The sequence below is a fragment of the Zea mays genome, chromosome 4, assembly GCF_902167145.1.
Source record: "Zea mays cultivar B73 chromosome 4, Zm-B73-REFERENCE-NAM-5.0, whole genome shotgun sequence".
NCBI classification, from domain to species: Eukaryota; Viridiplantae; Streptophyta; class Magnoliopsida; order Poales; family Poaceae; genus Zea; species Zea mays.
The window spans coordinates 200,949,180-201,021,268 of NC_050099.1; the positions used below are offsets into that span (position 1 = coordinate 200,949,180).

General features: G+C 43.3%; 1 protein-coding gene, 1 long non-coding RNA gene and 1 pseudogene across 6 annotated transcripts; 2 read left to right on the plus strand and 1 right to left on the minus strand.

Moving 5' to 3' along the window:
- Positions 1-10,936: 10,936 nt before the first annotated feature.
- On the plus strand, positions 10,937-25,202 carry LOC103654425 (ABC transporter G family member 45). The gene is made up of 22 exons (XM_020552794.3): positions 10,937-11,422; positions 11,609-11,729; positions 18,277-18,365; positions 18,610-18,694; positions 18,819-18,984; positions 19,169-19,245; positions 19,323-19,373; positions 19,441-19,531; positions 19,845-20,146; positions 20,398-20,993; positions 21,088-21,248; positions 21,362-21,465; positions 21,565-21,724; positions 21,807-21,970; positions 22,061-22,393; positions 22,490-22,780; positions 23,103-23,186; positions 23,263-23,396; positions 23,632-23,859; positions 23,948-24,119; positions 24,225-24,479; positions 24,597-25,202. Exons 1-22 carry the CDS (start codon positions 11,247-11,249, stop codon positions 24,864-24,866), a joined length of 4,110 nt encoding a protein of 1,369 aa, XP_020408383.1. The 5' UTR covers positions 10,937-11,246; the 3' UTR covers positions 24,867-25,202.
- On the minus strand, positions 16,670-25,016 carry LOC103654428 (uncharacterized). 5 transcript variants are annotated; one of them, XR_004857922.1, is made up of 5 exons: positions 24,570-24,707; positions 24,241-24,500; positions 19,795-24,144; positions 16,963-17,048; positions 16,670-16,833 (listed from the first exon to the last, which is right to left on the minus strand). It is a non-coding gene; the product is annotated as an uncharacterized lncRNA (long non-coding RNA). The 5 variants fall into 5 exon arrangements; XR_004857921.1 differs by having other exon boundaries at positions 16,670-17,048; positions 19,795-22,731; positions 24,570-25,016; XR_004857920.1 differs by having other exon boundaries at positions 16,670-17,048.
- A 6,578-nt stretch (positions 25,203-31,780) lies between the features above and the next one.
- LOC103654429 (C2 and GRAM domain-containing protein At1g03370-like) lies at positions 31,781-34,518 on the plus strand (annotated as a pseudogene).
- The last annotated feature ends 37,571 nt before the right edge of the window (positions 34,519-72,089 follow it).

The following is a 72,089-nucleotide window of genomic DNA, read 5'->3' on the forward strand; positions in this document are numbered from 1 at the left end:
GGAGGAAGACAAGGCCAGCACCAGCTTTATAACACCCTTCGGCACTTACTGCTTCGTCAGAATGCCGGAGGGTCTCAAGAATGCCGGGTCCACCTTCTCCAGACTCACCAAAACAGTACTCGAAGGACAGGTCGGCAGAAATATATTTACATACGTGGATGACATCGTCGTCGCCAGCAAAAATAAGGAGGACCATCTCGCCGACCTGGCCGAGACATTCGCGAACATGCGAGATGCACGACTCCGCCTAAACCCGGAAAAGTGTGTCTTCGGTGTTCGCCAGGGCAAGATACTGGGCTACCTGGTGTCACACCGCGGCATCGAGGCCAACCCAACCAAGATCCAGGCCATCGTCAGCATGTCGCCCCCGCAGTCCGCCAGGGACGTCCAGCGCCTGACAGGCAGATTGGCCGCTCTCAACAGATTTATCTCCAGGTCCGCCGAGCGAAGTCTCCCCTTCCTCAAAACACTCCGCGGTGCGAAAGACTTCGCCTGGGGACCGGAGCAAGCAGCGGCCTTCGCCTCACTAAAACAGTACCTGTCGGAGCTGGCCATCCTCACAAGCCCCGACTCCTCGCTCCCCCTATTGCTCTATGTCGCGGCTTCGCCGCACGCGGTCAGCGCGGCACTGGTGCAGGAGCAGACAGTCGAGGGCGCAGTAAGACAGTGCCCTGTTTACTATGTCTCCGAAGTCCTGACACCGTCCAAATGCAACATGACAGAGCTGGAGAAGATCGCCTACGCAGTTGTTATGTCCTCGCGCAAGCTGCGCCATTACTTTGAAGCATTCAAGGTCCGAGTCACCTCATACAGGGGGCTCGGCGAACTATTCAGAAACCCGGAGGCATCAGTGAGGATTGCCAAGTGGGCAGCCGAACTCTCCGGCTACCACATCAGCTTCGAGCCCAGGACAGCTATCAAGTCGCAAGTCCTGGCAGACTTCGTCGTCGACTGGACTGGGCCAGTAACACGGCCGGACCCGTCCACAGAGAAGGTCTGGACTATCCATTGCGATGGCGCATGGTGTCATGCGGGGGCAGGCGTCGCTGCAATCGTCACCTCACCAGCCGGAGTCAAACACAGATATGCAGCACGCCTCACCTTCGCTCTGGAATCCGACAAATGTACAAACAACATAGCAGAGTATGAAGCGGTTATCCTCGGCCTCCGCAAGCTAAGGGCCCTCAGAGTCACCACATGTATCATCAAAATAGACTCCAAGATAGTTGCCGGCCAAGTCGAGAAAGACTATGCAGCAAAAGACCCCGCGCTCATGCAATACCTCGTGGCTATCCGAAGTCTCGAGAGACAGTTCAAGGGATTCACCCTGCAGCATGTGGATAGGGCCAAGAACGAGGAGGCCGATGCACTAGCCAAGGCCGCCGCCAGGGGCGAGCCCCTGCCCTCCGACGTGTTCTTTCACACCATCGGCACGCCAGCCGTCCGGAGCCCCGAAGGGCTCCAAATAACTAATGATAGCGAGGGCCACCGTATAGTCAACCTAATCATGACCGAAGACTGGCGGGCACCAATAACCCTGTTCCTACAGGGGTACTATCATCCAACCGACGTCAGTGAGGCAAAGCGCCTCAGACATCGAAGCCGGGACTTCGCACTGATCGAGGGCCAATTATACAAGAAAGGGGTCAGTCAGCCAATGCTTAAATGTGTCACCGAAACCGAAGGCATGCAAATCCTACGCGAGGTCCACAGTGGCACGTGCGGCTCGCACGCGGGGCCAAGGGCCCTGGCTGCAAAGGTGATCCGACAAGGGTTTTACTGGCCTGCAATGATCTGCGCCGCAAATCGAGTCACAAGGTCCTGCGAAGCCTGCCAGAAGTTCTCTCCTCGGTCAGGCAACCCCTCGCAATATACAAAGCTGATTGCCCATACATGGCCTCTCCAGCGCTGGGGCCTGGACATTGTCGGGCCCCTGCCCACCGCTCAGGGGAACCTTAAGTTCGCCTTCGTAGCCGTCGAATACTTCACCAAATGGATTGAAGCGAGGGCTGTTTCCACAATCACATCAAAGACTGCCCAAAAATTCTTCTGGCAGAACATTGTTTGCCGCTTCGGAGTACCGTCCGAGCTGACAGTTGACAACGGCAAGCAGTTCGACAGCCAAGATTTCAAGGATTTTTGTTTCTCCATCGGCACCAAGCTTGCCTTCGCTTCAGTCTATCATCCGCAGTCCAACGGGGTCGTGGAGCGTGCCAATGGGAAAATCTTCATAGCTGTCAAAAAAATGCTCCTCGACGAAAAAAGGCAGATGGACCGATTTATTGCCGGAGGCAGTCTGGGCGCTAAACACAACCGAGTGCAGGGCGACCGGGTTCACTCCTTTCCGCCTTCTATACGGATCGGAGGCAATGACCCCGCAAGAAATAAAGCATGAGTCCCCGCGTACAGTTCCGTCAGCCATCCCCGACGTGGACGAGCCAACTTCAAAAGATCTCATCGACGGAGACCGGGTCTTCGCCCTACAGGCCCTAAACAAATACCAAGCCCAGACCAAAGCCTGGCGCGACCACGCAGTCATCCCGAGAGAGTTCAGCGAGGGGGACCTCGTACTCGTCCGAACAGCTCGGACGGAGTCCAAGGGCAAGCTGGAGCCCAAGTGGGAGGGCCCCTTCATAGTCAAGTCAAAAGCTCCCCCAGCGCTTACAGGCTCACAACGCCAAATGGCGAGGACCTGGAGCACTCCTGGAACATCGACAACCTTCGCAAATTTTTTATTTGACCCATTTAGGGCTGATCTCGCCCTTGTAATTCGCCACAAACAATCTTGTACCGGCCCGCACTCTTTTCCTCCCGGGGGGTGAGGTTTTTAACGAGGCGGAGCCATGTAATATATGTGACAAAAATCCCCCGCAAAAACATGTGTCGAAAAAAGACCGCGACAACGGTCTTCGGCATTCGACCAATTCGAAGTCACCGCGAGGCTAAGCGCTAGCCACCCTCGCGTGCGACAAATCCGCGCAGAAGTCGCCTAAGGGTGCAGCCGGACTTAGCACAACAAGTGCGAAAAAATCCGAAGTCTATCGCGAAGACTATCCACGCAGAAGTCGCCTAAGGGTGCAGCCGGATTTAGCACAACAAGTGCGAAAAAATCCGAAGTCTATCGCGAAGACTATCCGCGCAGAAGTCGCCTAAGGGTGCAGCCGGATTTAGCACAACAAGTGCGAAAAAATCCGAAGTCTATCGCGAAGACTATCCGCGCAGAAGTCGCCTAAGGGTGCAGCCGGACTTAGCACAACAAGTGCGAAAAAATCCGAAGTCTATCGCGAAGACTATCCGCGCAGAAGTCGCCTAAGGGTGCAGCCGGACTTAGCACAACAAGTGCGAAAAAATCCGAAGTCTATCGCGAAGACTATCCGCGCAGAAGTCGCCTAAGGGTGCAGCCGGACTTAGCACAACAAGTGCGGAAAAAAAATCCGAAGTCTATCGCGAAGACTATCCGCGCAGAAGTCACCCAAGGGTGCAGCCGGACTAGCACAACAAATGCGAAAAACCCGAAGTCTATCGTAAAGACTCCGCGCAGAAGCCGCCTAAGGGCGCAGTCGAACTAGTACAACAAAAGCAGAAACGACAGCATCAAAACCATCAGCGCTAAGACCAACTATAATCACACCAGCACAACATAGCCAACCATACCACACAAAGTACACAACGCCCTCGCAGGCACAGGCACACGAGGGCACACAACTTCATCTTACAAGCCTTTACACATATACAAGCGAGGGCGCCACACTCTACATTGGCTCAACCTTAGGAATAATTCCCATCTCCCTATAATTAAATAACATTATCCTAAGCTCCTCACCCGCAAAAAGACTTCGCAGCTCCCCTTCCCCTGCACCCGCGGCGGCCGGCAAAGACAGCAGCTCCTGCCGACCAGCCCTACTCACGCGAAGCCGAGCCCCTTCCTCCGCACTAACCCTACGCTTTGCAACCGCCCTTCGTCGTCGGCGCCCGGTGCTAGGACCTGGCACGTCTGGCGCGTCCACAGCGTGTGGCGCAGCCTCCGCCGCAGCCACGTCCAAGGCCGCAAAATAATCCAAGTCCTCCTCCGACGACTCCTCAGTCCACTCAACCGAGCTCTCAGAGTCAGTAAAATCAAAAAACTCAGATATAGACCCACCATATTCATTTCCATCTTCCGCGGTCGAAGCCGCCAAAAACTCAGTAGTAGCGGTTGCGTGCGCAGGCCCAAAATCTTGAACCTGCGCAGCAACCAAAATTCAGTACAACATCCAAAAATTCCCCAACCCTAAACACCCACTACGCCACCTGCGAAGGCCCTGCCGCTGCGGAAGCCTCCGCCGAGGCCTCCGCCGCTGCCTCCGCCACCACCGCCGCGGGATCTTCAGCGCTCGGCACAGCCGCCGCGGGGGCATCAGGCGCGCCTTCGGCCACCTTTGGGGGCAGGTCTTCGCCGGCCGCAGCAGATGCGGGGGCGCCTGGTGCGTTTTCCGCAGTCTCCGGGGTCGGTCCCAGGGCGACTCCAGTCGCGGCCTCCGCAGGGGTCGTCTCCGGGTCAGGCAACGCGCTGTTCAGTGCTCCAAAGTCGTCCACCCGCTCGCCGCGCTCCGCCTAAGACAAAACACACAAAAATTCAGCAAACACACGCACAGACCACATCCAGCAAACGCCGAACAAACGACAACGTTACCTGAGCCCTCGCAGCCTCGGCCCGCTCCCTGACCACCTCACGACCGTACGAACCCCACATCCGGTCATAGAGGGCCCCGGCGGATTCCTTCACCACGGGGTCTTCGACCTCAAAGATATCTCGCCCAAAATCCTCATCTGCCTGGTCGAGGGCCTCAAAGTGCCGGCACCCTTCGCGAGAGAGCGCGTTCATCGCCGCCTCGCAGGTGACCAGGGAGGTGAACGACATTAACCCCTCCAAGACAGTGGGGAGCTCCTGCAGCTCCTCCTGCACCCATTCCAGACAGCGAAGCCCGGCCTCTCGCTCCGGCACCTCGAAGTCACCGGTCCGTGCACCCAGCTCGCGATATGCAGCCATGAGCTGCGTGCGCGTCCGTTCGGCCTCCACTCGCATCGCGGCCTCGGCCCCCTCCGCGCGGCTCTCCAGGGCAGTAAGCCGCCCCTGCAGCTCTCCGGCGAGCTCCTTGGCAATATTGCCTTCCGCCCGCGCCAGCCTGGCCTCCGTCTGCGCAGCCTGCTCTTTGGCGATGGCTTCGTTGGCCTCCCTCCTCTCCCCCGCCAGCTGGCGCCGGAGGTCAGCCTTCTCCTTTTCCAGGGCGGCCACCCTGTCCGCCAATTTGCGGCACTTGCTGTCGGAGGCCGACTTTTCACGGACAACATCAGCATGTTGTGTCCGAAGTCTCTCGACTTCGGCAGACAGGGCTGCCGTAAGGGCCCCCGACGCAGTACGGCTGGTGAAGTCAGCCACCTGCAGTGCACATGTAAGGCCGTGGCCTTAATAATAAAAAAAAGAAAGAAAGGGGGGAGTGGAGAGGGCATAGCTCAGCGGACCTGACTCAGCGCCTCCGTCGCCTGACTTAGAGCCTCCGTCACTCCCTTCAGCCGGCGGGTCGCCGCGCCCGCCTCGTCCCTGACCATCGCGAGGGCCGACACCTCGCCTCCGGCGCCAAGGGTATCGCCCCTTGCCTTCGGCGCTAGCGCAGCCGTCGCGATCGCCACGGCAGGCGCAACTATGGCAAGCTGGCCCTCGTCCGACCCTGCAACGCATCAGCGAATTAAATATATATATATATATACATATATATATATAAAGACTTACCCCCAAGATAATCGTCCACATTAATCTCGGTGCCGAAGTCGGCAACGCGTTTGCCCGGCGGCGGCAACGTTCGGGCCGCCTTCGAAGCCTCCGCCACTCCGCTGGCCGGCGGCACCACCTTCGTCAGCTTGGAGCCCCCGGTGCCCGCTGTTGCCTCCGGCGCCTTGCTAGGTGCAGAGGCGCCCGCCTTCGCCGCCAGCGGCGGCTTGCCTCCGCCGGAGGCCGCAGCCTTCGCAGTTCCCCGCTGCCTTTTCGGCCGAGCTTCGTGAACCCTGACAGTCGCCTGGCGTTTTTGCGCCGCCCCTTGGCGATCCTTGTCCATCACTGCCCACACAACATCACCGATATTTCGCCCGTAAGGAAAAACTCTCCACCGATGAACCATACGAGATGTAAAACAGTCCTCCTCAGCCGCGCAGGGGATAGGAACATTTCTAGGCCAACAACCCCCGGTAACCCTCAGCATCCAAGCCGAAGACTCCCGGAGCTCGGGCGAAGACATCCTTTCCCCCGGGGCCGCACACGTCCTCATTAACTCTCTAGCAAAACTATCAGACACCCCAAGTCTTCCCATCGCAGTACCTAATTTTCTCTTTTTTGAGGAGGGGGCGGCCGCCAGCGCAGGGTCGCCTCCAGTCTCCACCGCCGGCTTCTTCCCACGGCGGTCCGCTTCGTCTTGACCAGGGTAGCCGTCGTACGGCAATTGATTTAATTCGAAGACCCTGTTCAAACGTTCATTTGACCCGCGGATATCAAAGCTGTGCTGGCCTTCCGTCCTCGGCACGTAACGCCCCACGAGCCGCACCGCCAAGTCCTCCGCATCACGCACAAAGGCGGCCGGGTCACGGTTTCGCAAATTCAGTGCGAAGGCAGGACTTCGCACCACCCTTCCTCCGTGAAAAGGCATCTGGCGAGGGCACACTTCGCCCAGCGCCTAGCCGTGCGCCAAGGGCCAGACCCCGTACGCCACGAACTCTTCAACTAAATCACGCCCACTGCTCTGACCGGCGGCGCACCGAAGGGCCCCTTCGTCTGCATCCTCTTCTGCCACTTCAAAAGGCGGATACGCAGAGTAATAGTGAGAGCACATCTCAGACACGGGGAGTCCTTCATGGCCTTCGACAGTAGCCTCGGCAACGTAAAACCAAAATTCATTCCAATTGCCCCACTTGTTGCGGGCGCACGGAACCAACTCCACTACTGGCATTGTGGACTTGCCGGTCTTCGGCGTGAATGTGCATGACCCGAACTGGGCAACTCCGTCCTCAACCATCCTCTTCTGCCAATGCAAACAATAATTCTTCGCAAAAACTTCAACTGACGGCTGTCCGCCGTACGAAGTCGTCGCCCAGACATACTTCGCCAGCGCCACCATGGCGTTCGGTGTCAGCTGATGTATTTGAACGTTGAACCTACGCAGGACTTCGCCAACAAACCGGTGCGCAGGCAAGCGGAGACCGGCGACGAAGAACGCCTCGAAAACAACCAACTCACCCTCCGGCTCGGGGACTTCCTCCGTCCCCAGAGCACGAGCGACTCCACCGCCAAAGTAGCCCAACCGCTGCATATCTTCAACGCGGGCTGACGTCATCCGTGACACACCAAAATCAACAGAGTCGCCGGCGCGCAACTCCTCCACCATCACGCTACTCAACGTCTCCTCAGACGAGGCGGCGGCCGGCGGCGTGGCGTCGGCGGAAGAAGAAGAGGATGGCATTGCTACGTACCGTCGGCGGCGGCGGGCGGTCTGCTTCACTCGAGCCAGAACTCCGGCGAGGAAAAGGAGCAGCGGAGGAAGAGGAGCAGCAAGACGGCGGGCGGCTAGGGTTTTTTTCAGAGCGCGGAAGGCAAAGTTTAAACAGCGCCGACCCCCGCCCCCTTTTATAGGCAGGGCGCGGCTCTTCGGGAAACCCGCAATCCAACAGGGCGCGGCTCTTCGGGAAACCCGCAATTCGACAGGGCGCGACGCTTCGGGAAACCCGCAATCCAACAGTACGCCGTCCATCAACGGTCACATCAAAAACCCCTGCGGAACCACTTCGAGCGAGGGCAGCGTCTCCGCCATCTAGCGACGTCTTCGGCACCAGGTGACTTTGTCGAACTGGTCCCTCGAAGGGCAAATGTTGGGGCGAAGGCAAAGACGCCACCCTTCGCTCTAGGCCTCCGCCGCAGTCGCTGGTCTGACAGAGACAAAGCGGGCAGGGACACCCTTCGCTCCATTCGGCACTTTGACGAAGGCCTGCGGCGACGTCTTCCCGCGGCGCGGCCTCGTTCAGCCCTAAGGCCCACGTGTGATCTGGCCCATTGTAACGGGCCCTGCGTGGCCGCCTCTGTGTTACGGGCCTAACTTGTAAAGGCATACTTGTAATTACAGCTTGTAACCCTGCTTTATGGGAATATTCTGGGGATAAACTAGGTGTCTGAGGGCACATGCGTCCTTAACACAAGGCGTTGGGCACTCAGATACCTATAAATACCCCCGCACAGTGCCCGTGAGAGGCGAGATTGACAGAGCTATTGCCCCCGAGCACGTAACCCTGTTTGTCACCACCGTTTACCCTTGTTGGCCTCCTTGCTGCTAAGGGCAAGTTCCAACACCTGCCTATGTCGATTAAGGACCGTACCGTTGTGGTCCCTCGAGTCATGTTGAATTTATGCCTATACACTTAGCTGGCCGGATAATTCGTTCTGACCGTGAAGCTAGAACAGCATTCCAGCCGGATTTGACCTCGCGGTGCACTTACTGGTGTGGTTGAGGAGTGACGGGGACACGGCGAGATGACCCATGGTGGATGGTATGCCCTAACCCTCTAGTAGTCGGGCGGTCCCTGGGTATGGTGGCCCCTGTGGAATCCGAGATGTGCAGCAAGGCTACTACTGGAATGAGTGTAGTGGTGATTGTATCTCACGAAGTACTATGGGTACGATTTGTGTTAGGAGTACCCACCAGTTGGTTAGTAACCGATTCGAACCACCATCACCCCTGGATGGTGAGCACTTAACTTGGGTTATCTCATCGTAGTAAGAACTACACTTTCTATAAGCTTGATGATAAGGATAAGAAGTGGTGTTACCCTCAACTATGATCAAGGGATGGGATAATCTTGATGTGATAATTATGAATAGTATTCCTTAGCTTGATTCTTCACTAAAGCTATAACTAGGTTCATAGTAAATCTAGAAATGAGTACTTAGAGAATCAGTTGCAACTCTAGGTCTGCAGCGGAATTGGTACCAATACTAATCTGCTAAAATGGAATAATGAATTTGGTAACCTCTTAAGTCGCTAATAACTTCATTAACTCACGTTACTTTTATAAAGCAAAGAGCCAACTCCAGATATAGCTTTGCATAATCCTTGGAGTCTTTTACTTTCTTATTTCCTGGTTTTGGACGGGTCAGTCTAGCTGAGTACATTCCAGTACTCAGGGTGCTATTCCCAATTATTGTTGCAGATGGACAGATGTACTACGGGTACTGCGACCACTACTTATACCCCTCTAAGGAAGATTACTAGGCCAAGGGCAAGGCTTCTCCATTCTCGTCTCATGCTTTTGGTGGGTTGACATACCCAAGTGTTGGCACAATATTTCAAAAACCCCGCATGTGTGGCGGGTGCTAGTTAAATAAATGCTTCCGGTAAACTTATCACCTCGATGATTGCTACTTGGAGTTATTTGGGCCTGCGTGCCACCTATGTTATAATAACTCTATGTATTCCAATTTATGTTATACTCTGTGAAATATTGTAACACTTGATGCAGTGAATGTCAGTTCATTACGATCTTGGTTGCGAAGGAAAAAGTTTGAGATCCTTCACGATTTCATTGGACCCTGGGTTTATATGGGCTCAAGTGTGAGGTAATCACTGCGGGGTGGTTGGTTTACATAATTGATGTCTTATGAATCTAGTCGAGTCACCGCAGCTACACCCAATGTGTCAAGCGAATCACACTCAAGATGGCAAATCAGAACCATTCAAAAGCAAGATCATGAGGACCTTTGAGTTGATTGATGCTTAAATCAACTCAAACCTCGGGGGCTACACCCATTGGTGCACCTGGATACAAATATGGAACAAAGATGCACTCAAAAGCATAAAACAGTCAAATAGCATGATTCATTCTTGGAGTCTCGAGCCAATTACCCTAAAAATTGGCTTGAGCCTCGGGGGCTTGTGGGAGATAGATATCCCCTGGGTCCTTATGAGTAGAAATGCAGTTCTGACTCGCCCGAGGCCAACCTTAGATGGGAGACACTATTCTGACTCGCCCGAGGGAAACCTCGGACCGGAGATGCTGTTCTAATTTGCCCGAGGCCAACCTCGGTGGGAGACACAGTCATGGCTCGACCGAGGCCAACCTTGGACGAGAGAACGCAGTCACGACTCGCCCAAGGCCAACCTCAGGCGGGAGCATAGAAACGCTCCATGGGCCGCTTGATGGCCCCCTCGATGGTTTGCCTAGCAAGGTATGCCCTTAAGCCGCAACCAAGCTAGATCAGCTCGACCCAGGGAGACGAAGACAGGGACGACTGAGTTATGCGCAGAAGGAGTGTTGATGCCCCGCCCAGGGAGGTTGCGCATACCTGAAGAGCTAGATGCTCAGAGATAACTCGGATGAAGGGTGATCGTACTCCGGATAAGAAGAAATGCATGTCACGTTAAAAGATAGATGCAGATAGAGTTAGATAGTCATCACGACTTGTAAATGGATAACCCTCTAGTCATCTATATAAGGTCGAGGGGTACCTATTCGAAGGCATCTCATCTCGTCACATCCCATCACCACCTCATAGCTCATTAGCCTTCTCAAAGCAACTACGCCACCAGTAGATCGACAGGAGAATTCACCATCCACCGTCCATAGCTCATCTGTAACCCGTGTACACCAGTAATACTTAAATACTCAGCCTCCACATGACGTAGGGTGTTACGCATTCCAGCGGCCCGAACATGTATAAACTTTTGTGTGATCTGACGTGCACCCGCACGTATCATCGAGTCGCAATCAACAACATTGCCCTGCCCAAAATCATCACGTCAAGAATCCAGTGGTGCACAGTCAGGTCATAAACACCGACGACGGCGACGGATCAATCGCCGGCGGAGAAGACAAAGAGTAGTCATGGAGGATTTGGGCAGCCTGACGGCGTCGGTTGAAAAGAATTGGCACCAGTGACTTCAAAAATTTTCGGCTCGCACACCCGCTAATATATGACACATTTTTACTGGCGGTTCACAAAGAAAATTACCAGTAAAAATGATTTCTACTGACTGACGGTTGCTATAGAGAAGCTTCAATAAAAATAGCTTGTAGAAAGTTGAACCCACCGAGCTCTTTTCTACCGGTGACATATATACATATATGCCGTGCCGACCGTCCTCCATTAGGACAGCTAGCACCAGGTCGATCGTAGTGCTAGCAACTAGTTTGTTTGTACGCGCGCTCATCAACCGGTCCGCGCGGCGCCGCTGATGATGGAGGAGACGATGGGGCAGCCGACGACGCCGGCTACCGTGGAGCTCACCGGCAGCGAAGACGAGGACTGGCACGCGGCCGCGACGGCCGGAAGGACGCAGCAGCCGCCGCCGCCGCTCACCCACGACGACAACCGCAGCTTCCTTCGGATGCTGCGTGACATGAAAGAGAAGTGATTAGTTGTGTAATTGTGTTGAACATATCGAGTAGTATCATGCATATGCATGCATGCATGCATCAATCTGTTGTTATATACTGCACTCAACGGTAGCGAGCAGCAAAGTCCTGACGCATGTCGGTGTATATGTCATGCATGCATGGTATGTGTGGTATGATGGACTGGCATGGTGGAGAGCAGGCTGGGCGTGGACGCGCCCAAGGTGGAGGTGCGCTTCGAGAGGCTTACCGTGGAGGCGGACGTCCGCGTCGGCCGCCGCGCCGTCCCGACGCTGCTCAACGCCGCCATCAACGCCGCCCAGGTAACGAGCCCGCCGGCTGGATTACATTCCGTCGTGTTCCTTCAATTGCTACGCCGCCGCGATGTGTGTTGCTGCTTCGTGTTCCTTGGCTCTCTTTCCTTTCCTTATGGCTTTGTCGCTCCACCTCCCTCTAGTCTCTCTGGATGCATGTATTGCTACATACAAGCCTGCAAGCTGCAAGGCACATTTTTCTTTTTCCTTTCCTTTTCTTTTCATTTTTCAAAAAGACTTTTCTGGTATATTATAATTTCGTCAGTTGGAGAGAGACAAGAGAAAAGGGTTGTGGATTTGGTGAGACATTTCAGTCAAATGGATTGTCCTATCCTTATATATACCTTGCTCCCATCCGTTTTCTATTGAGGTGTGTATAATAAGTTACGTGAACAATACCACCCCTTAATTTCTTTGCTCCTGATTATCGATTGTTGAGTACTCCCGTCTTCCCATTTTTTCGTTCACATTTGAATAAACACATACATAAAAACTACGTTCATATGTTAATTAATGAATATACTTTCAGTCTAAAACGAATTATATTTTAGGATGAAGAGTACTCGAGATTATAGATTGCTTTGAGTTATAATAATAAGTATGTTATATAGTATTTCAATACACGATATATGTCTAGACACGTAACAAAAGTTGGATGTATAGAAAAACCAAAACAGTTTATAAATTAAAACGGAAATAGTACCAATTAAACTTGCTTAAAATTGACTAGATCTATAAAGAAATAACGTCAATATCTATAGTTCAAAAATATATTCCACTAATTGCTCTAATATACTTATTATGTACCTATATTATCATTTCCTTTTTATATATTTTTATCAAATTTAGGAAAGTTAGATCCCTTGAGCAAGACGTGCATTTTTTTAAGGACTGAAAAGAAATTTGGCTACTAAAAAAAGAGGTGCGTATTCGTTTAGGACATAAGTACTCCATCTCTAAATAAACCGATTCTAAAGTTATTGATTTTTTTAAGTTTAACCAAATTTTAAGTTTGAGCAAATTTATAGTAAGAACATCAAATTTTATGGCCTCGAATTAATGTGATTAGACGCACTATGAAACATATGTCCACGATCGGTAAAACTCATGTCATAAATGCTGCTGTATTTTTCTATAAATTTAACCAAACTTGAAAAAAATAACTTAGAATAACTCTAAAATGATTTATTTGGGGACCGGCAGCAGACGATTAATTCCATCCACTACTGTTGATAGAAAAAATAAAAAAATTGTATTTTTAAATTGAACCATATTAAAGTTGTATCATTCATAGTCATGGCATATTTGTAGACCTTAGGCTGTCTTCAACGGTTGTGGCAGCCCGTCCCGCTTTAGGCCTATAGGGGATACAGTCTCACGCCTCCCTACCTCCAGATGTGGGTGCAGCAACCAGCCCTCTTCTCTTGATGTGTGTGCACAACAATGTTTGTTAGTAGATGAGAAATTGGTAATTGATGAGGAATAGATATAAAAAATGATATTTTATAGAGATAGTAGGATATAGTGAAAGAATTTAGGAAAAATCATCGTAGAGGGTAAAGATATAGAGGGAGAGAAATTGCTCACGTAGAGACATAATGTGATATAAAGGGAGAAATATAGAGAAAACCGTTGAAGCGTCTTAGGCCGACTGTAGCGGTTACCGTAGGCGCCCCCTCTCTCACGTGTAGCGGCTACAGGAGCCCAGTTTAGGTCACAATGGCGTCCCTGGTCGCGCACACTAAATGTCACACTCAGATTTAGGGGGCCAAACCCGGGCGTGATTCACATGTGTGCTAGGATCAAGTCTCACACATATGATGACTCATAGTACAAAAATGAATGTCACATATTTAATATATAATGGAGTTCTGTATAAAATAGTTAAATAATTGCATCATATGCAGACAACGATCCCGCAACCAAAGTTGACTGGGAGACGACGACCTAGACTACTCACGAACTCATCACAACGACATCCTTCATGCGCCTCATCCTGTGGTACCTGCCCTTGACCTGGGGGAATGTGAGTACAGCTAGAGTGAGCTCACATACGTTCATCGCTCAACAAGTTGTGGAGAATAATGTGCATGAACTCGCCAAAGGTGAGAGCACATATGAATTGTAAGGCTTACCAAAGGAGATGGTTAAAGTTGAGCATTGCTTTTAAAGTTGGTCAAAATTTTATTAGCAGTTACTAAGTATAAGTAGATATCAACCCAATTAAATAAGAGATCATAATTGATAATAACACCCGCGAACAATGCATTTGACAGATTAAATTTAGTTCCATAAATTAATCATGCGAGAGTCCTGAGTCGCTCTTGACCGTGAGCACGACTGATATACCAGTTTTACACTCTGCAGAGGTTGCGCCCTTTACCCACAAGTCGTGTATCCCGCCTAGCCAGGGTTTACAAGGCCCTTATACACTTCCGAGGTGAATGGCTAGGGATCCACTACGAGGCCTTTACAAAGTTCCACTAGCTTTAGAAAACCCGCTATGGTTTCTGAGAAGGGCATATAGGATTCCCTCGTCCGAAAAGCCATCGCAACGCAGCTCCTCTACCGTCCTTTGCCCCTTTCGGGTAAGGTTGTCCTCCACTAGCTTTCCTAATTAGTCAGCCAAGGGCATCCCATTCCACCCTTGTGGTGGCACGGACATCTCAAGTTAAGCTCCATGTTCCAATTAGCACAATAATATTATCATGAACAATAATTAAAACAACAACATAACTGTGATCATAATATAACATTAATTTCCCAAACCAGGTAGAGCAATAGCAATACTACCCAATAGTTCATTTGTCTGCAAGGGGTAGGGTAAATAAGACTAGAGAAACCTATTAGGTCCCATCAAATTAACTTGAGCATGTCACAGTGATTAACAAGAAACATTATTAGGTAAAGAATAGTGATCAAGGGCACAACTTGCCTTAGACTCGAGATTCTCAGGTACTTCTCCAAGTTAATATTCAAGTTTCTCGTAACCTCACCGCTATTCGTAGCAATACATACAAATAGACAAGAAGTACATAAAAATAACAGTACACCAAACATGAGAACAAACATCGTAATAATGATCTACGCATCGTAACGAGATCGCAGGCTCGAGAACCACTAAAATCAGAGTTACGGTTTAAGAGTTATGATTTTCCGAAGGTTTAGGTGTTTACTATAAAACAAATGAGGTACAAGATTTTAACCATAGGTTTCATAGTAATACAATGTTACTAGATGATAAACAATATTAATATGAAACTAATGCCACTGGAATGGATCAAAAAGTAGTTAAATTAAAGAAGTTATGAATTTCCTAAAGTTGGTGAATAAATTTTGTGGTAAAAATCAATTTCTTTAGTTATTTACTGCTTTCTCAAATTCCTGGGTGACAGGCAGTATTCCTAGAAAACCCAGGGGCTCAACTGCATATAAAAAGGGCTAATTTTAAATGATTATATACTTTATGTGGACCATGGGTTGGTTTTGATAAAGATTAGTGGCTCTTCTAGAAAGTGCACATAGCGAAGGGGCACCGGTGCGCCCTGATTTGTCCGATCAGAAAGCTGAGATCAGGATTAGGCCAACCCCTTAAACGAATCAGTACGCAATCTGACCCACCTGATTAACGATCAACGACAGAGATCAGCGGTCACCCGAGATTAGCCCAGATCCGACCGATGGCGGATCTGCGGTCCAGATTTAAAATAGCGAAATCCACCCTAGACCCGCCCGATCCAAATCGGACGGCTACCACACCTTTGGCCGAACCGATATTCAGCTTCTAATCGCGACCATTGCCTGAGTGATCCACGACCAGGGACCCCTCTCCTACCCCCGCCATACCTACCGGCGGTGCCCATAGTCCCCGCGGCAGAGACCGCCGCCGGCGACATCCGATTGCCGCTCGGTGATCAAATCGCACTGGAAGACACGGAAAAACACAATCATGGTCTCACGAACTCGAGTCTAGCCAACTTACCATGGAACTCGAGTCTAGCCAACTTACCATGGATTACGGGGACGAGAATACCGTCCACGCCAAGGAACACCCCACAGCGGTGTCGGGTTCATGGTGAGCAATTGCCGCCGATTCTAGGCTCCATGTGCACGGCAAGGCTCCCATACGTGACCTACTCCTCCCGATGATCTCCACCGGATGGTTTCAACGCGAGCGCGAGCGTGTTGTGGGAGCGAGGAGGCTGTAGGCGGGGCCTGCTGCGCAGCGGAGGGTGGTTGCGCGCGGTGCTAAATGGGTCGAGCGAGTGGGTTGAGGGAGGTTTCGGCCCAGTACAGGTAGATCCTTCTCTTTTTTTCTATTTCTTTTCTATTCCTTGTTCTTATATTTTCAAATTCATTCTAAGTTGAGGTTTTAAAATTTGAATTTGCACAAACAAAGAGTCCAGCATCATGCAAAGTATAAATGTATATGATTTTATTTTCTCTAAGTAAATGGTTCAAAACATATATAACTTAATAAAGAATAAATCTCATAATGAAATAAATTATAGACCTTTTATTAAATAAATAAATAATAAGCCCATTTAAAAATTAAGTGTTTGTTACCTATTCATAACTAACCATGAACTCTTCATTAGGCAAAAATTTTGTGTAGTTCTTTAGAGGATACTTCGAGGTAAAAAAAATAACGAAAGGAAATATTTAACTCATTGGAGGCTTTTTTTACTTATTTCAAAACATTTAAATCTTGATATAAAATTTTCCTAATTTCAAAAATAGAAATTTGAGGTGTTACACTAAACGACAAGGTTCTCTCTCACAACATCTACCTGGTGAGCCCCCAACATTGTTCATGTCTCGTGGTTTGTATACACGAACAATTGTTAGTAGATAAAAAAATGATTTGATGAAAAGTAGAGATAAGAAATAATATTTTATGGTTGCAGAGGGGAATAAGGAAAGTATTTTGAGGAAACCGCTGCAGAAGATGAAAAACAGGAGACAAAATCTTGACGATGTGGCGTAAAAGTAGGATATATGGAGAGAAATTTAGGAATAACCGCTACATATCGTCTTATATGTACAAAGACAGAAGAGACTAGCAGCCAGTCAGTGAGGACCCTTGTTAGGCCAGCATTAAACCTTCAAATTCCTATTTCCTCGCAGGAGCAGGAAGCAGCGCAGACCACAGAGCACACAACACATGACCATGATGAGGCTGGCTTTAGGTGCTGTTTGGTTTACGAAATGTAACATAAATAATAATGATAATGATTCGCACTTAGTGAGTTTGAATGTGAGCTTCTCCCGATGCCCCATCCTGCTGCTCCTTCAGTGCTTCTTCTTGACCTGTTGCTTTCCCGTGCCCTGTGAAGAGAACCCAACACGTTTGTTAGATTCCTCGTGATTAATGATGCCCATTCTATGCCCAGATATTGGTATATTGGTTAGAGCATCGCTGCATAAGCAGGGATCTATGTAGAAATGTAGATTGAGAGATGAAGGGCCAAAATGTTAGCTACTCACAACAGGCTTTCCTTTTTTCACCTGAAACCTCAAAAGGTTGATGCAAAATTTTATAGGCCATGACCTCCAAGAGTGGGCATCCTACAGTCGCCCAACGCTAGATACAGATGGTCACTAAACTGGTTGTGGCAAAATCCAGCATCAAACTAAACAGCCCATCAATTTACTATACCTCAACAGCTCAACCTATTTGTGGAGATTCAGCAGTTATGCCAATCCTACTCTAAGCTTACTATCGAGATTATTAGGGTTTTTTAAGTTTGATGCTGGTGCCCTCAGTTTTGCTGGTGTTCTTGTTTTTTACCTTTATTCGTGTTTTTTGCTCAGTTTTACCCTTCTGCTCTATAGCACTAGAAAGACAAAACTAAGCAAAAAAACACGACTAAAGGTAAAAATGAGGACACCATCAAAACCAAGAGCATCAGCTTAAAAAACCCTTATTAACCTATGAAGATCCAACATATAGGTAATAACCATCTTCCGTGGTTCCATAGCCTTCGAAGTTCTGAATATGGTGTTTAAGAAACTAAGCTATCCTCAGTTTAGAAATTACAGAGCACATGACAAATACATGGATTATGCAGCAAACATTTTTTTTTTGGACACCTACCTAGACCTGGTAGTATGAGAATCACAATAGTACTTATGAAGTCAAATGTAGTACAGTTAATCAAGAAAGAGGATCGGTAAATCTGCAGACCACCTTAGCACAGTTTGTACTCAACAAATGAGTTTAATCCATAATCAAAAGGATACTTTTTTTTCTCGAACGCGCAGGAGAACTGCGCCCCATTATATATTAAGCATAAGAAAATAGAAACAAAGGTTTACAGTCCTCCTTACGGAGGCCAGAAACAGGCATACAAATATAGATCCATAAGGGGATCAAAAAACAAACTACTCAAATCTTCCTAAGGAAAGGATACTGGACCTTGTCATACTGTTGCCCGCTTTAGCAAGAGATAAAAAACAAGTGTATGACATGCATGTGTTTGTTTTACAATGCAAAGTTGGTAGGTCATATTCGAAAAATATATATTTCTAAATGAAGAGTTTATTTTGTTTTCAGGAGTTAGCAACGTCTGTTCATATGTGTGTTACAAGGAAAAGACCTATCAGAATCATAAATGAAGTAAGCGGGGTGATTCGACCATCAAGGTGAATGTGTCCCCTTATCTTTCATTAGCTACCAGAGTACAGATATAGATCCCAACATCCCGTTCCATCTCAAACCTAAGCGCTTGATCAAATTTAGAAGATAAGTTACTCAAATGCACAAGTATGGATTTGATAGTCTGTTATTAGTCAACAGTTTTGACTTAAGGCAAACTTAGATCCCTTATATTTCAGACGGACAGAGTAATTTATCAAGATATATTGACTTTATATGCCATTCTGTCAGGATGACACTACTTCTAGGAGCACCTGGTTCCGGGAAGACGACTCTACTAAAAGCGTTAGCAGGAAAATTGGATTCTTCTTTGAAGGTATACTGAGCTACCTACATGCTACCAAAAGTATTTGTCAACAAGAAAAGGCAAAAATAGATAATAATGTCTAGCATTAACTAACAGAAATATATATTTTCTAACGGCCAACGATTGCCAACAGTTCAAAGGAAAAGTCATGTACAATGGAGAAGAAATTAATTACTCAACACCACAGACACAGTACCTGCGTACTTATGTTAGCCAGTATGATCTTCACCATGCTGAGATGACAGTAAGAGAGACAATCGACTTCTCTTCCAAGATGCTTGGAACCAATAATGAATTTGGTAAGATATACTCTTGCGTATAGGGAGCTATTTATTTATTTTAAAGATCATTGGAATGTGCTGCGATTTATAACAAGGCAAATACTTAAGAATGAAGTGTCTACACAATACTCAAGCTAAATCAATTTTTCCATGGCATCTATACTGACACAAATTTCCTGTTTGAATGGAATGACAAACTCAGATATGCTAGGAGAAGCAATAAGAAGAAAAAAGGGTGTCATCAATGAAGTGGATCAAGATCTTGATTCATTCATTAAGGTAGTTCCATTGCACTACTTTGTTTTTGCAAGACTGGATTATGTTTTGTTTAGTTACTCAAATAGCTCTTCTCTCAGGCCACCACCTTTGGAGAAGGAAGCAACCTCACAACAAACTATATTATCAAGGTAACTTGGTTACTTGCTTGATTTGCTATATCTTGAAGATATAATAGTAACAGTTGATTATATGCAGATACTTGGCCTGTCTGAGTGTGCTGATACCCTAGTAGGAGACGAGATGAGAAGAGGAATATCTGGAGGGCAAAAGAAGAGAGCCACAGTTGGTAAGCATTTCTATAAGGGCTGATGGTAGAAGACAAATACAGCCATATATAGGTTTTATGTAGCTGCCACCAGAAGGACACATTTCAATCTGAAAGAAAACGACTACTGACATTTCACCACCTCAAGAATGTAAAATATAGGGTAGGAATCTTCATGATAGCGAAGAATGACTAGCTCTAAAATAGAATGTTTATAACTCTCAAGTAAGATGGAAGTAACAACCAGAAATTAGAATGACGAACAGAGTAAGGAGATACTTAACTGGAACCTAACCTAAGTTGGCATACGCTAAAGTGAAGTTGTTTAATGCAGGGGAGATGCTAGTTGGTCTGGCAAGATGCTTCTTTATGGATGATATATCAACAGGTCTTGATAGCTCCACGGCATTTGAGATCATGAAGTTTCTCCAACAGATGGCCCATTTGATGGATCTCACAATGGTAATTTCCTTGTTGCAACCACCGCCTGAGACATTGGAATTATTTGACGACATTATACTTTTATGTGAGGGGCAAATTGTGTATCATGGTCCCCGAGAAAATGCTACGGACTTGTTCGAAACCATGGGATTCAAATGCCCTGACAGGAAGAATGTAGCCGATTTCCTTCAAGAGGTAATCAACCATCAAATGTGCCTAACTGCCAATAATAAATAGCTAAACTTTGAGATAATTAATACATCAGATCCTCAAAATGTATAGTGTTCAAGGCTAACTTTGAGATAATTAATACATCAGATCCACAAAATTAAGCAGGCAATAGATGACTTACAATTCTATGCATGAGCATAAAATGTCATTGTTCTGCAATACACGTGCTTTTGCAAAATAATGTAACAAGTTTTCTCCAATTGGCCACTGACCAGGTAACCTCTAAGATGGACCAAAAGCAATACTGGACTGGTGACCAAAATAAGTATCAGTACCATACAATTGAAAATTTTGCAGAATCCTTCCGCACGTCATATCTTCCTCTTCTAGTAGAAGACAAACTGTGCAGTCCAAACAATACTGGAAAGAATAAGGAGGTAAAAGTGAATGCAGGTCGCCGAGTATCCAGATGGAATATTTTCAAAGCATGCTTTTCAAGGGAACTGCTGCTGCTGAAAAGAAACTCTCCGGTCCATATATTCAAGACCATTCAGATAACTGTTATGGCTTTGGTGATCTCCACACTTTTCCTGAGAACAAAAATGAGTCACAATTCTGTACTTGATGCCAACAAGTACATGGGAGCACTTTTTATGGCTGTCGTCATAGTAAACTTCAATGGGATGACTGAAATTGCAATGACGATAAAGCGGCTTCCCACCTTCTACAAGCAAAGAGAGCTACTAGCATTGCCAGGATGGGCACTCCTTTGTTCAGTTTACCTTATTAGCATCCCAATATCGCTTGTTGAGACAGGCCTTTGGACAGGCTTAACCTACTATGTGATTGGATATGCACCTTCTGCTATCAGGTACTCATCTCCTGGTACTTACATGCTGAATGACTTCTGATGCTTCAGCTTCAATAGGTAAAAGCAAGAAATGAAATTACATTGCTTATGGCAGGTTCATCCAGCACTTTCTGGTACTTTTTGCCATGCATCAAATGTCAATGGGCTTGTATCGCTTCTTAGCGGCCATAGGAAGGACGCAAGTGATGGCCAACATGCTAGGGACTGCAGCTCTTATTGCAATCTACATACTTGGAGGATTCGTCATATCAAAAGGTTAGATGAATGTAGCTTAGCATACACCATGAAACATGCATGAGTACAAGACATACAATCTTTACTAAAAGTTTGTGCAACAAGTTGTTAACCAATTCTGCAAACTGAAACAGATGATCTCCAACCATGGTTGCGCTGGGGATATTGGACGTCCCCGTTCACCTATGCACAGAATGCGATCGCCCTCAATGAGTTCCATGACAAAAGATGGAATTCAGTAAGCACTAATTTCAAAACTTGGAAGTGATTGCTATATGGTAGTATATCCTATTTCAAATTAATTACAATAAGGTTCTTGATCTTTTGTTTCTGGTAGGAATTTTATTATAACGGTGCAAACACCGTCGGTGAAGCTATCCTCAAGATCAGAGGGCTGCTCATGGAGTGGCACTGGTACTGGATTTGTGTCACCATTTTGTTTGGATACTCGCTGGTCTTCAACATCTTCAGCATATTTGCATTGGAGTTCATCGGCTGTATGTATACCAATCTATCACAAACCTCCTAAATATTGCATTTAAACGAAAAAATAATTATCTGCTTGTTTACTGCTTGCAGCTCCACACAAGCATCAAGTTAACATCAAGACCACAAAAGTGAATTTCGTGTACAATAGGCAGATGGCTGAAAATGGCAATTCATCAAATGATCAAGTTATCCTCCCATTTCGACCCCTCTCCCTGGTCTTTGATCATATTCAATATTTTGTTGACATGCCTAAGGTAATATCTTGTTCACTTATTAAGATCTTACCTGGTAGCTTCATTAATTCCTATCACATACTGAAGACAAGAATACAAATATCCCACCAGGAGATGACAAAAAATGGAGCAACGAAGAAAAAGCTTCAGCTGCTACAAGATGTCAGTGGTGCTTTTAGGCCAGGAGTACTAACAGCTCTGATGGGGATAACTGGCGCTGGCAAGACAACATTGCTCGATGTATTAGCTGGAAGGAAAACTGGGGGATATATCGAAGGGACTATTAAGATAGCAGGCTATCCTAAGAAGCAGGATACATTCTCAAGGATCTCAGGTTACTGTGAACAGAGTGACATTCATTCCCCTAATCTCACTGTTTATGAGTCACTGAAATTTTCTGCATGGCTTCGTCTACCTTCAAATGTTAAACCTCATCAAAGAGACGTATGTGTATTGTGTTTCAACCTCACCCCCTCTTTATCCCTGCTGGAGCCTAGAAACTAGTTTCTGACACAAAATTTCTCTTAAAACACATTTCAGATGTTCATCAAAGAAGTCATGAACCTTATTGAGATCACTGACTTGAAAAATGCCATGGTAGGCATCCCAGGAGCAACTGGCCTGTCAGCCGAGCAGCGGAAAAGACTAACAATAGCTGTGGAGCTAGTGGCCAGTCCCTCCATTATATTCATGGATGAGCCAACCACCGGCTTGGATGCTCGTGCTGCAGCTATTGTCATGAGAACAGTACGAAAGACGGTTGACACTGGACGAACTGTTGTCTGCACAATTCATCAACCAAGCATTGAGATTTTTGAATCTTTTGATGAGGTATGAACAAGTTTAGATGGTATAGCCATATAAGTGGACAAAACATAGACACAACAAGCAATTGAGAAACATGATAGTCCAATGCTGGAGTGGTGTCAAGGTAATTACACAATTAAAACAAACATGATTCTCGACAAACTTAAACAGCAGTCAAATTGGACAAATGTACAGAAGTATGAATGAAGTTGTAAAATGCAGTTGTAAGTTAAAGTAGAAGACAATCAAAGAACTACATGATAAACTGGTCTTTCTTTTATACAAGTACGTATAGGCACTATGGAATTACCATCCTAAGTTTTAAATTAAATTTGTTCCATTTCAGCTTCTGCTTATGAAAAGAGGTGGCCAGCTCATATACAGTGGTTCGGTAGGTCCACTCTCTAGCAACATGATAAAATATTTTGAGGTAAGATTGCCTAAGATAGACGTTTATATTTGAAAGATGCAGAGAGAAGAAAATACTGAAAATTACTTTGTAACAGGCCATACCAGGCGTTCCTAAAATAAACAAGGGACAAAACCCAGCAACATGGATGTTAGACATCAGTTCACACATAACAGAATATGAAATTGGAGTGGACTATGCAGAAATTTATTGCAATTCCTCCCTGTACAGGTGCACCCAATAGTACAGCCGTAAAACTGCGAATAACTTTATTTTAGTTGGTACAAACAATAAGGCCTTACTCGTTTTGTACTTAAACCATGTGGATTGAGGAGTATTGGGGTGGATTGAGGTAGATTTTGACTAGCTGTGGATTTATTCCCCCCTCAATCCACATGGATTTGGAAAAAACGAACATGGCCTAAGATGGAAGTCAATCTAATGAAATTCTTGGTGGCACCTGCAGGGAGAACAGGGTTCTAATTGATGAATTGGAACAACCAGAACCAAACACAGATGCTCTGTATTTTCCTCAGGGTTATTGGCAAAACTTTACGATACAATGTGTGGCATGTTTGTGGAAGCAAAGTTGTGCATACTGGAAAAACTCAGAACACAATGTTGTCCGGTTCATTAACACTTTTGCTGTTTCAATCATGTTTGGAATTGTATTCTGGAAAATTGGCTCAAGCATGTAATCGGATTATTATTATCTTTCATGACTATTAAATTATTTTTTTATGCCCCAATCAAGATCTAACATGTATTTCTTTGTGCAACAGCAAGGATGAGCAAGACGTATTAAACATACTTGGAATCGTATATGGATCGGCATTGTTCCTGGGTTTCATGAATTGCAGCATCCTACAGCCGGTTGTGGCAATGGAGAGAGTTGTGCTCTACCGTGAAAAGGCGGCAGGCATGTACTCCACCATGGCATACGCTATCGCTCAGGTAACATAACACATCAACAATCAACCTGTCCTAAGAAAATCCAGTTGTTCTGATCACCAGAACAGGCTTGGCACAGATTATGAACCGAAGGTTTACGTGTTGCAGGTGTCGGTGGAATTACCTTACATGTTGGTGCAAGTGATGATCTTCTCATCAATCGTGTACCCAATGATTGGGTTCCAGGTGACAGCGAGCAAATTCTTCTGGTTCTTCCTATACCAGGTGATGAGCTTCATGTACTACACTCTATACGGGATGATGACGGTGGCCCTGACCCCCAACATCGAGATCGCCATGGGGCTGTCGTTCCTCATCTTTATCTTTTGGAACGTCTTCTCTGGCTTCATAATCGTGAGAGAGGTAACCCCCCATCTGAATCGGCTGAGAAATGAATTGGATCCATTAGCGAGCTGGTGAAATCACCAAATCAAACCAAACCAATCCGTATACCTGACGAGTTGAGTAAATTTGCTGCAGATGATGCCTGTGTGGTGGCGGTGGGTGTACTGGGCGGATCCGGCGGCATGGACGGTTTATGGGCTAATGTTCTCACAGCTCGCAGACAGGACGGAGCAGATCCTGGTGCCGGGGCTCGGGGAGCAGACGGTGCGTGAGTTCCTAGAGGGGTACCTGGGCCTGCAGGATCGCTACTTTGTGCTGGTGACCTGCCTCCATCTTGCCATCATTGGCCTCTTCGTCTTTCTCTTCTTCCTCGCCATCAAGCACCTAAACTTCCAGCGCAGGTAGGAAGCCTCGCAGGCTCACACCACCACCTGCCGCCGCCGCTGGCCAATTTGCCGTGCGATGGCTGCAATACACGACTAGGGTCAGGCAGCAACCACTTCCTAACAAAACTGTAGAAAAGGGCTGGGAAGAAAGGTCTTGTTGCAAAAGTGTGCATAAATTTCTAGGAGAGAAATGAATTAGTAGTAACTAATCATGTAAAGGAATACGAGTAGATCCAAGGGGAGCGCAAACAGTGTAATTATTAAGATTCAGAAAATGGAACTGTGTTGTTTGTCATTGTTTCAGTTTTTGAATCTTGACAGCTACATAGAATGGAATTGCTGCAATTCTCAGTTCCGTGTGATGTTTACATGAGCAAGACATATCATAGTAAAGCTCCAATTTTTTTATTATCAGCCTGTTTGGTTCGCGCGAGTGTAGACCCGTGGATACGGAATCCAAGTTGTTTTAACAAATTTAATATTTTAAAATAAATATGTATAAAATTTGATGGTAATTTTTTAGTTATCAACTATATTATTACAAATAAGAATAAAATTTTATAAAAAAATATTGTATACATTATTTGCCAGTAAAAAAATTACTAAATTCGTACCGAATTTTATATCTATCATTTGAGAAAATATAGAATAAATTTAAATGAACCTTTAATAGTTTAATATTAAAAATAAGAATAAAATTTATATAGCAGAATCTATATCCTATTTATTTATAGTAAAAAAAGATAAAAAAACTAATAATCGAATAGTTATCGTTTCCAACTATTTTCATCCTACCCGTAGTGAATAGTTTAGAAGCCACAAAACCGGAGGTGATTGAATGGGTTAGAATCCCCTTCTTATAAGAAGGGAATTCTAGCTAATTCAATCCCTTCCGTTTTCTATCTCCCAAACCAGTTAGATTGGAGTGTGAGATTAAGAAAAAAAAATCTCAAACTTAAGCCTTGAACACGTAAAACAACAAAGGCGGCGTTGTCAAGGATGGACAGAGGGGCAGCGTGGTTTTGGATAACTGCAATATAAGAGATAACTGCAATAGGAATATGGGATGTAAGTAAACCAACATGTATCACAATGTAAATGAAAATTTTAGTAATCTGTTACATTTAGATTCAGATACAAGTTGTCATAATTAAAAAATATAGATATAATCATCAAAACATCGTAGAACTAAAACTAGCACAAACATTTTTTATCATGAAGTTTAATTATATGCATTTTTTATTAATACAGAAATTGGATGTGTTAATATGTAGTCTACCAAAATTGAAGTCCTCATAATATTCGACATTATCTCATATTCTCAAAACACTTTGGAAAGTACAAGTTAGTCACACACCTTTAGATTATCGTAGCCACATCTTGCCAGGAGAAAATGATATTACCCCCCAAAAATCTACAATTTTACACTCTGAAGTCTGAACATGTTTATAACACCCTTTCGAGCACTTCGTATGTCTTCAGGTTCATCAACACAATGTGTTAACGCCACCTAACGGGCAAGATATTACCAATGTCCATGAGTGACCTAATAATTCACAAAAAGCAGGCCTTGAGTTGGATAAACAAAAAGTACATCGCACTTAAAAAATGTCTGAACTGAAGCCCTTAAGCCCAATTTCCCTGACTACTAGCAGTCAAAAGGGGAAAAGAAAATGATTAAGTCCTTGGCTACAACTATACTGATACGTCTATTGGAACATAAAGCGCAACATCTGAAGATGAAAAACAAGAACATTCACCTAATGCAGGCCCCATTCATCCACCAAGGGTCGAAATACTAACAAGTTTGGTTGTGTTTGCAATCACAAGCAGTTACCGGACCGTCAGAGCCCACCTGCAAGCAGCAGCAGCACAAGCAATCATGTGGTTGACGATCTGGCGAGGAGCAGGCGAGATGGGTGGGATGAGGATCCGCCTTAGACCCATTAGTTTTGGCAGTGGCGACATCTGCTTCCTTGTCGTCGTCCTTGAGATGGGGTTGTGGCTGGTTCACCGGCAACGGGGGGGTCATCGGGTGGGGGCGATGGCGCTGGCTAGGCAGGCGGCAAGGGGTGGTGTATCGTTGGCCCTGTTCGAGCGAAGGACGAGAAGAGAGATGCGTTTGGTTGCAATGACAGGACGGTACGGGATGAGACGATCCCTCAAATAAGGTTGTTTGGTTCAGGGTCAAGGGTTGGGACAGAACTATCTCAGTGTTGTCCCCAGTTATCCCTCAAAATTGGAGGGATGAGAGAGGACGCCAGAGGATGTCCCTGCCCTGGCTGTCCCGCAACCAAACACACCCTAAAAGTCATCGTACGGATCACCAGCGGTTTGGGGAGGCGACGGAGGCGAGGGCGCCACGAAAGGGATATGAATGATGGCAGTGTGAATCCACTAGGAAACGTGGATTGACTGAAGTGAAACATAGGCATCAAGTGTGGTTCGATTGGAAAAGTGAGGTGGTGTGGTTGAACCGGAACGTCTCATTAGGTCAGGATTTTCTTGTTTATTAAAAGCCAAAGATTATATATATATATAGTTTATCTATTAGGAGCCTTGAGCTTCCAAAGAGTGGCCGGAAGCCCTGACCCAACGCCACCTTTCGGTTCAGCCACACCACCTCAAACAGACCTGTCCTCGAGTCGTCTATAAAAACTACCCGAGACCACCACGAATTAGGGTTTCAGCGCGGCAGAGTTGCGGGCGGATGAATCCAGCTCGAGCGGTGCTGGCCGAACGCGCGACGGCGACCGCTAGCGTGGCGACCATGCAGGAACCTGCTGCCGCTGCTGGTCCCATCCGTGCGCGCCCGACCTTGCGATTCCCCGGGGCACCATGGGGCTGCGGCGGCTGCAACGGTTGCGCGACGGCGGAACCAACGCGTGTGGGCGGGCTAATCCGACGCGGGTGGACCACGACGGCGATGGCCGACATGCGAGCTCGTGGTTCTGGCGCGATCCGATGCGGACGGAGCATGACTCTGGCCGACGAGCGACTGAGCGGTTCCGGTGTGGACATAAGGGGTCCGCGACGGGCGGACGACGAGTTCGTGGTTGGTGAACGGACGTAGCGTCGTCACAGGCAACACATCTGAGATAGGATCGGCGGCGGCAGACTTCCCTAGGGGCGAGCTGCGACGGCGGTCTCCCCTAGACGCGAGCAGCGTCGGATCCTAGAGGCGCGTGCGGCGGGCGACGGCTCCCTTAGGGCGTTTGCGACGGCATGTTTTTATGCTTCTGTGTATACATATTTATGCCAACGTTAAGTGTTTACGACATACATTTTGGTCAATGTCGAACCTTCCATCTGTTGTCTGTTTATGATATTTCTATTTATATTTTACGCAAACGTTTATAGATTTGTATGCATTATCTCGTTACCTAACCCAATGTGTATATGAGGTTTCTAACATTTACGTTAGCTCGGTATTTACGATCAAAACTGATAGGTTTTACACTCAAAATTAAAGGTTTTTACGATCGAACATGTATATGCGTCTAAACATTGACCCGCATGCCAATTTTTAAGTAGTGTACCGTAATGCATAAATATCTTCACCGTGTAACATAATTAGTATCAGTATATATCATATATTGTTTGTAATGAGCCTAGATGCATGGCTATTATAGAGATCCTATTTTTATGGACAAAATAAATCATTTAAATTGCATGCAAATCAATTGCCTTTCGACGCACATTCTTAACATCCTAAATCTGTGCGCATGGAGCAGACAACAAATTTTTTATGCGGTGTACTACACTACATAAATATCTACACCATGTAGCATAATTAGCATCAGTATATATCATAAACTGGTTCTAATGAGCGTAGCTATATGACTATTTGTATAGATCCTATATTTATGGGAGAAATAAAGCATTTAAATTAGATTTTTTGTTTTATGCATGCCAATATATTTCCTCTCAATACACATTCTTGATATACTAAATTTGTGCACATGCAGCAGGAAACTAATTTTTTATGCGACGTACCGTATTGCATAAATACCTACATCGTGTAGCATAATTTGTATCAGTATATATCATAAAATATTTCTAACGGGATTAGTTGCATGGCTGTTATAGAGATTCTATATTTATGGACAGAATAAAACATTCAAATCATATTTTCTGTTTCTATGCATGTCAATCAATCTCCTAAATTTATGCGCATGTCTTCTAATTTTGTTGCACATGCAAATGGAAACAAAAGGCGCGCATGCAGGGATATGGGCGTGGAGGCGGGTTTGGTCGGGTGGTGCAGGGAGCGGCTATGGCTTACACCATTACCTTTAGTTAAAAGACGCTATGGATTGAAGCCACCCCCTCATTTCACGCGCACGGCGGGCAGCGCATGCGAACACGTGGCGTGGACTCGGACCCGAATTTCATTCAATCGAATAGAATACATAACAATAGAGTTGTGTCCGCCCCTTGCCCCCTCCCTCTCCGATTCTGGATCTGCCCATACCGCGACCCGCAACCGTCGCACCCGGCCGCCTCCGTCCGTGCGGGCCTTCGCCACCGCCCTCGCCAAATGTCCCTGCCATGGTTCCTCACAACTTCTCCCAAGCGCCCTCCAGTCTCACCAACCCTTTTGCGGTTCTGCCCTTGGCGCCGCGCCCATGAGCCTCATCGAGGCGCCGTCCCCGTCCCCGTCGTCGTCGAGCGGGAGCGATGACTTTGCGGCCTTCCTCGCCTCCGAGCTCGAGCTCGCCTCCGGTGCTGACTCCGCCTTCCCTGGTGACCCCTCCTCCGTTTTCCCCGCCACCGACGACGAGGGCGAGGACGAGGATCCGGAGGAGCTAGAGGTTGAAGCCATAGAACAAAACGGGTACGTGCCTCCTTCCTGCTCCTCCCTCCTCTTAGTTCATCGCTAGACGACTCCATGGGTTTGGCGGCTTCGGCCGCACGATTATAACCTTGAATTGCACGCACATTTAGAGTTGGATGATCGACCTTGCTGTTGGATTAGGGATAAGCAGATTTGCCCCGATTTGAGCTTATTAGGGTTTCATTAGAGTTGGATGATCGACCTTGCTGTTGGATTAGGGATAAGCAGATTTGCCCCGATTTGAGCTTATTAGGGTTTCGTGCTTCATGTTTCGTTAGAGTTGGATGATCGGCCTTGCTGTTGGATTAGGGATAAGCAGATTTGCCCCGATTTGAGCTTATTAGGGTTTCGTGCTTCATCTGGTAAAATGTATGCTTCAGGAGTTCAGGATTTTTGCTTGCCTTTTATATGTTTCATGTTTTATTGGACTACGTGGAGCCTCACTGCAGCTGTTGTGATTCTATAAGGATTTTAACCTCGTTGTATTAAAAAAGGGGGGAAATCTTGGGCACGTCTTTGTTGCTGCTTGCGACGTCTCCTTGACTGTATCACTAGCTGGAGGTGATGATGATGTCGAGGACGACAGTGGCAGCATAGCTGCTTCCATCGGCCTCTACTTCCTCCGACCGTCGCTTTCTAGGGTAAAGAGATCGGTTGCCTTCATTTTTTCCTTTTTCATTGCTTACTGTAGCTTCCATGCGTGATTCATTCATCTCTCTGATTTTTACTTTGCAAAAACTCAATGTTAGTCCAGCTATAAATTTCAGTTTCGCGTTGCACTAACCATCTACAGCAGCAAGCATGCATGCCTTTTCTCCCTTTTTTCTAAAATATTGCAAACCCTATGTGTTTTTTCTAAAATATTGCAAAATCTAAGAGAGTTTACTATCCACATACCTTAGCCTTTTGCTGCCCCAACCGAGACCCCCATCCATTCGTTCGTACACTTCCAGTAAATATGTTTCTTTCATGTTTGTGTATGCTGAATCATAGCTTTTTATATGTCGTTTTCTCTCATACAAAATGAGATTGAGGTATAATATTTCCAAAGGGAAGGGATATTCTTTTACCGCTAAAAGGTGAGTCCATGGTGCAATATATTCCTAGAAGGAAAGAGTTCTTACTAACCTTTGTTCCTTTGGTCACCTGCAAGAGATACTCCTTTTTTTATATAATTACGGATTAACTATGTTATTCCATCTTATTGGATTGGCTTCTGAAGGTATTTCTAATTCATGTTTAAAATGTTATGGGCAAGAAACTTTTCTATGTCTTTAATATGTGTTTCCATGCTCTCTCCTCACTTAAAAGGATATTGTATGATTTTAAATTGCAAATGGTTCTTTAAAAGCTCTGTTAAAAGGGATATTGCTTAAAAGTTGAAAGTCCTTAATTGCTATAGTTACATTGCTATATCAGTCCAGTGTTTTGGCTTAATAACCCCCTCTATCATTGCATCTATTTGGACCTGCATTCTAATTTTTTGTTCTCTTTTTTATGCTCTATCTTTTCATCTGTAGTTGTTTGTATTTTGGGGTCAGGCACGCATTTGCAGGAATTGATTCTTTCAGCAAACAAGTCGTGTTATCTCTTAATGTCTAAGTGAATACTACTTTCTTTCTTCTTTCAAGTTGTCGTTACCTTTTAATTTCCCCTATATAGGTGAGGCCGGAACCATTTAAATTATTACCTACTACATTTGATGGTAATGTGAGGACACTTAAATGCTACTTGAAATATAATGTAGACTCCAATTATATATATAATAAATTAATAATCATGATCTTCTATGTCATATAATACAGTGACCTTGAGATCAGGGAGCTTGCCCGGGTAAGTAATGCATTCGATCACCCTCCCTTCGTTCCCTTTCCCAGGCTCAACACACTAATCATAGGACCAAGTTGCATCTGAGGATTTTCTTGAACAACTCAAAAGGGACCGGCATGGTCACTGAGTATCTGAGCAAAATGGAGAAAGAGGTTGGTAAGAAGGTGAGAGTTTCCATTCCTTTCTGCTAGGAAGTACACTGTTACTGTACGTTGTTAGCCTGTTACTGCGTGACTTTCCGTATCTGATTTCATAACTTTTGACAGATGACACTGAGGTCTCCTCGGACCATTCTAGGAACTCTTCTCTTTGCCAGTAGAAGAATTTCTCATCAGCAGTTTTACCTGCTACTTGAAGAGGAAATTGCCTACACAGGTAATCGTTTGATTTTTTTCTTACATAAATTATTAGATTGAATGATAAATATATGTTTTATGATCCTTTTTACCTGTGGAAGAATGCTGAGGGATAATACTTAAAAAGTGTTTGCGTGCACAAATTTTCCTGAATTATGAAAGATGTAACATTTGATTTATATTTTTTATTGAAAAGTAGAGAACATTCAGGAACATTTTCTTACAATCTCATATGTTGTGATTTCGAAAGAGAAACCAACTGAAGATGTAAGCCAGCGATGTCTTGTGCATTGATTTCATTTTTTGGAAAGACATGGTCATATTGTTCCTTCCATGCTATGTGATTTAAATATTTGTATATATGCTATTGATTTTGTTTGATTTATTGGATCAACTCACTGTGTTCATGTGTTCTCAATGGCTCTGAATAGCTCACTACATGTCCAGTCAACTGACAGACTCTTATACTTTTAATTTCAGGGTCAAGTTTTCTTATCTCCAAGAACAATTGGGTTTTATTCAAGCATGTTTGGGAGGAAAACAAAATTTTACTTTCTATGGGAGGATATTGAAGACATACAGGGAATACCTCAATCAATATCATCATGGAGTCCATCCATTATAATAACTCTTCACAAAGGTAGAGGCATGGATGCAAAGCATGGTGCAAAGAGCATGGACAATGGAAAGCTTAAGTTCTGCTTGCAGTCTTTTGCATCATTTAGTGTGGCCAATAGGTAAATGCCCAGCTTCCTTAAACACATCGAGTGTATGTCATATGGCTCTTATGAATCAAACTCTGGAAATAACTTGTGTCGCAACTAACTGTCTTGATTCTTGCAATATCTTTTGCATGATTTATATGTTTTTTCCGGAATAAATATTGTTTGTGCTCTACAGGACAATAATGGCATTATGGAAGGCAATATCTCTGAGCATAGAGCTTAAAGTACAGCTTGCTGAAGAACAATCCCAAATTAACACCCTTCAGAGTGAGGACAGTGGGGTCTTTGTTGGTATTGAGGATGCCAAGAGCCTTTAGATGACTGAAGTTTTCTCCTCGACCATTTCGACCAATGTAAGTTCAGGCGACTTGTATGGCAAATCTAAATATACACTTGCAGTCCTGCACTTGTGCAAGTTCATTAACTACCTATATTGTGGTCCATCATAAGAGGCTGAAACTGACATTCATGTAACTCTTGCTAGATGGCCTCGCTTATGGAGGTGTTTGCAGGAGGATCCTTGGAAATGAAGGTAATGGAGAAAGTTGGATGCCAGAAGTACTCGGCTACACAGTGGGAATCAGATAAACCCAATGAGTATCAACGACATATCCATTACAAGTTCAGCAAGAAGCTGTCTCCCGTTGGCGGAGAAGTGACAGGAACCCAGCAGAAATCTCTTATGCCTAATAAGAAAGGATGGGTTATCGAAGAGGTGATGGAGCTCCAAGGAGTCCTTCTTGGCGACTTCTTTACGGTTTGTATACGTAACTGAATCTTCTTCCTCTCTGGCGTTCTGGGTTGAATTTGCATGCTCTTCTGCTTGTTGTGTTGGCAAAGTTCCTCCTTTCCTGTGTATTGGATTGTGGCAGATTGTCTGTTTCCACATATTATCACCTGGCAAGTGTAGTTTGACCATGCCATTGCAAAACAGAACAAAAACTTGAATAGGAACTGGGGAGTAGCAGAATCTAAATGTAAAACCACCTACAACTAGAGGAGATAAGTCAAGAGTTTTTTTTCTCTCCATGTGGGAAACATGCGCCACCTTTTAATTTTTACCTTATGTTCTTGTATACTAAACGTGTTACCGTAACAGAAGGGTGACATAATTTAAACCAGCTTGTCAGAAGTCCCCGTTTTCTTTATCGAAAATTTTGAAGTCTGTTAGATGGAGTATTTCTAGCTTCTAAATTACTCGATGTAACGATCTTGAAACATATAAAACCTTCCTTTTATCAGAAACAAAATGCTTGTCATTTGGTCAATTAGTTAGTGTTATGATATTCTGTGCTGTAATGTGGTCAAGGGGTAGTTGTGTCTATGTGGCGGCAAAAAAAACTGCAGGAGGTCCATTCTAATCACCACAGGAAAGATCAAGCCCGCTGCGCCGATTTTCTTCATACCAGCAGAAGAAGAGAAACACGGCACATCTGGATTCTGACCTGTGCTCCTCTCTTGTTTTTTTCCAGCTCCACATCAAGTACCAGGTCGAGGACCTCGCTCCCAAGCAAAGAGCAAGCAATGTGCAGGTCTCCCTGGGAATCGAGTGGTCGAAGAGCACCAGGCACCAGAAGCGGATCGAGAAGAACGCCCTTTCCAGTTCGTCCGCGCGCCTAAAGGAGATGTTCAACCTTGCGTCGAGGGAGCTCTCGCACGCCAGATAGGAGGCGGAGCGTAATGGCCTTTCGACGTCTCACCCACCGTCCCTGTGCATAACAACAACAGGACCGATCATTGAGTGAACATTTAACACCCACTAACTGTACATGGAAAGTTTGGCTGAAGACTGACAGACAGCAACACCAAGAAGAAGAGGAGGAGGTACTGTAGGATAGCTCGATAGACAACGATATAGCTGTATGTTCTGCTTGCAAGTTGTTCTCTCTGTCGACTGTATATACTGAAAATATTAAAATTGAATAGCTGGAAATGCAAGTGGTTCTTTTTAGGCCATGCCATTTACATAGTTATTATCTTCTGCCTTTAACCACTGTAGGGCGCCCGAAGGGGCGCCTAATGTTCTAGTATATTATGAAGCCCATGGCTCCCAATAGCCTTATATATATATATATATATATATATATATATATATATATATATATATATATATATATATATATATATATATATATATATATATAAAGAGAAGTTGTAGATGAAGAAGAAATGAAAGAGGGATTAAAGAAAGGAAAAATAAAGAAAAGAAAGAAAGAGAAGAGGAAGATTACAAAGAAGAAAGCCAAGAGGAGACAGCAAACCTCGACCACGGATTCACAACGTCCCACTGAAGCTTTTCCAAAAATATAGAAGTTGGACTAGATCCTCTTAAAATTCTTGCATTTATTTTTATTTCCGAATTTCTTAAGCTACCACCGGAAAGATTTCAATGAAGACATGGTGACCAATCTAGTTTTTAGCCGTGATAACCGTGTTGAAAATAATTTAACTAGCGATCCTATTAAAGGCTAGTTTAGGAACCCTATTTTTCTAAGGGATTTACATATTCTTAAGGAAAAATTAATTCATTTTCTCTTAAAAAAATAGGAATCCTTTGGAAAAATTAAGTTACCAAACTAGCTCTAAAGTGGTTATTTTATCTGAATAATGGAAAAATGACAAATGACTGATTGTTTAGTGTTTATAATAATACTAGCCAGTTGTCCATGCTTTGCTACGGTTGTTATATAATTATTGTTTATTGTTAAACACTAAGGTATGTGTAGTCTGGTGGTTAGCCCCAAATTTCTAGAGTAGCGGCATGAGTTTTAGTGCTCGTTGTACACTATTTTTTGTGTGGAAGCCGTGGTAGCACCCGGTGCCTATATTAGGTTATTAATAGAGTAGTATATATTAGAGGAGAGAAGAAAATGAATTCTTATACAGGAAACTATGTATCTCCAAGAACCAAGCTATAGGAAGATTCAATTTTTAGATGATACGACAAGAAGCTATTTGATTATAATTATTAACTATCGGTTGGAAATGTGTTCTCTACGAAGGAAACGGTGACGCCTAAGAGGGGGTGAATTAGGACTTCTAAAAATTTCTCTAATCTAGGCCACAAATAAATCCTAGAGCAAAACCTATGCAAATGAATAATCTAGAATGCACAAAGTAGGTTTTGTCTAAGTGTTGCTATCTCTACCGCAAAGGTTAAGTTTCAATTCTAAATAATCTAACTAGAAAAACAATATCGAAACTTAAATACTTAATATAAATGCGGAAGGTAAAGATCAAGGTAGAGATGCAAACTCTCGTGGATGACGCCGGTATTTTTTACCAAGGTATCCGGAACCACGCAAGGTTCCGACTAATCCTCGTTGGTGCCCCTACGCAAAGGGTAGCCCATGCGAGGGCCAAGCACCTCGGTCGAGTAACTCCGTAGAGAGTCGTGGGCCTTCTCCACGTGTAAGTGGTGCTCCGCTTCTGTCTCCTCTCAAATGCTCCCCGCCGTCTCCACTATCAAGCTTCCGTCCAAAAACACCGCGGGCCTCGTTCTTTCCGGTACACGGTGGCGGCCGTGACACAAACGCGTTTGTCATGGTCTCGCAAGACTCTCACCCCACTCAGTACAATTACAATGGCTCACGCAAGAGCCGATGGGTTATGGTTTTTCTAAACTCACTCAACTAACTAGAATCCATCTAGAGCAAACGCTAATGCGGTCTAACTAACCTAAGCACTTCGCAAAGCACCCACGCTAATCACGGAGTGATTCTATTAAGCACTTGGGTGTTTGAGCACTTGGAAATTTCTACAATATGCCTTGGTATGTTGCTTGGCTCCCACACCTCCAAATGGCCGGTTGGGGGATTTATATCCTCCCCCCATAATTATAGCCATTGGACAGAAGCAGCAGTTTTTGTCGACGGGCGCACCGGACAGTCCAGTGCACACCAGACAAGTACTATTCACTTCTCGATGCCCTGCCTCATCAGCCGACCGTTGGGGTCTATAGCAGCCGACCGTTGGATCCGACCGTTACCCAGACTGTCCGGTCTGGTGCTATAACCAGAGAGCGCTCGTTGTGGGCCTCTCTGCGTAGACTGCCCGGGTGTCCCATCGGACTGTTCGGTGCACACCGAACATGTATTGTTCACTGTCCGGTGCACCACCGGTGCGCTGGCGGACTGCCCTCTCTATGTATTTCTTTGCTTATACCTTGGGCTTCTTTTGTTCTTGAGTCTTGGACTTCTACGCTTCTTTTTATGACTTCTTTTGAAGTGTTGCATCCTCAGTGCCTTAGTCCAATCCTCTTCGCATCCTGTGAACTATAAATACAAACACTAGCAAACACATTAGTCCATAGGTTATGTTGATCATCAAACACCAAAATCCTTTTAGCCAAATGGTCCGGGGTCCATTTTCCTTACAATCTCCCCCTTTTTGGTGATTGATGACAACACAACCAAAGCAAACAAATATAACAAACATTTCAATGAAAATATGCAATATAGTTGCTAGGATGCATGAGTGTCCCCTCAAAGTGAGATTATGGACTTAAGCTTCCCCCTAACTCCATAATTCACTTACTTCCTATTTTAGATCAAAGATACTTGAAAGACCAAAACCAGTTGTAAGGTCTAGGATTTAAAAAATTAAATTTGGTGGTGTTTGGTGTTTGATATATTTTTCATGCTTTGGTCCCTAAAACTTCTCCCCCTTTGGCATCAACCACCGAAAAGGAAGACATTAAAAGCATATAGGAAGCAATAATACTTGCCCTCTAAAAGATTTACCAATTGAAGTTCTAAAAGATTACTCCCCTAAAAGAGTGTTCTCCCTTTTGAAGAATATTCTCCCCATTTGTCATAGACGAAGAAATACTCCCCTGACTGAGATCCTCTACTTAGGAAAAAGCACATCAGAAAGAGAGTTGCAAGCTATGATTTAATTAGACTAACTCCCCCTATGCATAGGTAAAAGATAAATTTTGACAACATATGCATTTAGCAACATGGGAAGCGTAAGATATGAAATATAGTCTAATCAAACATTGGATAAGACATGTAGATGATACCAATTGTAGTCTTGTGAGACATGAAAATACTTGTAGATTTGTAGTTGAAGCTTATTGTCTTTCTCCGGGGACTCCATTTTTCTTCAATGAGACTACTACACATAATAGACTTGAAAATAAGTATTAGCCTCAAAGACTTAGATTATAGAGTAACCTCTCCCTGAAAGTGTGCATACAAGTTTTGAATACTTGCATGAGACTTGCATTTTGATTTTTGATATCAAGAGGGGCAATTTATCTATAATCCGATCTTTGGCACATATAAGTTAAATGATACCAATTGAAGCATTGAAGGTTATCAATTGTAGGATATGTCATATGAAAATATCTATTGGAGTATCATTTACTTAGGAATGTTCAAAAAGCTATGTCGTGCTGAACTAAACAATTTAAACCATGTAGGTTTGCTTAAGTATATGAATTTAAAATGAGCATTCCTACCATATGATTTACCTAGTATGTATGTATTTTAATCAAAAGTAAATACCACATGTAAACCTAGGCATGTAAGGTAAAAACTAGATATAAGAAATAGATATGCATATCTTAAAAAGGAAATACAATAAATCTAGTTACCTTAGTCATGGTTGGAGAATTTGGGTCCAAAGTATTCACTAACGCACTTGGCAATAGACTTGATCCAATATGATGCATCCCATGATATATATCCCAATTTTGTCAAGTCTCCAAATTCCCCAAAGTCCTTCGGATTCTCACTTCCCTCTTGGGATCCAAACCTTCTTGGTGCTTTTTATGGTTGAGATAATCTTCTTTAGCACCCAGATGCGTTTGGCCCCCTTTCTTTTGTTGACTTGCTTGTTGGCCTTGATTGGTATCACCTTTCCATTCTTTTTCTTCTTGATCAAATATGGTGTAGCAGCCTTTTTATTTACCTTATTGATGTAGGTGTTGGAGGTTTTGTTTGTTGGCTTTTGCTTGAGCTTTTGTTTTTGCTTATCCTCGGTCATCACCTTGCATTGGTAAGAGTTGTGGCCTTCCTTGTGGCATAGTCTACAAATCACAATTTCGCCCTCCACAGGCTTGTTCACTCCCGCAGTGGTGTTATTCTGAGGAGGTTGGATTTGTTTGGCTTTTCCTTTCTTGGCATACAAAGCCTTACTAAGGTGAGCCACTTCTTGCCTTAATTGCTCATTCTCCCTTGTAACCTCATTCGAACATGTTTCTACAACAATATTCTCAACAAGAACTTGGTTGCAGTGGTTAGAATCATTACTTAAATTAAAGCAAGATGTAGAAGCATCTTTCTTAATAATTTTAGGAATTTCAACTAAAGATGCCCATAGGGTGCTACCAATGTTTTCTAGCTTAGTAGTTAGCTCATTGTTGTGTATGCTAAGAATTTCCATTTTCTCTAGCAATTTTTCAATTGCTTCTTGAGAGCTAGCTAACTTAGCCTTAAGTTTTTCATTCTTTTAATAAGGCTATCGTTGGTAGCTGAGGATGTAGCATTAGACTCTAATTGCTCAATTTTAATTGATAGCTCATAGTTTAAATTTGCAAATGTCTCAAAAAATTTTAGCAAACATTTATAATCATCTTGAGAGCTAATCAACTTATTTTTCAAAGTTTTAAGTTGAGCCTTTTGTTTAGTGCATACATCCTCAAAACATTTAACGGCTTTCGCAAGCTCATCTAAGGAGGCTTTCCCTCACCTTCATCATCATCACTACTATCGTCATCACTAGAGGTTGGGATACTCATTTTACCTCTTGCCATAAGGCACTTGCATGATGACCATGATGAGCGTGATGAGGATCGGTGGCTGCGTGTCCTTTGAGGTTCATCTTCGCTTGGAGAGTCATCCCAAGTTTTAACACTTCTAAGCGCCTTGCCTTTGCTCCTCCCCTTTGTGGGTTTAGCCATGTTTGGACAGCTGTCCCTGAAGTGGCCCTTTTCCCCGCATGCGAAGTATCCTCTCTTTCTTTGCTTTTTCTTGTCAATGTTAAAGAGAAGATCCTTGACCTACAGAGGCACACCCATTAGATCAATCTTGCGGATCATCCCCATTACCTTTCTGATACGTCGGATTATTTCTTCATCTTCGGAGGATGATGTTGATGGTTGATTATCTTCATCATCATCACTTTCTTCTTCCTCCTCTTCTTCACTTGAGGAACTTGGAGTGCGAGCCTTCTTATTTCCTTTGCTCTTTTCATCACATGCAAAAGCATATGGCCTTGAAGAAGTTGGCTCATCTTGTCGACCCATTTTTCGCGACATCTCAAATGCAACAATTTTTCCAATAACAATGGTCAGAGTCATTTGACTCAAGTCCTCCATGTTGTGAAGAATAATGATGATGCTCTCATATCTTTGTTGTGGTAGTAGGGAGATAATCTTCCCCACAATGTCTGCATCACCTAGCTTATTAATGTCAACAGAATTGAGCTCATTGATGGTTAGATTCAAACGAGAGTACATGTCTCTAACAAGCTCATTTCCTTTCATGGCAAAAGAATTATAATCATTTAAAGCTAGACAATGTTTTTGCTTACAAACATTGGATGTGCCGTTATGGAGCTCATGTAATTTTAGCCAAATCTCATTAGTAGTTTTTAATGTAAAAACTTGATTAAAAATTTCCATGCTAAGAGATTCATACAATCAATTTTTGGCTCTAGCATTTAAATGAATTTCTTTTTCCTCACTCGTGGTGGGTTACTCGGGATTTTTGGGAGGTTTCATCCCGTCGCGAGTAACTCTCCAAACACCTAGATCAACGACCTCTAGGTAACAAGTCATTCTAGCACTATAATATGGGAAGTTAGTGTCGTCGAAGTGTGGTGGCCTATGAGTATCCATCCCCTTCCTCTAAAAAGTGTCGGCTCTTTTAGCAGTGAAGCTAAAACATTTCAAATGAGCCAAACATACCAATTAAAGGAAACAATGACGCCTAAGAGGGGGGTTGAATTAGGACTTCTAAAACTTTGTCTAATCTAGGCCACAAATAAATCCCTAGAGCAAAACCTATGCAAATAAAAAATCTAGAATGTGCAAACTAGGTTTTGTCTAAGTGTTGCTATCTCTACCACAAAGGCTAAGTTTCAATTCTAAATAATCTAACTAGAAAGACAAGATTAAAACTCTTAATATAAATGCGGAAGGTAAATATTAAGTTAGAGATGCAAACTCTCATGGATGACGCATGTATTTTTACCGGGGTATCCGAAACCACGTAAGGTTCTGACTAATCCTCGTTGGTGCCCCTACGCAAAGGGTAGCCCACGTGAGGGTCAAGCACCTCGGTCGAGTAACTCCGTAGAGAGCCGTGGGCCTTCTCCACGCGCAAGTGGTGCTCCGCTTCTGTCCCAAAAACGTCGTGGGCCTCATTCCCTCTGTGACACGGTGGCGGCCGTGACACAAACGCGGTTGTCATGGTCTCACAAGACTCTCGCCCCACTTGGTACAATTACAACGGTTCATGCAAGAGCCGAGGGGTCGTGGTTTTTCTAAACTCACTCAACTAACTAGGATTCACCTAGAGCAAGCGCTAATGCGGTCTAACTAACCTAAGCACTTCGCAAAGCACCTTCGCTAATCATCGAGTGATTCTATTAAGCACTTAGGTGTTTGAGCACATGGAAATTTCTACAATATGCCTTGGTATGTTGCTTGGACTCCCACACCTCCAAATGGCTGGTTGGGGGTATTTATATCCTTCCCCCACAATTATAGTCATTGGATAGAATTAGCAGCTTTTTATCGATGGGCGCACTGGACAAGTACTATTCACTATCCGGTGCCCTGCCACGTCAGCCGACCGTTGGGGTCCAGTGCACACCGGACAAGTACTATTCACTATCCGGTGCCCTGCCACATCAGCCGACCGTTGGGGTCTGTAGCAGCCGACCGTTGGATCCGACCGTTACCCAGACTGTCCGGTGCACAACGAACGGTCCGGTGCTACAGCCCGAGAGCGCTCGGTGTGGGCTTCTCTGCGCAGACTGCCCGGGTGTCCCACCGGATAGGTACTGTTCACTATCCGGTGCACCACTAGTGCGCTGTCTGACTGCGCTCTCTATGGATTTCTTCGCTGATTCCTTGGGCTTCTTTTGTTCTTGAGTCTTGGACTTCTACGCTTCTTTTTATGTCTTATTTTGAGGTGTTGCATCCTCAGTGTCTTAGTCCAATCCTCTTCGCTTCCTGTGAACTATAAATACAAACACTAGCAAACACATTAGTCTACATGTTATGTTGATCATCAAACACCAAAATCCTTTTAGCCAAATGGCCCGGGGTCCATTTTCCTTACACTCTACATGTGCGGTGTCTATTTGACATGTTAAATTTGAAAATCATCACATAGTTTTCAGGTTGAGACGATACTTATTATTATATGTTAGTGGTCCTAGAATTTGGCACACTGTGTCGCTTGGGTCACCGAAGTTAGAAAACCAATTAAAACGGATTCTCTAAATTACGCGGCCAATGCAAAACCGTACAAAACCAGGTTTGCTTAAACCGGATGTCGACGTGGCGTGCCACGGTAGATTCACTTGGATGCTCAAGCCTGGCATGTTGTCACATGGGTCTCCAAACTTGGCATGCTTTATCACTTGGGCCCTCGAACTTCAGTTACCGTGCTCCAACGTGGCACGCCACATCGGTATTCGGTTTGAACAAATCGGTTTTGGAGAGTTTTTATATAGACTGACTAGGTTAGATAACCCATTTTGCTGAGTTCGGTGATGCAAGTGACACAACGTGTCAAGTTCAATGCATTCCATATCATATACAGCATTAAACAGTTCGTCGCTCCACTTTTACAATTCATTGCATACATAAATTACAGTCGTCGCGCTCGCAAAACATGAATCCCCGACATAGTACAGTAACGCACACATGTGTGCATTGAACTTTTAACGGTGTGTTGACTTTAGAAACTAATAATAATGTGCGCGCTTACTCCGCCACAATGCGCCACGTCGTCAGATAAAGTACGCACACCGGAGCATATATGGCTCAATATACCCATCTAGAAGTTACTCAATGCACCATGTAGTTTTAGCTGCGCTAGGATATGTACATCAATTGGTTAGCTGCTCACATCGATCAGTTAGCTATCTGAGGACTTAATTGTGCGAGCGACAAAGGTACTAAACCATGGTGTGACTAATCGATATGTATTTGTTCGTACTCAACGTGCTACTAACTAAGGTCTTCTTGTTGGTGACTGCCTTCAGTGCGGAGAGAAAGGACCACGGTTTTACATTCGTGCCTTTAGTCAGAAATTTGGCTAATAATTAGACAATTGCATTCCACTCATTTTATAATGTCTCCTATGTATTTCACCAAGGCAAAGCAAACGTTTCAACTATCGTCCCTGCTAGCTATTGGGTTAGAATCTACTACCTCTATTTCGAAAGCAATAAAACTCTAGCTAGGTTAAAATGACTACTATAAAACCATATGTAAAGACGTCTTCTTCTTTTTTTTTAAAAAAAAGGTTTTTACGAAATGAGCCGCCACTAGAAACATATTTACAAAGACAACGGGTATTTTAAGCATTCTCAATAAATAACTACTACCCCGTTCCAAAATATTATTCGTTTTAGCTCTTGTCTTGAATTTTATTATGTCTATATTCAACTGGATGATGATGAATATAGACACATATACAGAACACATGCACAAAGTATTGTATGAATCCACTAAAAGCCAAAACAAATTTTATTTTTGGATGGAGTATATCTTTAGAGGTGGCTCTAAATCAGACAACCTATACAAATCAATTTGGACAGGATGGAGGGAGTATATCTTTAGAGGACCAATACGGCCAGAGGGGGCTAAAAAGACTATAGAAATGCTCTTCCAAATTTATAATTACTTCTACAGCCAATATGTTTGTATATATGGAAACATCTACTTGCTCTAGTTTTATCCTAGACTATCTTTTATTATAGTAGCTTGTGCAAGATATGTATGTAAATAACATGCTCCTTTACTAAGCAAGAGATAAAAGCTTAAAGCTAGTTGTGCAAAGAGAAAATGACCTAGTATGATACAACTAATAAATATATATGTAATTGCAAGAATAGTTTGGAGTGCAAACCATATGGGCAATAGATGAACTAGTATGATCGTGAGGTTTGGTTGCTTACCATTAACCTACATCCTCGTTGTAAGGAGAATGGACCAAGGCCCATTTGATGTTTGATAAACAACATAACCATTTAGACTAACATTATTTGCTAGTGTGTATGGACATAGTTTAAAGGACGCACCATGGACTCGAACAATGCAAAGTGGTGATCAAGATGATCAACACCTCAAGAAAGACTTAAAGACTCATTGCAGATCAACAACAATGAGTAAGAGTCTAAGACATAAGATAGAACAAAAGTCAGACGCTAAGATCACAAAGAAACAAACAATAGAAGACATTACAGGGGTGTTGGACACTTGTGTCGGAGCATCTGACCATATGCTACTAGTTGTCCTTATAAATGTTTTGGGCCTGTACTATTCACCAAAAGCGTTGGCGATACGGTAGAGGCGTCACACCAAACCGGTTGAGGATAGGGCATCGAACGAGACTGTTGTACCTCTAGCCTAGACAATGTTGAACCAAATGGAGATATTGTTCACTAAATGGCCCACTAGATAGTGTGAAGGATGAGGACCATTAGACCCTAGTCTATAGTTGGACAATGTCTAGATGCTCTTGAGGAGCTATCTACAGGGCGTCAGACCAAGGAGAGTATAGTTTGATGAGCATAACCATATACGACATTGGACCAATGAATAACTAGTCGTTAGGCTATAACATCTAGAAATAAACAACTAGGGCATATGGTGTAATTCGGAGGCATCGTACCATGAAAAATTGTCCGATAGGCAGTTGGACCATCCAATGAAATGCAAATGTCTAGCATTTTTTTCAATGACTAATCTTGGCCATGTAGGTTATAAATAAGCACCAAATTGGCCATTTGAGGGTGTGGGAGCTAAGGAAGATAGACATTTAGTTGAGGCTCAAATACAATAGCCCTAGAGATCCAACTGCTTAAGGAATCACTCCATGATTAGCGTAGTGCTTTGCAAAGTGCTTAGGTTAGTTAGACCGCTATCATTAGCGCTTGCTCTAGGTTTAGGTCCAGTCGTTAGAAGTGATGTTAGAAACACCTCTTACCACTTGACTCTTGCGCATGTCATTGTAATAGTTGTATCGGAAGAGACTATAAGTCTTGCAAGATCCCACCAAATGCATTTGTAGCGTGGCCATCTGAAAGTCGCCTAGAGGGGGTGAATAGAAAAAACCTAAAAAATTAACTCAAAACACAAAACTTTATCCAAAATATATAATTCTAAGTGATTAGAACAAGATGGATTAGTTTGAGATTAGTATAAGCACAAACTTGCAATATGTTGCTAATAAATTAAGTGTAGAATTGGGCTTAGCAACAATATGAATTGTAAGTTAAGTGCAAAGCAAGTATGAACTTTATGGAGGAAAGGTGGAAAATAAAGTGCAAAATCATAGACACAAAAACACAACAATTTGTTTACCGGAGTTTGGTTTCCAAATGAAACCTACGTCTCTGTTGGGGAGTCCAGTAAGGACCGAGACTCTCTCAACCCTTTCCTCACTCAAGTGATCACTAAGATCGAACTCGAGTTCCCTTTATCTTTTCTCAAGTAAGATCGAGTCTCTGCAAGACTCTCCACAACTAGGAGTCTCTTGCCTACTTTACAATTTCTCAAAGGGAGCTTAGCTCCAAGGCTCAAAGATCACAACACAACTCCACAACTTTAGCTCACATAAGTGCTATATTAGTTTTCTCACAAGGGATGGCTATCTCTAAGCTCACTACACAATTTGTGGCACTTGAAACACTTTAATCACTTAGATGTGTTGCTCTTGTGTATATAACTTGTAGTTAAGCTCTTGGATGTCAAACACATTGGTTGGTGTCATACTTATAGGCTCCCCGAGCCCATAGAGTCATTGGAAATCCACTCCTATTTTTTCTAAAGATGATCGAACAAGACCTCTTATTGTACCAGGTTTGGTGCACCGAACCTCTGACTATGCCTGCCACATAAATGACAGTTGGGTAAAGGTGTCAGCTTCTCAGTGTGCACCAGACCTAGTCCAATGCACACCATACCTACCACGTCAATGCCACGTCATTAGATTGTTGGGTCTGATGAGGACATCACTCCCATACAAATAATGCATTGGCCGACAACACAAGCACGCGCACGACAACTAAATCTCCAGGTTCGTTCTTACTTAGTCAATTGTATTTTAGAGCCTACGCTTTGTGCCATGGATGTTTTGATGATTAGAAACCTTTGAGAGGACCATAAAGGACTTAGGAAATGCCAAGATGTCAAGGAGGATAAGCTAGGGCATTCACAACAAGAGAAAGCCAAGTTTGACTCAACTTCGTCTCTAACTTGGAGTCCAGGACCAATCTGCACTAAAATGGACACCAAGGATGCATCTGAACTTCGATTAGGTTGGGCTTTATATGGATGAAAGTTAAGGAGATAAGATTTCCAACCCAACTAGAACCACTTTAAAATTCATCCAAAGTCAACAAGAATCGTCAAAACAAGTTAGCATCCTGATTCTGTTTTGGTGCTGTGACATCGTCTGTTGAGCCGTGTATCGTGTTGGAGCCATTAGGGGTACCTTTAGGGGTTGTGCATGCCCCTAACCTCTATTTTGACCATAGCCGCCTCCACATTAGGGTTTGGGTTTTGCTTAGATCATATCTGTCATCGAACAACATCACCGTTCATCGGTTTGTGAGATCCCACCTCGTGATCAATACAGTTTTGATTATGATCTTCATGTTCTTGCTTTGTGTTCTTGATCGTGCTTGCAAGGATAAACCTTCGTGGCAAGGTCACTCGTGTGTCATGGGTGATGACCAATGGAGCAGTGGTGTAGTGACTGCGAGGATCCCTTCGCTCGGAGCCCTAGATCATCAATGTCGAGATCTCCACCTAATCAAGTTATCATACCTCATAGAAGATCGGGCTTTGCCCTCTATCAAGTGGTATCAAGATTTAGGTTGCCCGTGAGGCATAATCCTACCTTTAGATTCATTTTGTTTCGTCCCATAGTCCAGAAAAAAGCCAAAAAATTACGATCAGTTCACCCCGACCTAAAACCATCGCCTTAACATTTGCACAATTTTGTTTTGGAGTCCGCACTTCTGAGTTTGTGTCCTAGGTTGAGTTTGGTTGCTGGTTTAGATTTGTTTTGGTTCAGTTTGATCTATTCCATCCACTTCCATCCTACAAAATCGATCTCCAAAACAGATCTCATCTACAAAACTGATCCTATTTTATCTCATCATAACGTCCTTATGAGATTAGTTTCTGTCTAGTTTGGTATTTTGAGCATAGATCTCACATGTGAACTTGGAATTTAGTGTTCTTGTACTTTCTGGGAAGGTTAGAAAATTATGTACAATGTTTTTATTTATGAGTTTTCCAGAAAACGTCATTACCAAGGAGTTATTTGTATTGGAATTAAATCAGTTTGGGATCCTAAAATTTCGGACCAGTCTGTTTGCAGGGTAATTTTCTCCCACTTTCGTTATCCAAAACCATATATCTAAAAGAAATGAAAAAAGAGATCTAGAACTTTGGTGTTATGAATTTTTGTGTTTGAGGTCGCTATATTTGTCAAACAGTCTGTTGAAGTTAGAGCAGAAAATCTGTAACAGACATACGTGAATTTTTTTGATACTCTTGAGTTGTTTCTTGTTTTTGCGGCACTTTTGTGAAAAAGAGAATATAAAAGGTAAGTGCACAAAAAATCAACACAAAACAAAGAAAAAAGAAAAAATCAAAAAAAGAGAAAAGTGTGTGCATAAGCAGGAACACCATTGATCTGTGCACCTCTATGATTCATCTTATTTCTATCTTGTTTCCTTGCTGTACCTAAATCCTTATTACCTTATTTGTGTCCTACTTCAACTGTTCTAATACATTCTCTAGGCCAGCAGCTAGGATGAGTACTTTAGACACTTATTCAGTATTGTTATCTGTTACTGACTTGTGTGCCACAAATATATATTAGTGAGCCTTTCCAAAGCTCCACCTTTCTCTCGAGCAGAACAGGTGCTCCTTTGCAATCACACCCACACTCTTTGGGCTATCACATCGGCCACTATTTGCTACCTATCACACCCGATTTTGGGGGCAAAACCGAATACATAGCATATGTGTGCCAGGATTCATTTTGCACACATATGTTGACGTCACAAGTGTAATATATCAAAATACAATGCAATAAATGTGTAAAGAGAGTAGAGTAAGTTTATTACATCATCCAGACATAAGTGTCTTTAAATAGTATCATCATCAAAGTACAACAGAAATAACAAGGGTAATCTCCCACTGGAAGATGACTGGCGCATCGTTAGACTTAGTACTCGTCAACATCTTCGGTGAAGTCTTCGTCATCACCCTCTAATCAAAATATTAGTAAGGGGTTAGCTCACTTATGGTCAGGGCTCAGCAAGTGGGAGGAGAAACGCAAGTTTAACAAGGTAGGCTATGGTTAAGCAGTAAACATTTTAGTTGATCATTATTTTATTAACAACACCTAACTTACTAGTTGTAAGTGTATCCCAAAGTATCCCAATTAAACATAAGCATATGATTATATCAAAAACACTTAAGTGAAGCCACTTAAGCAAACCATTTATGAATCATCGGATCACGATTTATTTTCCATCTTTAAGTACAATTATCATGTGAGGGTCCAGGTTGCTCTTAACCGTGAGCACAAATGACATATTAGTTTTACACTCTGCAGAGGTGGTACAACTTTACCCACAAGCCATGTATCCCCTCTAGCCTGGATTGTACGGACCCATAAATACTTCCAAGGTGAATGGCTAGGGATCCATTATGAGGCTTTCACAAAATATCCTTAGTACAAAGCCACCCGCTAAGGTTTCCAGGTTAGTATTGATGACCCTCTCGGCGAGGTAACTTAGCCAAGACTACCACCCCATGTTAACATGAGCTACCACCAAACCACTGCCGCCCCTCTTGCCCATCTTTTAGGTAGGGTTTCTAATCACTAAGTCTATAGAGCTAATTACCAAAGCCAGAGCCATTATAGCACTCATGGTTGCACTGTTAACCTGGGTGGTCACTCCATGTTCCATTTAATATGAAATGATCGTGTTTAACCATCGGGTTAACATCATAATACAAATTTTGTTTCCAGAACAACAATATCATTAAAGAGCGTCATCATAATTATCAAGTTGAGCAGTAGCACAAATTGCTAAGCATAGTATTTATCCCAGGGTAATCGAGGAATAGGGTTGGTATTTCTAAAAAAATCTTATTTAGGCAAATCCCATCAAATTATGCAAATATTCGAAAGGTAAACATTATTATATGCATTATTTGGGTACAAAAAGAAATGCAGAGGGAGAATCCACTTGCCTTGCTCGAACGTGTCCTGCGGGTCATCTTCGAACGTGTTTGGTTCTTCTACCACACAGTCAGCTTCTAATATCGGTTCACATATCTTACATACAAAAGAAAACATACACCAAATAAATAAACATACACCATGACACATGTAAAATTCCCCATTACATGAACAATCATATACCACACAAACAATACCTATAAATAGTGCCTAAAATAAAACCTAATTCATATTTAGTTTATTAATCCACTAAAATCTCTACTTTGGATTGTCACCGGTGAAAGCTATATGGACATGCGACTATGAAAGTATTTTACCTGACATAGCTTAGATATAATGACTTAACCAATTCTACAGAAATAAATTGCCAATTAATTATTTCTATTCTGAATAATGATATCATTTTAGTTTGATCATTTCTTTCTAAAAGAAAACATCATTATAGTAATCAGAGGTCAAAACATCTAATAATAAATTAGACCTATAATTCTTGCATTATGATGAATTCTACACCACTTACTAATTCCGTGTTACGAAGTTTCCATTATTTATTTAGTGAGCGTAAATGAACCTTGGATTATAACTTCTAGATAAACTCTAGAATTCATCGTAAACAGAATTATGAAATCATCTATCTAGTATTTTTACTACTAACACATGTCTATCAAATTTTGCCATACTTCTTTCTACTCCAATATTCTAAAATCATTGTCAACAAAATACATGACTAATAACAATTCACGCATATATATCTACCCAATAATTCGCATACACATGAATTCCAAATCACAACATTCCAATATTACAACAATAATTACTAAATTCATAAACTAACTCAAATGTGATTTCAAAAATTAATAAAATATACGGGTTGTTTTAACCTTCGATGACAGACGGTGGCTAGGTGGGGCACGATCGGGACAGCAGGGGCTCGGCGTGGGCGCGGAACGACGAGGCTCGACCGGGACACGAACAGTAGGGGCTTGGCTGGGGCGATAGGGGCTCGGGCGAGCGTGTCCGAGGCGTCTGGGCTCAGGCGAACACGGTCGAGGGTGGCAGGGGCTCGGGCGAGGGCTCGGCACGGCGAGCTCCAGCAGCCGGTTTCGTGAGGGAGAGAGAGAGAGAGAGGTGAGGTGAGGGAGAGAGCATGGGCAGTGGAGGGAGAGAGAGGGGCTTGACTGCCTTTTATAGAGAGGAGGAGGGAGGTGAGAGGGCACCGGCGAGGGGAAGGGTTGCAGCGGCTCCATAACTCCCTTGATGGCGGGAGTCACAGAACGAGATAGTGAATGGGAAGAGGAAGAGGTGGTAGCTCCATTGATGGAGGAAATGAGTGGGGAGAGAAAGAGCCCGTGGTTTCCAGTGTAGGGAGGTGAGGGGTCGGGCACGGACCAGGCGGTTCGGGTTTGACTTTTTTTTCCTTATATCCCAAAAATATAAATAAATATATTTTTAAATATTTCTGAAAATTCATAATAATTATACCAACAATATTACCATTAAAGTATTTTTTGAACCAAAGTTCTCATATTAATAAATTGGGTTCTCAATATAAAAGAAATTTTATAAAAACAGACATCAAACAATTATGAGCATGAAAAATTCTTCTGAATGTAAATAAGATCAAACACTTAACCTTGTAAGAGCGGGGTAAGGTGCTTCATAACTTATGTTCCACCACCATCCTTGAGAGTAGTTGTAGGATTCACACCTTTTTCTTGTTGCTTTGTTTCTGTTTTGTACTAACAATGACAAGAACATTTCATCTGGAGCTCGTGACATGATGAGAGTTATGTGTGATGCACTCAACATGAACACTGAAAGGTTGAAGAGAGTTTTAGGACTTGTTGAACAGATGGACACGATGGAGACTCGTCTACCCCAGCCTACAACTTCTTTCACAAGTGATTTTATTCATGCTTTTCCATCCTAGGATGATATATGTTGAAAAATATATTGAGTGGGAAACTAAGATAGATTGTCTTTTTGCAAAATATTTTATGTGTGAACAGAAAAAGATCAAAAAGGCAACTAGTGTTTTGACCCATTCCGCTTTATCTTGGTGGGGTCCTTAACTCCATCTGATAAACCATAAACTTGGGCTAATATGAAAATGCTTATGAGAGAACAATTTGTTTTTTCCAATGATGTCATGCCTTAAAATAAACTTGAGTTACCTTTATTACATCATGATTGTACTAGTAATTCTTGTGATAAAAAAGAGTTGTGTGATGATTCTTCTATTACTTATATGCCACAACTTGAGCACAAACTTGATATTGTTTCTTCCAATCCTGTTAATTGTGCTCAAATTAGAACTTTCAATGGTGTGCATGATGAGCTGAAATTATTGTCTTCTTTAAATACTTTGGGCTATATTGAATTTAATATTTTATGTAATCTAAATAATTTAGAGGAGAAACTTTCTTTTACTGCTGATTTGCCATGATTATCTAAACATACATGTCATGTTATTGGAAGATATAATTGGAAATGAGAATATATGGTACATCGAGTATATATTTGTTCAAATAAGAAATCACTTTTTGTCATGAAACAACATGATCAATTAGATGGTTATGTTCAAGCTAACCATATCACATCTAGTTCCACCTGTCCTTCTTTGTACTTTTTACAACAACAGTGTTAACTTCAAGAAGAGGAGCAAGGTTGGATGACATCAAGCACTACATCAACACCTTTTGCAGGCGCCAACGACTTTGAGTCAAGGACGACTCAAAACCAAGAAGGGAAGAATGATGAGTACATGGATATCAACTATATGGTCAAGGCCCAATCAATCATAGAGTCCCAAGCTCAAGGGGAGTTGAAGTCTAGTTTATTCGCGAATCCGGTTCGGGCTGCAGGAGTGGATCTTGTGAAAACAAACACCCAGGCTACATACGAACTCCGTTTTCGATGTCCTAGATACTGTTGGAAAGCTAAGGAGATAAGCTTTCTAACCCAACTGGTCCCATGTCAAAACATGCTCGAAGTTGATGGGAATCATCATAACAAGATGACGTTCATAATCTGCTAGAAATCAGCGACGCTTGTTTTTGGGACTAAAGGCCTTGTACATTCTAGGGTTGCTTGACCACCCCCTTGGCCACCGCCTTTGTCGAGGATGACTCCAATTCAAGTGGGGGAGAAAAATGAGGACATCACCAACATAAAAACAATGCATGGACCGATAACACGAGCACATGCACGAAAGCTGAATCTCCAAGTTTGTTTCTAACCTAGTCAATTGTGTTTTATAGCTTACGCTTGGTGCCATGGATGTTTTAATGATTAGGAACTTTGAAGAGGACCATCAAGGACTTGGGAAAGGCTAAGGTGTTGAGGAGGAGCAGCAAGGTTGTCCAGAATAGGAAGGAGATCAAGTCCGACTCGACTGCGATTGCATCTCGGGTTTTATGACTAATCTACACTAAAATGGATGCCTAGGACGCATCTGGACTCCGATTGCAACAGACTTGATAAGGTTGGAAAGATAAGAAGATTATCTAACTAACCCAACTGGCTCCACCTTAAATTTCATCTAGAGTTAATGGGAATCATCGAAATAAGTCAGCACTCAGATTTTATTTTGCTGCTACGATACCGTCCGTTGGGTCCTGTATCGTGTTGGAGCCCATTAGGGGTACCTCTAGGGGTTGTGCACGCCCATAACCTCTATTTTAATAGTAACTGCCCCCACCTTAGGGTTTGGGTTTTGCTTAGATCATATCTGTCATCGAACAATATCATCGTTCATCGGTTTGTGAGACCCCATCTCATGATCAATGCAGTTTTGATTGCGTTCTTCCTGTTCTTGCTTCTGTTCTTGATTGCACTTGCAGGGATAAGCCTTCGTGGCGAGGTCACTCGTATGTTATGGGTGATAACCAACGGAGAAGTGGTGTAGTGATTGCGAGGATCCATTCGCTCGGAGGCTTAGATCATCAACGTTGAGATCTCCACCTAATCAAGTTATAATACCTCACAGAAGATCGGGCCTCCCCTTCTACCAGGTTCTTCCCTTCTGACTGTTGGAAACACTATTAGTCCGGTGCACCAAGTACCAACTTCCTGGTCTTCCAAAAACAAGCTCTCTATGTGCCTGGTCTAAAGGGAAATCTAGTGCACATTGGACCTGGTCCAGTTCACCAAACTCTGAAGGTCCTAAAAATATGGTCTCTACGTGCCTCGTCTAGTGACGGGTCCGGTGCACACTAGACCTATTAGTGTAGGTTCGGTGCAACAGTAGTCAAGTTGACTTCTTGAAACTTGGCACCTTTTTGCTTGCCTTCATTTGGCTAGTGTCTTAGGTACTTCTATGGCTTTTTATATACATATATCTTGAGTCCATCCAAACATTCTAAGTCATAGGTATTGCCTCAAATGATTCTCTAAATCCATTTGGCTCTTTTCTTCCAGACTTTGATTCAAATAGCCCTTGCAACTCCAAATTCTAAATCCGAACTTCTTAGATATTCGAATAGGTTCTAACTTATCCAAATGTTGAAATGGCCCAAAGTCCATTTCCTACTCAATATGCCCCTTTTTGTAAGTCTGGGTTGTTTCTCTGCATTTGATCTTCTAAAATCAACATGTCAATTCTACAATCAAACACTTCAGCAAACTAGTTAGCCATATGGTTGTTATGGTCATAAAACACCAAAAGCAATATAGAAATGGCTCAAGGTGCATTTCCCTTTCACCATCACCTTGTAATGCATGGATTAAGGCCAACAACATTTTGGTTGGAAATTTGATAGCATAAACTATAGGGGGCTTCTAGAAGAGGCCACAATCAAGCACCACATGCGTTTTAAGAATGCCTGGAGCTATCCATGGAGTTACCTATCTAGGAATTTAGCCCTTGTATGGGAATTCCCTTGTGTGGGGCTCTAAAGAGGATTAGGGGTCCGCCGTGTGCTTCATTCAACATCAACATAGCCTTTTAGTCTCAAGCAAGTTGGGGTAGGCCAGAGTTGAAACCCAACAAGATGTCACCAAAAAGAGAAAGAGAGAGAAAGGGGAGAGGAAAAGCTTTTGAGAGCACTAAAATGAAAAAAGTCTAATCACGGTTCGGGCACGTGGATAGCTTCTTTCCAAGCACTTCTATCCAAACACAACTCCATTGGGATATTCCATTCCTTCAAGTCCCTTTTGATTGCCTCCTCCCATGTCAAGTTTGGTCGACCTCTACCTCTCTTCACATTATTGTTCGGTCTTATGATGCCTCTATGCACCGGTGCCTCTGGGGGTTTCCGGTGGACATGCCCAAACCATCTCAACCGGTGTTGAATAAGCTTTTCTTCAATTGGCACTACTCCTCATTGATCATGTATGTCATCGTTTCTCACTCGGTCCAATCTTGTGTTCCCATATATCCAACGCAACATACGCATCTCTGCGACACTTAGTTGTTGGATATGTCGTCTCTTAGTAGGCTAGCACTCAGCCCCATATAACATAGCAGACCTAATCGTTGTCCTATAGAACCTGCCTTTCAACTTTTGTGGCACTCTCTTGTCGCTTAGGACTCCTGATGCTTGATGCCATTTCATCCACCCCGCTTTGTTTCTATGGCTAACATCTTCATCAATATCACCATCTCTCTGTAGTATCGATCGCAAATAATGGAAGGTGTCCTTTGGTACTACCTGGCCTCCCAAGCTTACATCTCCATCCTCACTAATTGTTGTACCAAAGTCACATCTCATATACTCGGTTTTGGTCCTGCTAATTCTAAATCCTTTTGACTCTAGGGTCTAACGTCATAACTCTAGCTTTCTATTTACTCCTTCCCAGCTTTCATCTACTAGAACTACATCGTCAGCGAAAAGCATACATTAAGGGATATCTCCTTGTATATCCCTCGTGACCTCATCTATCACTAAGGCAAATACATAAGGGCACAAAGCTGAACATTGTGTGCTTCATTACCTTGGAAGATATCAGCGCATGAACAGGGGTTCAAATCTCTATCGTACTTTAAGCTCCACATTTGTATTTTCTTACCATGGTTATGTGATTTATCTTCCTAACTTAATTATAGGCTAGTGCATAGATTTGGAACCTAGGTTGTATAACTCTTTGCAAGAGATGTAGCAACACTTAGTCAAAACCATAGTTGAAAATAAAATACCTAATTTCTTGCATAGCTTTTGACTAAAGCAAAAATAGTGGCAACCATTTAGAGAGAAATTAGATTGCCTAATTCACATCTCCCTCTTATGCGTCAAGTGTTCCTTCACTCATTGTGGTGAGTTTAAACTATGTGATCCATGCGCTATCCGGTGTAACAAGCTAAGCCCATAAAGGATGCCCATAAGAATCATGCTCGGGCGACACTCCAACAATCCAATATTCTACTATAGTTGCTCTTTGCGAATATCCATGGGGAATGAGGAGAAGATCCCCTTACAAGAATGACCAAAACCAGCAATAATCACCAAAATTGTTCAATGATCTTCCATTGCGACCAAATAATCTACATGGTGACAACCACAAAGAGTAACAAAAACCCTACTACTCAATATGATCACTAGTGCCACTAGGTGCAATAACTCAATGCAAATCACTAGAGATCACAATTAATCTCACTTTGGATCAATCATTATCACTAGAGGTGAATGGATATGTTTTCTTAGGCTTACTAGGGTGTATATCATGTTTAGAAGCTAGAATACTCAACCTAATTATGAAAGCTAGGAAGAGATTACCTTACCCGAAAGGGGCAAGCGGGGAGTCGTCACTGTAGAGTATAGGGAGGTCCTCGGGTCGAACTGTCTATAAAGCTTTTCGAACGAGGGATTCATATGCTTTCTTCTTCCTGAATCCGTAGCGCGTTTTCTCGAACTAGTGGAACTTTGGAAAGACCTCACAGTGGATCCCTAGCCATTCACCTTGGAAGTGTCTAAGGGTCTAGCTATCCCTAGCTAATCGAGAAACATGTCTTGTGGATAAAGATGTGCAACCTCTATAGAGTGTAAAACTAATATATCAGTTGTTATCACGGTCAAGAGCGACTCAAGACTCTCGCATGATTAACTTATGTAACTAAACTTAATATGTCATATGCATTGCATTGTGGGTGTTATTATTAATTGTGATATCTTATTTAATTGGGCTGGTATCTACTTATACTTAGTAACTGCTAATAAAATTTTGACCAACTTTAAAAGCAATGCTAAGCTTTAACCATCTTCTTTGGTAAGCCTTACACTTCACATGAGCCCCCACCGTAAGTGAGCTCATGCTCATTATTCCCCACAACTTGTTGAATGATGAACATATATGAGCTCACCCTTGCTGTACTCACATCCCCTTGGTCAAGAACAGGTACCACAAAAAGGAGCATGAAGGTTGTCACGATGAGTTCATGAGAGGTCTAGGCCGTCGTCTCCCAGTCAACTTTGGTTGTTGGGTCGTCGTCTTCGTATGATGTAATTATTTAGTTATTTTGTACAGAACTCCTATTATATAGTAAAGATGTGACATTCGTTTCTGTACCATGAGTCATCATATGTGTGAGACTTGATCCTAGCACACATTTGATTCACGCCTAGATTTGTCCTTAAATCCGGGTGTGACAATTCACAAGTCCTAGCAGACTTCATTGTAGACTGGACCAGGCTATATACCCCTTTGCAACCTTCCTGAGACATAGTCTGGCTCGTCAACATGATGGCGCTTGGGGCCATTCTAGAGCTAGGGCGCAACAGTCATCACCACACTATCATGCGCTAAATACAGATATGCCACTCGACTTAGTTTCACCTTAGACTTCGACAGATGCACTAATAACATTGCTGAATAGGAAGCAATAATCTTAGGACTCCACAAGTTTAGGCCCCTCGAGGTCCAAACCTGCATAGTAAAAACTGGTTCTAGAATAATAGCAGGGTAGATAGAGAAATACCGTGCAGCTCGAGGCTAGGCTAGTCCTCCTTTAATACTTGTATGGCATGCAGAGTCTAGAAAGGTATTTTCATGGGTTCACGGTCCAACACATCAATCGTCCCAAGTTTGAGATATTCCATCATACATTGTATGAACTATTTTTTGTCAATTTAAAATTATCATTATGTGTTGTATTGGACTATTGTGTGATTAGATATTATCATTATATTGTATCCTTCCGTATAATATTTAATATATGTTTTCTACCCACCCGAATAATACTAGATCTCGTCCTATATTCAACCTGAATCCGAACAGTATCCATCCCGCTTTCACCCTAGCCCATCCTAAAACGGTCCGTTGGAGCTATTGGGCATAGATTTCAAGCCCGAACTCAATGAGCCATTTTACCCATCCGGTGTGGCCTGAGCACGGTTTACAAAACCATTGGAGATGTAAAAACCGCCCTCACTGGTAACGGTTTACCATCGGTAAACCGATAGAAACTGGTAAAAACCAGCCGCTTTGGCCAAACCAAATTAGTTTGAATTCAACCGGTTTACCGGAGAAAAACCGACACAAAACCGGCGAAAACCGGTAGAAACCATCGGTTAACTGTGAAACAAACTAGTTTTTACTGTTTTTTGTAGAAAAAATGAAAATTTTGGCAGGATTTATTTGTATTTTGCTCGATTCACATTGTACAGTAAACATTAATTGATCCACACGACATGCGTTCATCAAAATAACATAGAACATACATATGCAACCACAAACTCTAGTTCTCATGCAATAAACAACCAGGGAACTTCACAATACTCAAATACAAGTTCTTTTACACCTTTCAACGAGGCAACGACACATAGGTTGACTTATTTCATAATACTCACATGTTCAGCTCGAGTCATAGTGATAGTACTCAGGCATGTTGGAAGGGTCGTGATATTGATCCAATTCGTCATACTGATAGTGATAGGTCTATTACAAAAGATATGAGATACATTAGCGAGAAAACAAGAACGACAAATAAATACTTCTCCACAAAGCAAAAGAACATACCGGTGCAGCGGGAACTTGTCCATACCCATATTGTAGTCCTCGTGGATACATATCTGATAAATTTGAATATGGTGGTGGAGGAGGTCCATAGTTTCCATACCTGTAACACCCCTAGTGTTACTGGCACTAAAACTTGAGCATGACATCATGTGCATTGACATTTCATGTTGCTTGTCACACTTAGAGTGCATTCACTAGGTAAAATTTTCAAACAAGTTGTGATGATAGGACTTAGTGTGTAATAAACCCTAGGGTAGGGTACTTAACCCTAAATTGGGGCTATTGGATGAAATTGAAGCCCAAATAAGTAATAATCTCATAAGCCATGAGAAATGTTCATAAGGTAGCACATTTGATGTACTTTAGTGGCACAAAAACCCTAAAGTCCACAAAACCCTAAAAAAACTCTAAAAACCCTAATTGAAACCCTAGGGGGGTAATTGTAAATTCTAGGCACTTTTGGACCAAAGTGCAAGTAGCAAAGTGATAGAGCATCACAAACCAAGTAACTTTTACATTGGAGGATTTTCAAGTAATGTAGAGGAATTTGGACTTCTTTGCAAAAGTACCCCATGAGCTTTATAAGGTTAAGTCTGAATTTTAGTACAATGGGGTCAACTTTGGAGCTCTATATCTCTAAATCTACAAAGATTTTGCCCTAGGTCAACACATCAAATTTGTAGAGCTATCACAAGAGTACAATTTTGCTTAAGTGACTAAGCCTTGGTGACATACAAAATTTGGAGTAAAATGGACCTAAAGTCTGGCTATCAGTCAGTCTTGAGACTGAATCTGGGCTACCAGTGAGTTCTGAGAAACTTTGAAGTTGATTTAAGCCCAATCGAGTGAGTAAATGACCCAAGTTTCTATAGTAGATATAGAGCTAATATATTGGAGATTAACTTTGTTAAAGATGGATTAGGGAGTTGCCACACAAAAATTTATGAAAAACATCTCTGAAGTTGCTCTGTCAGGCGCTCTGATGAGGATTCTGATGGTACAGTGAACTGAATAAGATCTCAGGTGCAGTGCACCTCGCCGCCGACAACCCCGCGCTCGGATTCGCGCCGACGCTGCGATTCGCGCCCAGTAGCACACGGATAACTTCGCGGGGTGACAAGATCTCGCCGTGGATGAACTTGGGGGCACTATTGCGCTCTGTCGCTCATCCACTTGCGCCAGCGACATGACTGAGCGGCCGTCACCGGGATGTACACCATTTACCGCGATTGCGCCACACCTTAGGACATCTTACCATGTCGTCGCGAGTCGTAGTGACTGCCTAGTGACCGTCGTAGCTCATTACCCAGTGACCGCCACGGTAGATCGCCACAATGACTCACCCCTCTCTCTCGGCCACTAGCGCGATTTCTTCAAATTGGACGCCACTGCCATAGAACTCTATAAATTGCTGCCCCCGTGAGTTCCGCTAGGTATTTACGCGTCCAACGCACCAACCCTTGCGTCAGATCATCCACCAGAGCCCCTCAATTTCTCATTTCCCCCAAATCAGTCAGAACGCCGCCGTCAGAGAGCTCGCCGTGGCCAGACGTCTACAGGTCCGTTCATACCCTCCTTGCCCTCGTTTCAGCACCCTTATGTGCTATGGATGCTTATCGGTCCAGCCAATTGAACTAGACCACATTAGATCGCCGGGAACACCTCGGGTTGTCCTCAGTTTGCGCCATCCCCATGGACAGAGAGATTTTGAGCTAGAACTTCGCAATTGGTAGAGGAATTAGGATCGCCCGAGGTGGAATTCGATGTTGACCAAGTAAGAAGCCTAGTCGTTGCGTTTTCCGGCCGGTACAAGCTCGCCGGAGCCATTGCTCTGCCGCCCATGGTCGGGGAACTAACCTTGCGAAGAAACAAAAAGGGAGGGGCCTCGGTGTAAGTGTCAGAGACACATGTAAATAGTGCGCAGGATTCTTAATTAGTTATTCAAACAGTCAGGGTCCTCTGTGCAAAACGGACACCTCGGGTGCGTTTCCCTGTTCATGGGCCGGTTCGGGCTGGTTTGAGCCCGTTACTATTCATTCTTTCTCTTTTTCTTTTTCTGCCAGGCTTAGAGAAATTGTAGACAATTCTAGAAAAATGATAAAAATATGCGACCAATTTTAATAGACTCCTAAATTTCTCTAGTATTTAATTAAAATAGTTCCAAGATTTTTAGCCCAACCATGAATTATTTAGTATTTAAAAAGGTCTAAACCTAGACTTTTGGAATTTTAGAAATTACTAAATAACTCCAAAAATCATAATTTTTTTGGTAAACTTAATTTGATAATTAGAACCCATGGGTGAAGTTTGACATGTTTTGGACATTGTTTGATCCCCAAAGCCCAAAACCCTAGCTTTATAAGTAATAATTGCATTATCCTAGTAGAATAATGACTCAGAAAGCCCTAGTATCCCTGGTGTACCGTGAAGGAAAATTGTATTCAAAATACAACTTGATGAATCTCTACTATAGTTGCATATTCATAGCATCACATGAGCATTCATGTTTATATATGGTTATGTATATAAATGAAGAAGAAGTAAGAGCTGAAGAAGAAGAGACTGCACCACCAACTGAAAATCCACCTGCCGGAAATTGTTTTTATTTTGATATCTGTGGAACAGATCCTGACTCCCCTACAACACAAGGCAAGCCCCGATGCATTTACCCTTTCCTTGTGATTTTAAATTATTTATCACTTGAATGATGCATTAGGTGATAGGAGTTGGGTGTTAAACCAATTGTTGCATTTCCTTCCTTGAAACTGTTTATCCTTCCTTCATTATCTGTTTTATTAAAAGGTTTTATGATGCTTAGCCTTGCTTTAGAAGAACAAAATATTTTGTTTTAAAAACAAAAGGTGATGCTTCACAGTGGATGGGAATGTTTTCAAAAATAAAACTTGATGGTGGATCCATCATGGCCGTGATGGGTTCAACATCGGATAAGATGTACCTCTGCTAGGTACCAAACTTAGGGATTTTAAAAATGATAAAGCTGAGACCGTGCGGGTGACTTGCACAAGAAGAGAGTCTCGGTGTGGTGTCTCCGTCTGAGTCGATTAAGGACCGTGTCGATGTAGGCTTGATGATTGAGGACCTTTTAACTGGCCACATGCCTCATCATGGGTAAGCTTTGCCTCGGGCAGACTAATACCAGAAAGGCCAACACGCAATGGGAGTGGAGAGATGGCGAGAGTAGCATATACCCTCCGTGGCAAGAGGCTGGACGGTGGTGTATCTGTGCTCTCGGTTGGTGTGAACCCGGTCTAGTATTAAGAAACCCGGTGGCGAGTTGACATATGCAAGGGTTAAGTGCTACATATGTCATGTGGATGGAGATCCCCAGCTGGTATTAATAGATTCGGATCGCCGTTACTTCTCGGATGTGAAAACTTAGTCACTGCCCTACACGTAGCATTCCAGGGACCTGAAAGGATTGATAAAAGACGGCTAGTATAGGCCAAGTGCTTGAACTAGGATAGAAAGAACTCTAGCTGTAGGTAATGACTTAACTTGATAATAAAACTGGATTTTTAAGAATCCACTGTTAGTAAGCATTTCTGCAAACAAAGTCTTTGATTCTTGAATAGCCTTACCTTGACTCCCTCCAGCCAGCATATCCTTGAGAGTCTTTTCTTTTGACGGGTAAGACTTGCAAAAGTACACTCCGTACTCTGGGTTTTCGAACCCATGTTGTTGTAGGTGTGGAAACAGCAGACTTTTGCTATTTTTGTTCAAAGATGGTACCCAAGGATGAGCCCCATCAGTGAAGTCAGTCGCGGGAGGATGTTGGCCTCCCACTTTAAAAACAATACTCTTTTGTGCGGGAGGGTATTTTTCCTCCCGGGTTTGTAATACTAATACTTTAATGCACTCTTAAGTACCCTAGTATTGTAATAATAATAATACTCTCTCTCTCTCTATATTGAATGAATGTAAATTAAATTATTGTAATTTTCTTTCGCTTATTCTTTCCTCCGATGTGATGTAATATCTACGTGACGAGTGAAGCGCTCTTGGGTGAAAGGATGAAGATACAGTACCGAACTTGTCAAGTGATTATGTGCATCTACACGGATTGTCCAAGGTCCTTAGGACAAGGACAACTGTAGGTGGGCCTAATACCTTGGGAGGTTCCGTCACAGCTGGTATCGAAGCGAAACCCATCTCTTCAGATATTACTTAGTACTTCAAAAGAATTTTTAAACCCTTATCTAGAAAGATTCTTTCATTCTTATCCTATCACTTTCTGGTAGTCTCTCACCTTGTAAAGTCAGGGTAATAGAGTGAAATATATAGGAAGTTGGGGATCAACGAAGGTTGATTCCATATTTACTAGGTTATGCATACATCATGTTTAAAACTATACTAATAAATCTTCCCCTCTTATGGAAACATAGCGTGTACAAGGAAAACTGCACGCAAATCTACTGGACATCTTGGCGTGCCTCGTCATCAGCTAGCCCCTAGACATGAAGGGAGTAGTAGCGGCAGCAATGACCCAATCGAAGACTTAGAGGCCAAGGTGGAACAACTTCGGACAGAGCTACATCACTGGAATAGGATATGGGCGTAGGACAGCCAACATATAGCTGAATTGTCAGCTGACGTCAGCCGCTTGCAGTACGAGATATCTGAACAGGATTCGGCCATTGATTAGGCCGTCAACTCGCGTTCGATCGCTTGGGACCGCGAAGCAAAAGCTCGAGCTCGTGTGGCAGAGCTTAGTGCGGCCCTCGACAACCTGCAAGTGTATTGTAATACTTTACATGCGGAAGTACATGTACTATATGCTCGACTGCACCCGGACGTGCCTGTCGGCGCTGTTGCAATAGGAGCCGAACCATCAGGAACAACAAATGAAGGACCTGATGAGGAGTTGGACCTTTTTAGGCCCCCTCCTTCCATGAACCTTGCTGAAGAATGGTCTCCTACAGCAGGAAATGAAGAAACCAAGGATGATGAAGACTAGAATAGTATAGTTTAGATATTATACTTATGTAAAATAAGTAGTGAAGTCAAGTTGTACGCTGGAGTCTGTATAATTATTACATTTTGGTAATGTAATATGATGGTGTGTGCTGGCATGTTATATTTTTCCCAAATGTTTCTTTGCCTCAGATGCCATCACGAACTCGCGCACATGATGGGGCGGGGACTTCCCATGGTCGTGAAGATACTCCCAACCCACCACCAGTACCACAGACTTTGGCTGAGGCTATCGCTGCCTTGGTCAATGCCACTGCGGATAATACACGCTTCTTGCGTGAAATGGCGCGCAATCAGTTCCAACAACATGGAGGCAGAGCTCCTCCCCAAGGACTGCGGGATACTACCTATTCAGAATTTTCTGAGACTCGACCCCCACTCGTCGTCAAAGCGGAAGAACCTTTAGAAGCTGATGAGTGGATAAGAGTTATGGAGCAGAAGTTTGGATTGATTCGCTGCACAGAGACGCAGAAGGCATTGTTTGCTGCCCAACAACTAAGAGGGTCTGCCAGTACTTGGTGGGCAAATTTTGTAGCAGTCCAACCGGCCGGGCATCAGATCACTTGGGAGGAATTCAAGCTAGCATTTCGGGAGAATTATGTTCCAGAGGGAGTGCTCCATATGAAGCAAGAAGAGTTCATCCGGTTAAAGCAAGGGGGAGATATTGTCATGCAGTATCTCAACAAATTCAACCATCTATCCCAGTATGCCATCGACCAAGTAAATACTGATCTGATTATTTTATGAGGGGACTTAATGACAGGCTTCAACGGAAAATGGCAACATGTCTGGATCTCACCTACAGTAGGGGTGTCAGTATAGCACTGGCAGTGGAAGCCAAAATGCTGAGCATGGAAAATCAAAGGGGTTTGGAGGTGAAAAATCAAATCAAGGGCCTGAGAAGAAAACCAGGTTGGTGATTTGCCCTTTTAATCAGAATCGTTCTTCACCTCGCCCACCTTCCTATCCCTTCAAGTAGCTTGTTTTTATTCGTCCCAATACTGCCCCCGCTCCTACCAATCAGCCGAGTGCCCCTGGTACTCGTTTCCCTGCTCTCCCTAGTTCTTCTACTGGTTGCTTCAACTGTGGAAAGTCCGGACACTTTATCAAGGATTGTCCATACCCGAAGAAAAATAAAACCAATTTTCAATAGAACTCTAGGAACTCCAACCAAGGAAAGGGAAACACGGCTAGTACTTCAACGGGCAATAATTTCAAGAAAACAAGACGAGTATATTATACCCAAGTGGCTACAACACCGGAGGGCGAGCCGGTAATGATGGGTAAGTTCCTTGTTGCCAATTACCCAACAGTTATTCTCTTTGATTCGGGTGCATCACACACCTTCATAAGCAAGAATTTTGTGGAAACCATTGCATTCCTTGCACTGAATCAAGGGAAGGATTTATTATCCATTCACCTGGGGGACAGATATTTACTAAGGAAGTAGCCTTCCACATACCAGTAGTGTTGGCCGGACGAGAATTTCCTACCAACATGATTGTTTTAAAAGGTCAAGATATAGATGTAATTCTGGGCATGAACTGGTTAGCCCAGCATAAGGCCATCATCAATACATACTTAAGAACTATCAGATTGAGCCATGGTTGTGAAGAGATTCAATTGTCCATCCCTGTAGTCGTCCTAGCAAAATTATCTGGGCAAATTTATGAAGCCATCGTACAAGAAATCCAGGATATTTCAGTGGTATGTGAATTCCCGGATGTTTTTCCTGAAGATTTGCCTGGATTGCCTCTAGAAAGGGATGTAGAATTTGTAATGGAACTAAAGTCCGGTACGACTCCTATTTCTAGAAGGTCGTACCGAATGCCACCTAATGAATTGTCAGAACTCAAGACTCAACTCCAAAACTTGCTTGAGAAGGGATTCATTAGGCCTAGTTCATCACCATGGGGATGTCCAGCAATTTTTGTCAAAAAGAAGGATCAAACACTTCGAATGTGTGTGGACTACAGACCCCTTAATGAGGTCACTATCAAGAACAAGTACCCTCTTTCTCGGATCGATATTCTATTCGATCAACTTACTGGAGCTCGGGTATTCTCCAAGATTGACCTCAGGTCAGGTTATCATCAAATATGTATTCGACCCGAAGATATACCCAAGACCACATTCACTACACGGTATGGATTATTTGAATATTTGGTCATGTCTTTCGGATTGACAAATGCTCCAGCCCACTTCACAAACTTAATGAACTCAATGTTTATGCCCGAGTTAGATAAATTTGTGGTGGTCTTCATTGATGACATTCTTATCTATTCCAAGAATGAAGAGGAGCATGCTAAGCACTTATGGATCGTGCTAACACGCTTAAGAGAGCATCAGTTATATGCTAAGTTCAGTAAATGCGCGTTTTGGTTGAAAGAAATCTAGTTTCTGGGACATGTATTTTCTGCAAAAGGAACTGCGGCCAATCCCAGTAAGGTTAAAGATATTCTAGAATGGAAACCGCCAACAATAGTACATCAAGTTCGAAGTTTCCTTGGACTGGTCGGATATTACCGTAGGTTTATTCCGGATTGCTCCAAGATTGTTAAACCTATTACAGGTTTATTGAAGAATAATACCAAATTTGACTAGTCCTCAAAATGTAGTGAAGCCTTCGAGCAGCTGAAGGTGTTATTGACCACTGCTCTGGTATTGGCTCAACCGGACATAGAGAAGCCTTTTGATGTGTATTGTGACGCATCAGGAAGCGGGCTCGGATGCGTCCTAATGCAAGAAGGCCAAGTCATAGCTTATGCTTCAAGACAACTACACCGGCATGAGGAGCACTATCCAACTCATGATTTGGAATTAGCTACAGTTGTTCATGCCCTTAAGATATGGCATCATTATCTACTGGGAAATACTTGTCATTTATATACAGATCATAAAAGTCTGAAATATATTTTTACCCAGTCAGAACTGAACATGAGGCAAAGAAGATGGCTTGAGCTGATTAAAGATTATGATTTAGAAATCCACTATCACCCAGGAAAAGCCAATGTGGTGGTAGATGCACTGAGTCGCAAAGCTTCCTGTCATTGTCTTACAATGAAGACCTCTGACACCACACTATGTCAAGAAATGGAGAAGTTGAACCTGGGTATGATACAGTATGGAACTTTGACCCAATTAAAGCTTGAGTCAGTTCTTCTACAAAGAATTATTGATGCCCAAAGAACCGACAAGGGTATGAAACACATTCATGAGAAAATAGAAGCCGGTAAAGCTAATTGCTTCAGAAAAGATGACCAAGGAATATTATGGTTCAATGATCGCATAGTTGTGCCTAAAGATGCTGAAGTCCACCAACAGATCTTGGACGAAGCTCATCTTAGTCGATATTCCATTCATCCTGGAAGTACTAAGATGTATCAAGACTTAAATCAACACTATTGGTGGACGAAAATGAAGATTGAGATTGCACGCTATGTGGCAAGATGTGACACCTATAAACGTGTCAAGGCAGTACACATGAAGACCGCTAGGCCACTGCAATCTTTACCTATCCCAGCTTGGAAGTGGGAGGACATTAGTATGGATTTCATTATAGGATTGCCCAAAACAGCCAAAGGTTCTGACTCCATATGGGTCATAATTGATCAGCTTACGAAAATTGCTCACTTCCTGCCCGTTAAGACAAAATATCCAGTGGTCGCATATGCGGAACTTTATATTGCCCGTATTCTCAGTCTGCATGGAATTCCAAAAACGATAGTATCAGATCGTGGACCACAATTTGTATCCAAATTTTGGAATGAATTACATAGATTCTTGGGTACTAAACTGCTCCACAGTTCGGCCTATCATCCTCAAACAAGTGGGCAAACTGAAAGAGTAAATCAAATACTTGAAGACATGTTACGGACATGTGTCCTAGAGTTTCCGCAGAAATGGGATAACTGTTTGCCACTGGCAGAGTTTTCTTATAATAACAGCTATCAAGAGAGCATCAAGATGGCACCATTTGAAGCACTGTATGGATGACGGTGTCGGACACCCTTAAATTGGTCAGAACCTGGAGATGGTGGTATTTCAGGCTTGACTTGGTCAAGGAAACAGAAGCAAAAGTTCAACAGATAAGACACCACTTGAAAGAAGCCCAAGCTCGACAGAAAAGTTATGCAGACAAACGGCGCCGGCCCTTGTTCTTTCAAGTTAAAGATTATGTGTACATGAAAGTATTACCAATGAAGGGTGTGAATCGTTTCGGGGTAAAAGGGAAGCTAGCACCCCGATACATTGGCCTGTTTCCCATTCTTGAAAAATGTGGACCAGTGGCATACCGACTTCAACTACCAGAAACGTTATCTGCAGTGCATAATGTATTTCATGTATCTCAATTAAAGAAGTGCCTTCGGGTTCCTGATCGAACCATCGATGTATTGGATGTTGTCTTAGAACCAGATTTGACTTATTCAGAACATCCCATTTGAGTTTTGGATCAGAAGGACATGATTACCCGAAAAAGGACTCTTAAATTCTATAAAGTACAATGGAACCAGCATACAGAAGATGAAGCTACCTGGGAGACTCAAGACTTTTTGGAAAAGAATTTTCCTAGGTTCTTTGCTCCATGTAACCTGTAAGATATGTACATTGGTATGTAAAGTTGGAATAAACCCCATACCACCCCCTGCTTTGTACGACAAGTAAGGAAATAAAGATATGACATGTTTCCTTTTCCATTACTTACCCTAGGACCTTAAATCTTGGGATGAGATTCTTTTATGGGGGGAAGGATGTAACACCCCTGGTGTTACTGGCAATAAAACTTGAGCATGACATCATGTGCATTGACATTTCATGTTGCTTGTCACACCTAGAGTGCATTCACTTGGTAAAATTTTCAAACAAGTTGTGATGATAGGACTTGGTGTGTAATAAACCCTAGGGTAGGGTACTTAACCCTGAATTGGGGCTATTGGATGAAAGTGAAGCCCAAATAAGTAATAATCTCATAAGCCATGAGAAATGTTCATAAGGTAGCACATTTGATGTACTTTAGTGGCACAAAAACCCTAAAGTCCTCAAAACCCTAAAAAGAACTCTAAAACCCTAATTGAAACCCTAGGGGGGTAATTGTAAATTCTAGGCACTTTTGGACCAAAGTGCAAGTAGCAAAGTGATAGAGCATCACAAACCAAGTAACTTTTACATTGGAGGATTTTCATGTAATGTAGAGGAATTTGGAATTCTTTGCAAAAGTACCCCATGAGCTTTATAAGGTTAAGTTTGAATTTCAGTATAATGGGGTCAACTTTGGAGCTTTATATCTCTAAATCTACAAAGATTTTGCCCTAGGTCAACACATAAAATTTGTAGAGCTATGATAAGAGTACAATTTTGCTTAAGTTACCAAAACCTTGGTGACATACAAAATTTGGAGTAAAATGGACCTAAAGTCTAGTTGTCAGTCAGTCTTGAGACTGCATCTGGGCTACCAGTGAGTTCTGAGAAACGTTGAAGTTGATTTAAGCCCAATCGAGTGAGTAAATGACCCAAGTTTCTATAGTAGAATTAGAGCTGGTATATTGGAAATTAACTTTGTTAAAGATGGATTAGGGAGTTGCCACACAAAAATTTATGAAAAACATCTCTGAAGTTGCTCTATCAGGTGCTCTGATGAGGATTCTGATGGTACAGTGAACTGAATAAGATCTCAGGTGCAGTGCACCTCGCCGCCGGCAACCTCGCGCTTGGATTCGCGCCGGTGCTGCGATTCATGCCCAATAGCACACGGATAACTTCGCGGGGTGAAAAGATCTCGCCGTGGATGAACTTGGGGGCACTGTTGCGCTCTGTCGCTCATCCACTTGCGTCGGCGACGTGGCCGAGCGGCCGTCACCGGGATGTACACCATTTACCGCGATTGTGACACACCTTAGGACATCTTACCACGTTGTCATGAGTCGTAGTGACTACCCTGTGACCGCCGTAGCTCATTACCCAGTGACCGCCACGGTAGATCGCCATGATGACTCATCCCTCTGTCACGGCCGCCAGTGCGATTTCTTCAAATTGGACGCCACCACCGTAAAACTCTATAAATTGCTGCCCCTGTGAGTTTCGCTAGGTATTTACGCGTCCAACGCACCAGCCCTTGCCTCGGATCATCCACCAGAGCCCCTCAATTTCTCATTTCCCCAAATCGGTCAGAACGCCGCCGTGAGAGAGCTCGTCGTGGCCAGACGTCTATAGGTCCGTTCATACCCTCCTTGCCCTTGTTTCAGCACCCTTATGTGCTATGGATGCTTATCGGTCCAGCTAATTGAACTAGACCACGTTAGATCACCGGGAACACCTCGGGTTGTCCTCAGTTTGCGCCATCCCCGTGGACAGAGAGATTTTGAGCTAGAACTTCGCAATTGGTAGAGGAATTAGGATCGCCCGAGGTGGAATTTGATGTTGACCAAGTAAGAAGCCTAGTCGTTGCATTTTCCGGCCGGTACAAGCTCGCTGGAGCCACTGCTCCGCCGTCCATGGTCGGGGACCTAACCTTGCGAAGAAACAAAAAGGGAGGGGCCTCGGTGTAAGTGTCATAGACACATGTAAATAGTGCACAGTATTCTTAATTAGTTATTCAAACATTCAGGGTCCTAGGTGCAAAATAGACACCACAGGGGCGCGCGCGGGCGCGTTTCCCTGTTCATGGGCCGGTTCGGGCTGGTTTGAGCCCGTTACTATTCATTCTTTCTCTTTTTCTTTTTCTACCAGGCTTAGAGAAATTGTAGACAATTCTAGAAAAATTATAAAAATATGAGACTAATTTTAATAGACTCCTAAATTTCTCTAGTATTTAATAAAAATAGTTCCAAGATTTTTAGCCCCAACCATGAATTATTTAGTATTTAAAAAGGCCTAAACCTAGACTTTTGGAATTTTAGAAATTACTAAATAACTCCAAAAATCATAAATTTTTTTGGGTAAACTTAATTTGATAGTTAGAACCCATGGGTGAAGTTTGACATGTTTTGGACATTGTTTGATCCCCAAAGCCCAAAACCCTAGCTTTATAAGTAATAATTGCCTTATCCAAGTAGAATAATGACTCAGAAATCCTTAGTATCCCTGGTGTACCGTGAAGGAAAGTTGTGATCAAAATACAACTTGATGAATCTCTACTATAGTTGCATATTCATAGCATCACATGAGCATTCATGTTTATATATGGTTATGTATAGAAAATGAAGAAGAAGTAAGATTTGAAGAAGAAGAGACTGTACCACCAACTGAAAATCCACCTGTTGGGAATTGTTTTTATTTTGATATCTGTGGAATAGATCCCGACTCCCCTACAACACAAGGCAAGCCCCAGTGCATTTACCCTTTCCTTGTGATTTTAAATTATTTATCACTTCAATGATGCATTAGGTGATAGGAGTTGGGTGCTAAACCAATTGTTGCATTTTCTTCCTTGAAACTGTTTATCCTTCCTTGATTACCTGTTTTATTAAAAGGTTTTATGATGCTTAGCCTTGCTTTAGAAGAACAAAATGTTTTGTTTTAAAAACAAAAGGTGATGCTTCACAGTGGATGGGAATGTTTTAAAAAATAAAACTTGATGGTCGATCCATCATGGCCGTGATGGGTTCAACATTGGATAAGATGTACCTCTGCCAGGTACCAAACTTTAGGATTTTAAAATGATAAATCTGAGACCGGGCGAGTGACTTGCACGAGAAGAGAGTCTCGGTGTGGTGTCTCCGTCTGAGTCGATTAAGGACCGCGTCGATGTAGGATTGATGATTGAGGACCTTTTAACTGGCCACATTCCTCGTCATGGGTAAGCTTTGCCTCGGGCAGACTAATACCAGAAAGGCCAACACGCAATGGGAGTGGAGAGATGGCGAGAGTAGTGTGTACCCTCCGTGGCAAGAGGCTGGACGGTGGTGTATCTGTGCTCTCGGTTGGCGTGAACCCGGCCTGGTCTTAAGAAACCCGATGGTGAGTTGACATATGCAAGGGTTAAGTGCTACATATGTCGTGTGGTTGGAGAACCCAGCTGGATATTAATCGATTCGGATCGCCGTTACTTCTCGAATATGAAGACTTGGTCACTGCCCTACACGTAGCATTCCAGTGAACTGAAAGGGTTGATAAAAGACGGCTAGTATAGGCCAAGTGCTTGAACTAGGGTAGAAAGAACTCTAGCTGCAGGTAATGACTTAACTTGATAATAAAACTGGATTTTTAAGGATCCACTGTTAGTAAGCATTTCTGCAAACAGAGTCTTTGATTCTTGAATAGCCTTACCTTGACTCCCTCTAGCCAGCATATCCTTGAGAGTCTTTTCTTTTGATGGGTAAGACTTGCGAAAGTACACTCCATACTCAGGGTTTTCGAACCCATGTTGTTGTAGGTGTAGAAACAGTAGACTTTTGTTGTTTTTGTTCAAAGGTGGTACCTAAGGATGAGCCCCAGCAGTGAAGTCAGTCGCGGGAGGATGTTGGCCTCCCACTTTAAAAACAATACTCTTTTGTGTGGGAGGGTGTTTTGCCTCCCGAGTCTATAATAATAATACTTTAATGCACTCTTAAGTACTCTTGTATTGTAATAATAATAATACTCTCTCTATATATTGAATGAATGTAAATTAAGTTATTGTAATTTGCTTCCGTTTATTCTTTCCTCCGATGTGATGTAATATCTGCGTGACGGGTGAAGCGCTCTTGGGTGAAAGGATGAAGATACAGTACCAAACTTGTCAAGTGATTATGTGCATCTACAGGGATTGTCCAAGGTCCATAGTGAAAGTCGCCTAGAGGGGGGGTGAATAGGGCGAATCTGAATTTTACAAACTTAATCACAACTACAAGTCGGGTTAGCGTTAGAAATAATAACGAGTCCGAGAGAGGGCGTAAAACAAATCGTGAGCGAATAAAGAGTGTGACACAAGGATTTGTTTTACCGAGGTTCGGTTCTCGCAAACCTACTCCCCGTTGAGGTGGTCACAAAGACCGGGTCTCTTTCAACCCTTTCCCTCTCTCAAACGGTCCCTCGGACCGAGTGAGCTTCTCTTCTCAATCAAACGGGAACCAAATTTCCCTGCAAGGACCACCACACAATTGGTGTCTCTTG

What these genes read in the sequence shown, in the direction of transcription:
- LOC103654425 (XM_020552794.3), top strand. Translation starts at nt 11,247, where the DNA reads ATGATGGAGGAGACGATGGGGCAGCCGACGACGCCGGCTACCGTGGAG. An exon ending in AAAGAAGAGAGCCACAGTTG is followed by an intron (nt 19,532 to 19,844) that starts GTAAGCATTTCT and finishes TGTTTAATGCAG; the next exon opens with GGGAGATGCTAGTTGGTCTG. An exon ending in ACATGATAAAATATTTTGAG is followed by an intron (nt 23,187 to 23,262) that starts GTAAGATTGCCT and finishes ACTTTGTAACAG; the next exon opens with GCCATACCAGGCGTTCCTAA.